This window comes from Pistacia vera, unplaced genomic scaffold, assembly GCF_008641045.1.
Source record: "Pistacia vera cultivar Batoury unplaced genomic scaffold, PisVer_v2 Contig1171, whole genome shotgun sequence".
Classification (NCBI taxonomy): Eukaryota; Viridiplantae; Streptophyta; class Magnoliopsida; order Sapindales; family Anacardiaceae; genus Pistacia; species Pistacia vera.
The window spans coordinates 1-72089 of NW_022195217.1; the positions used below are offsets into that span (position 1 = coordinate 1).

The following is a 72089-nucleotide window of genomic DNA, read 5'->3' on the forward strand; positions in this document are numbered from 1 at the left end:
ATTCTTTAATTGTCTCAATATACTTCAATTTAATCATACATGGGGTATTTTTATCACCAAAATAGAGTCACTTTCATGACTCTAACACATCCAACAATCGTTTACTTACATAATAAATTGGCCACTGGACTCTCTCCTCCCCGCGAAGTAGTGCTGCATTGATCACGTGTAAAGACATAGATAGGTATAAGAGGAGTGGTTCTCTGGGTATTGGTTTTGATAATAGTGTAGGCTGCACGAGGTGTTTCTTCAACTCTTGGAGAGCTCTCTCACATTCCTTGGTCCCCTTGAACTCTTTATTACCCTTCAATACCTCAAAAAATGGTAGACACTTGTCCGTCACTCGAGAAACGAAGCGACCAAGAGCAATAACTCACCCAGTCAGGCTTTGAACTTGCATCGACTTTGTTGGGCTTTGCATGTTCAATAGTGCTTGAATTTTCTCTGGGTTTGCTTCAACACTGCGCTAATTTACCATGAATCCTAGGAATTCCCCTGAGCTAACCCCGAATGCACACTTCAGGGGGTTTCACTTCATCTAGTATTTTCTGAGGATACTAAACATCTTTCTCATGTGCTCGACTTGATCTTTTGCATCCTTTAACTTGGCAAGCATGTCGTTAATGTACACCTCAATGATTCTGCTGATCAATTTCGCAAACATTTTATTAACTAAACACTAGTATGTTGTCCCAGTGTTCTTCAAATCGAATGGTGTAACCCTCTAACAATAAATACCTCGGGCAATAATAACTAAGGTGTGCTCCTCATCAAGCTTATACATCAGGATTTGATTATATCCCGAATAAGTATCCATGAAGCTAGGTAGTGCGTTCATGGTCGTTACATCTACTAGCCAGTCTATCCGAGGTGAAGGAAAGCTGTTTTTTGGGCACGCGTTGTTTAGATAGGTAAAATCAACATTAGTCCGCCACTCGCTGTTTGATTTTTTGACAAGGACAGGATTGGTGAGGCAGTGTGCATATTTCACTTCCCTTATGAAGTTGATATGGAGGAGTTTATCAACTTCTTCCTTGAGCACCCTAGAGTACTCAACATCCATTGACCTTTTTTTCTGTTAGATTGGCCTGACTTCTGGGTCAATGTTAAACCTGTGGCACATAATTTCGGTGCTGATCCCTACCATGTTTGCATGAACCCAGGGGAACATGTCCAAATTCTCTGTCAGGAACCCAATTAACTTCTCTGATAGCCCGTTGTTGAGGTTGCCCTTAATCTTTAATATGCAAGTCAGTCCCTGCTTACTGATAGGGACCTTGCGTAGCTCCTTTATTGTACTAGTTAATGGTTCCTCCTTATGGATACGAGGATCTATTGTATCCCAAAGTGGTCCGGGTTGTGGCTTGGTTCCTACGATCACCATTGTCTGAGGTCGCCTCCATTTTTCAACTGTACTGACTGCTCTTTTATACAACTCTTTGGAGTCTTGTCAACTCCTAACAATCTTGATCCCATTTGGAGTGGAGAATTTCATCGCCTGGCAGCGGACACAAGTTACTGCATTCAAACTGTCAAGGAGTGGCTTGCCCAACACCGCGTTTTACACTGTTAGGTAGTCTACTATAAAAAAATTCTACCATCAACGTCTTCGTATGGGGCTCCTCATCCAAGGTGATGGGCAGGGTGATCATGCCTTTAGGAAACAAACAATCCCTGGTGAAGGCATACAAAGGTGTAGGAGATTACTTTAAGTCTCGCTCGATGAATCATATTTTGCGGAATGCGTTAAGTAGATAATGTTGACCGCATTGTCATTATTTACCATGATCCAGAATACCTTGCTATTAGGAATCAATCTACCCAACGCAGCGGAAAATCAAAAATTAAAAGGATGAATCGATTCCTTATATGCCAAGATCTAGGTATAGATTATATAGTTTACATGTTAAATCAAAATGCTGCCCAAAATAATATCAATCCAGACAAGGATAAGAGATCTTACGCACGTTTGGAGGCTCCTTCAATTGTTTTTGAATCAACTTCGCACCGATTCAATGTAAAACCGAATGAATGGTGATCCATACGAAGACAATCTGAAGAACCAAGAAGGGATTTGCTAGATCCACTTAATGGCTTCAAGAAACAACTTGAATCAAAGAAAAACTTTGATTCACACACAAAGGGAAACGTGAGAGGGTAAAAGTAAAAGGGCTGCCTCTTTTCTTTCATTCATTCATGAATTAAATTTTTCTTTAACACACATGCACTTATATAGTTCATGTGCTAAAACCCTATTCATATAAGGAATAGGCATGAGCTCCAATCCTAATCCACCCTCGTATCCAAACACCCTTGTTATGGTATTTTATTTTTTAATTAATTATTATTATAATTAAAATCAATTAATATATTTATAAAATATATTAACATTTAATTAATAATAATAATTCATATGCATACATATATTTAAATATAATCTCACTAATTTAATTTCAATATTAAATTAAATACAGGCAATAACCTCAATAAATTTAATTGCACTATGAGATTAACAAAATACCCTTTCGTCTAAAAGACGAAAATACCTCTTGTACAAATTGATTCTTAAATTATCTTCTAAGTCCGTGACCCGTAGGCTCCTCATCATACCGACAGTGAGTAGTATCGCGATTACTACTAATTAATCGTCTCACTACACACAGACTAAGATTGACCCCTAGTAAGGCATCATGGCCACCCGATAGATTCACATTCAACGAAATAACTACCTATTAACGATATGGTTACCATGCAATTAAATCATTTCACCATCCGTTATCTCATTGAGACTGAGGTGTAGAAATAGTGTCAACCTCAGTTACTCTCGATATCTTTGTATTCAGTTACTGGACCAATGACTGGATAAATAAATTGAACTGAGCAACAACTCAATCCCACCGTGGCCATAGATTTAGTGTCATTGCCATTTACTAAATTGTATAGTGAGATAAATTCTCCTGTACCTGGGAGTGATGAATCATTTGTCGATCCACCATAGTCTTGATACACTCCTCGATGCAGTCAATCACTATCGTATTGACAGCTCTGAATAGAATTGTGTTGGGCTAGTGTTAAACTATACTAATCGGTGCACAAGGCACTCTGGTGATGTCAAGTCTAAGGATCACATGCACCACCATTCGTTAGAAGATTTATTCCATAGACACTAGGGTTACCATTTATATGGAATCCTCTGGTGGGTTAGTCCAGTGAATTTGTCTATAGCAAGCACCCATGTGTTATACTAGGTTGTTGACAAACAACCTTGACAAGTGAGATTAGTCACTAACCTTCGACATGATCGTTTAACACTATAATAACCTTACCGTATTATCTATATCCTTGGTCAGAATAATACTGGGGCTACGGACATTTCTAGAATGGCCACCATATGTGATCATAGGGTTCTCACTATCAAGATTTGAAACACTTTATACTTTCTCACGGTTCTACCATCCTAAGGACATATATCAACACATACAAATATGATTTACATGATATAGTAGCAAATGCCTTTTATTGATTAATAAACATTATTACAAAGAGTTAATTCTATAATAATTTATTAGCTCTAGGGCACCTACTCCAACACGTTGTTCCTGATCTTAGTTTTGATCACAAGCGTATCACGGCGGGGTGATGTACCATGTCGCCCTCTTCTTCCATTAAGCCAATGATTTTGCTCTCTGCCTTGGGCTGTTTTGACGACTCAAGGCTAAGAACTTGGGGCACCAAGTCTATTCTTGCCTCTTGGGCATGTTGTGTGCGAGCATGTCAGGAATCTCCTGCAATGTTAGGCCCACCATAAATCATTCTTACCTGGTGACCTCTTGCTTGAAAAGACACTAGCTGTTGCTCGCCATGACCTTTTTGATCGTCACGAGTTCATGTTTTGTCAATGAACTCTTTGAGATGACATCTTTTGATGAGGTCTTTGATTGCATCCTTCAGGGCATGACATTCATTTATGTTATTGTCAATGTCCCTATGGAAACGACAATACTTTTTGAAGTCTCTTTTGCCTTTTTGCCCCTTCATTTTTTTAGGACGAGGTAGTTTCTATACCTCATTGATACTGCCAAGATTGATTGAGTGGACCACCAGGGGGTGTACGGGGCAAAACGAGGAAAGGCTCTTTTCCCCTTTTTGGTTGGTTCTCTATTTCTTCGGGAAATGGTGGCTTATCTCGGTCACCTCGATCTTGATAACCCTTTTTCTTTTCCTCGAATCGATCATTTCTTGCTGGACAAGGGCACTGCTCGGGTCCCGCCAATGCAGCCACTAAGCTTTCTAATAGTTGGTATTTGGCCGCAATTTGATAATATGGCAAGACCACGTGATCCTCGCCTTGTAAATCTTTTCAAAGGTCTGTTTGTGGTCTAATCTTGACATTAAGCGTTCGGATTGACTCTTCTAGTGCATCCATGTCCTTTGACCGCTCATTCCGAAACCTTATTATATGAAGTCAAGTTTCACCTTTTTCTTCCGGATGTTGCTTAAGTAACTCAAGGGTATGGTGAATTGCCTTCTCCCTGGAACTGCTGGATATATAGCAAGTGAACTGTTGCCATGAATGGATGAAGCTCACGCGAGCCTTTTATACCATCTATTCGCATCTCCTACAAGGGTTACTTTGCGTGATCACAAACTTAAGTGCACTCAACCAGGTCATTAAAAGCATCAAGGTGATCTTTAGGTTCACCACTTCCTTTGAACTTGATGTCCGTGCTTTGAATCCTTGAGGTAAAGGTGTCTGGCGCACCACTCCTAAAAATGGGGAGTTTACTACTCCTGTGGCTTGGTTTTCCCGACGAGCCCTCAGGTCATCAAGCATTCTTTATACCAGATCCAACTCCGTATTCACAGTGCATTCTACTCCCAGGCTCTATTGGCTCGTTGTTAGTGATGTGGTGTCAAAGATCGGTGCTTTGTGTGCCAAGTTTATTGCAAGCTAGTGCATGCTGTCAACTATAGTTGCTCAGATGATAGGTGATATCCTATCTGGGTTATTTCTCCTTTGATGTGGTGCAAACCGGCACGTTGGGCGTCTAATTGACATGCATTTTGACCTCCGCGAGCTCAGAATGAGCTTGCCCTGGCATGGGTCCTGACCGACATGCCAAGTTTAATTTTATGCTACTTAGGGTGAGCAGTGTCCTTGCAAACCTGTATTTTCTTCTAGAGGCTTTTTTCCAGGTCGTTGTCCCAGATTATTATGAGTTGGCCTCTAGTTGATGCACAATGTTTGTCCTACGTCGCCTATGATGGTGCTCATTGGGTGAGCTAGAACTACATTTGCAGTTTCATTCTCTCAGTTTGGGGTTGGCTTAGTGATGTTTCGTTGGCTTGACGATGGACTCTCTTGCTGTGCATTCTTCACACGACCACATCTTGTTGAGGGTCTACACGTATTGTTGAGTGATCTCAACATGTCCAACACCCTTATTATCCGGATTGGATGTGCCACCCCCTTATGCATTCATTGGCTGAATCACAATTGGGATCAATGGTGGGTGACTCGTTGGGGCCACCTGGTTGACCTCTTGATGGCCTGTCCCAGTATCTCATTAAGGTTGTTACCAGTGTTGGCTACAGAGTTTTTGGTATGTACCATGGTGGTCGAACGGTGGTTATTGTTGGAAAATAAGATTACAGAATGTTTGCCGTCCTTCTAGCGCCAAAATGCTGTTACAAATTATGCAACAACTGGAAAAATCCAATTGACCTTGACGGAATCCGATTGAATGTGCGCGTGATTAATTAAAATCAGCAATATGAATAAAAAAGCCACCAACAGTTTTTAAAGTGATCCAGTGAGCTATTAACTCTCTGGCCTATCTATTTGTTATCTATTGATGCATTGAGTACAAAATAAGTATAATCTCTCTAAAATTGCTAACCCTTTACAATGAGTTTTCTAGGTTTTTATACAAATCTGATAACGGCCATTATTTTCGGGATCATGGTTTAGTCATGGAAAGTTAATCCCATGATTGGCGTGATTGCGCTAAGTCTGGGATTGAACGATAAGGTTCCGAAATCCTCTCCTTGATATTAGGGATAAGACTTATTACAATCTGTAAACAACTGTCCAGTAGCTCGCTGCTCCAGCTTCACTTTCCCCGAGCTATACCTGATTTCCGAGCTTGTCAAAAACTCTCGCACAACAAGAAGCATTCTGAAAAATAAAAATTTATATAATAATCATTTGTGTGTAAAAATACTGCATTCCTCAATGAACACAACTCTAAGTAACGTTATATTCCTTCCATTACATTTATATAATTAGGGATCATTCTACAGGAGGAAATTATCATACAGAAAAAAGTTAATCAAGATCATCGATCAGACGAGCGATTAATACCCTTTATCCCATCCAAAAATTATCGTTCTTATTCATGGTTTTACAAAGATCGAATGATATTGCAATGATTTCACCCTCCCGCTACCGTAAAATTTTTTGTAATTAGCTACTACTAAATATGATTAATTTCTTCCAATCCTTAAGGAAGAATCAACACCTTTCCTTAGTTGAAGCAAAGAGTTTTGCAATCTCAAGTTGAGTATTGGCAATGATCTCAGTTCTTTTGAGGTCCATTTCTCCTCTTTTAGCTTCAGCTTCAACTCTCATTTTCTCAATCTCTCTCATTGTCTCCATTCTTGCTTGTTCTGATCTCACCACTACTTCTGCTAGCCACCGGGCTTTCAGCTATTTCCCATTCTTCCCGTTTTCGCCCTCTTCTTTTTCTCCATTTTCATCTTCAATTTCTTCGCCGTTAACTTCTCCTTGTCGTGACTGTATAGAGCTGGTGTGCTACTGTCTGTTTCCATGGCTTCTTGTCTGATAATGGTCTGATATTTTAGTTTTCCACCCCATCTTCCTGTCAAAAGGAAGCAACGTAATTTAATGAAACTTTATCCGTATATAATACTACATATTTAAATTTTAAAACTTCTAACAAAACAAACATATCACTTTATATACTCTCTCGATCTAATAAATCACACCATATTGCATTTATCACAATTGGAAAAGAGAGATGTCCCACGCAGCCATGGCATCGAAAGGGAAAAGCCGCGTTGGGCAACTCACACCGGCGCAAATCGTCCAAGCACCATTGTCGGAACAATGAGCCCTGACACCGGGCGGATGGCTACATAAGCCAACGCCAAAACTCTTCGAGATTAATTTTGCCACAAATTTTTTTTATTTGTTATACCGTCTCCCAACACCAACTATCGCATTGGGGGACATTTTCTGTTTCCAACTTCTGTATGGCGTAATATTGTCCGGAGAGTCTATCTATATATAATATATATTGTAAATATGATGATAAAATTGAGTTCGACAAAACTGATGTGATATGTCCATAAACTCTCTAATCTAACTACTTTTTTTTCTCCTTATTGCTTCTATATAGATGCTCCCAAGTATGGTAATATTGTTGAATGAATGATGAAAGTTAAAAGATTGTTCCTTTCAACAGCAAATATTCCTTATATACTAGGTGTCAACTAATTTCCTCTTTTTGAATCAAATACTACCTGCAGTAATTATTTTTCTCTGTTGCTAAATAAATAATAAATATATGGATCGATTTGATAAAGTAAAAATTGAAGTAAAATTCTGAGTATAAATATCAGTTTGACTGCATATCTTTTCAAAAATTTAATAATAAATTTTACTGCATACCTTCTCCAGTAATTTATTATTAACTCAAAAATTTAAAAAAAAAATGTTTGATTAATTTCCATTGAAACATCTGACACTGACCTTGCCAATCCTAACCAACTCCCAATGGACCCATGTGAGTTTTGAGTGTTTCCAGTAGCCGCTGGAACCCCTTGTGGAGGAGCCGCGGCAGAGGCGGAGTAGCTGCGGCGACGGTTCAAGCAACATCAAAGAGGTTTAACCGGTTGGTCTGCTGCTGCTGCAGCGGCTGAGGCTGCGGCTGAGCACTTCCACGTAGTAAAAGATCGAGGCGTGGATACAAAAGCAAGATGATCCATCCGCATTAGCAGACTCTGATCTGTACCTTTTCTTCATTGACTCAATCTTGTTCTTGCACTGCGTTTGAGTTTTTGGAGACTTTGTGTTATTCGCTCGCGACGAAACGTGTCGCCGCGACCTCTTCCCATTCATGTCCCTTGAGTTTGGCCCGATTTCTGAGCACCCATTTGTTTTTCATAAGCCCTCAAGTAGAGTTGAAACCGCGCCTCGCTCCATTCATCGCGTTTCAGTCTGTCGTTGCTGGGAGTAAGGGCTTTTTGGGGAGTCTTCTTTGTTGTTGGGGAGGAGGAGAGTGGAGTGGGTCTTGTTAGTTTCTTTTGTCCCTCTCTCCTCATGATAAAAACCAAATACTTTTACTGTGTGTTTATCTAGCATTTAACATTTATGAAGGAAGCTAAATGTTGAGGGAAGTTTAAAGAAATGGCAAGTTGCAGGGAGAGAGGGAGAGGAATGGAGGAGTGAAAAGTATGGGAGATTAGAGAACCACTAGCATTAGAATTTAGAAAGATGATCAAAGGAAAAGGTTATTTTAGTGGCCAACCAAAGATAGCCACTAGCATTCAGCAATGGAAACATGGAATAATTTGGAGTGTTAGTTAATTACATGTTTTGTATACAACTATTTCATAATTGAAAATTTTAAGGTTCGGACCTCGGCATTTTCTAAACCAGTGATAACTGTAAGAGGTAATTCTTTTTTTTTTTTTTTTTTTTTGTTTTTTATGTTCATACTTTAAAAGATAAAAAATTTCAGGTGCATGTTTACATTGACAATAATGTTTAATTACAAAATTAAGATTTCAAATTTGTATCTCCATTTTTTTTTTTTTTAATCACATCGGACTATCAGATCATTTTATTAAGCACCTTAATTAATCTCCGAGCCCATTGAACAACCTTACAAGTTCATGTTCCAAGTACCCATATTAAATTTGTGATAAATGACTCCTAATGTTCAAACACATAGAGTCAATAAAAGAGTAAACTTTTTAACCGTCACAGCAACCCCTAAGTTTATCATTGGTAATTGGTTTAGCAACATCTCCTTATGCAATTACTAAATTAATTCATACAAATTAGAATCTCAAATTTGTATCTTACCTATGTAACAGCTGATTTGACAATATTTTTTTTTAATTAATAGAATGATATGATAAGTAACTTCGTATAATTACAGATTCACGTAACATTACTCTTGATTATTGAAAACCCTAAGACCTATATACCCCTCAAAGTTGGCTCTAGAGAAAACAAACTAATTTCAAAGTAGAAAAAGAGAAAATAATTAATAACTTTATGTGTTATAGATATCATTTATCTCCAAATGATGATTTTAATTTATAGGAAATAAAAGATTGAATTCAATTTGTTGATAGACAATTACACTTCACGAAAATAAATGAAGGCTGATACACATTTATACATGAGTTGAAGGAAGAATTTAAATAAGGGAGGAATTAAAAGGGTTAAGGTAGTGGGCAATGCAACAAAGAAAGTGTGGATTTTTGTCAAAGAAGCAATGATAGTACCCTTATAACTTTAGCTTTCTTTTTAGCTATTTGATTGTTGATTGTTTGTGTGGTTGGGTGATTTTGGCTGTTAGCGTTGATATGAAGCAACCAAGAAATCCACTGGAAATGGCCTTATAAGAACGGGTGGTGTTAGTGGTGATGGTGGTGGGTCACTCACGTGGCTCTGCAACCCACTCCATCCATTCCCATCCCATCCATCACCCTCTTGCATCTCCACCCTTCTGCTTTTCCTCTCTCAACCCGCTTTCCTTCTTCAATCTTTTTAGCTATTTTTTTTCGGATGTTCACATCATCTTTATATTTATTAATTGGGATATCAATTCCGTAAATTATATAATAAATAATAGATGTATATTAGTTATTATGATTCCTTTCATTGTTTTAAAATTCTGATGTATTACATCATTTATATTTTAACTATTATATTATACAAGTATGAATAGGTAAATTTTTTTGATAAGCAGAGTGAATTGTTTAATACATATGTCAAGATTCTGTCTAGGTTAGAATAAGTGAAAAAGAAATTTCTGTGTACACGAATAACGACCCATTCCCCAAAACTTTTTTGGGTCACTTTTGATATACGTTTTTAGCATTTTGCTTTTTGCTTTTGAAAGTTTGGAGGATTGATGACCACTAGAGTGGAGGATGACTTTTGGGCATTAGCTTTTTGTATTTGGCACCACAGACAATAGGCTCTTAATTGCTTCTAGTACCAAATTTGTATGAATGCCTTATCACGCAGAGGTAATCCCTCAACTCATTTGTTTTTGAATAAATAATAAAATAAAAACAAAGTTGGGGGCCCTAGCTTTAGCATTAACTTTGTGTGATTGGTGACCAATGTTGTGGATTTTTCAAAGAGCAAAAATCAGCTTTAGTACTAGGTCCTTTATTGGTCATTATAATGTCCATACAATTGGCCTTGGTGTTGCGGACTTGGAAGAAAGAACTTAGACTAAATGCCATGTCAAAGTATGGAAATTTAGTGAAATTTCCCTACTACAATAATTTGTTTTTTTTCAACAAATAAAGAACCCTTTCAATCACTTCATTTTAATATAATATTTTGAAAAAAAAAAATATTGCATTTTAATCAGAGGAAATCTATTACAAAAAAACAAAAAAAGCTCCAAAAATGTATCATCAAAAAACAGGATTTTTTGGTTCTAGAAGCACATATAGTTTTACAAAAAAAAAATAAAATTTGTTAGTGTATTTGTTTTACTCACTAAAATAAAAAATAATTATTTTAGATTAGAAGAAATAGAATTTTTAAGATAACATTCATCATCATGAATATTTAGATATTGTTAGAAACACATTATTTAATTTTATGAATCTAATCGGAAGGCAAGCCAAAATAATCTCATTTCACACGCAGGAAAGTATAATTGACATTTAGATTGAATATTATCAATATTCTTAAATAATAGGTTACAACAATACTCAAACAGGCGCTAGAAGGAGGGGGGGTTGAACAACCTCCGATCCTTCGGGTTACACCACACAGCTCTGATACCACTGAGGCTATCCAGCGTCTGGTTTTGGCCTTTCATTTTTAAATTAAAAATTATTTGACATATAACTGAAGAAAACAAACGTTAAATTCAAAAATAAGTTATAGAATTTTTGGCAAGTGGGACCAACATTTAGAGTTCCTAAACGATAATAAATTTGAATCAAAATCATACAAAGTTGGATAGCAAAACTTCTGACTTTTTACCATATTATAATGCTCTAAAATCCTCTTTAATACATCCACTAGCATTATCGATGTAACGAGGGTTTTCTAATCCTGTGAATTAAATTTGTATGCATATGTGTGTCTGAATTATTATCTAACCTTCTAAGAGATACTGTAATAATTTTTCATAAATATCATACCACGCTTATTAGGTTGGTTTTTGAATAATTGTTTTATGTGATAAAAATCATATGTTAATGGTATACACTACTTTTTCTTCAAGATTAAGTCGATTTATATTTTCACTATCCTCTCATATACAGTTGTCCATCCTTCTATATTCGCCATTGACAATGGTTAAAAAGAGTTTGGCCCAAAAATAAAAGAGAAAAATTGGTTGTTGGTGGTTTATAAGTTAGTGGTGTGCTTTAATAGGTAAAGGTCCATTGGCGTTATTTTAGACACATTAATATACTTACAAGATCAGTGATTTGATTGTAAAGTAACGATTATGGAATAAAGTTAGAGCATCTAGATATAGTTGGTTACCATTTTGTTGTGCTTTAACACATTCTTCAAAAAACATAATCCATAACGTCATTACAAATTTCAAATCTTTGCTTCACATCCAACCATTCTCACCCATTCAAATCTTATATAGTTTTATAATTACAATTTTTAGTACTTTTCAACATTTTGATGGACTGTTTAAGACTGTATTATCTTTGAACTGTGGTTCCAAAGGGTGTTTGCATATCTACAAGTTTTTTTTTTTAGTAATTTAAAAAGATATTTACTACTTTTTGGAAAATTCTTAAGACTTACTTTCTTTGTTGACAATATTTGAACCGATATTTAAATACTTTTGAAAATTATTGACGCCTTTACAACTTAATTTTGTTTGAATTAGCCTCCAACCCAGAGTTGTCGATAATAATATAAGAAAAGATAAAAAAGGTTGAAGTATGAGTCTAAATTGTGCACAAATTTAGTGGTAATCGACAGTTACTAAGGACAAAAATTTACAAGTGTTTAATTTGAAATTTGAAAAAAAGAAACTGTTTGTATTTTGTCCACCATGGTGGAAGTGGACTCACATTTAATGTGGTTTTTGGTGGGAACAGTTAACCTAATTTATTTTTTAAACAGTTCTCTTCTCTTCTCATTCATTTGCTTTTCTCTTTCTCAATCGACCTGAAACTATCACTTAATTCTCATGCACCATATGGATTTTTTTTTTTTTTTGATTAGTCTGTTCTCAAAATATTTCAACCCATATTATATATCAAATATTGTTACATGCAATATTTTGTTATTAATTAATTGCTTTGACATGATTAGCTCTTTGACTCCTGAGACATTCTTGTCTTTGCTTAGTCTTATGATGGTAATAACAGGTTTTATAGCGTCATTAGTTACGCGTTAATTGTCAAAAATTCATTATACACTGACATGATGCCCCCGTCTTGGGTGAGTATATTTATGTCAATATTTTTGAAATAGATTGTAACAATTTACTTAGAACACAATAACCTACTATCATATATATAATATTATATATATATATATATTAATAATAGTTTGTGTTTAAATAAAACATTAAATAATTGTAACTTGTATAATTAATTATTCAAGTATAAGTAGATGTTATTAAATCATTTCATCTAACTTGAGAAGATCACCTGAATATTATATGGTCTAATTATATTTTCAGGATCATCACCTTGTACAATTGATATTATTTTTGCAAAAATACATTTGATATTTGATGTCAGTATTTTGTAGTGAATCGTATATGATATTTAATATTACCTGAATATTATCAAAATCAACTATTTAAACTCAAAATTTATATTGATCTTCTGTAATTTTTATAACTTATATTCATTTTCAAGTTGCGTTGCACGGTTATGTTTATTATATTTTTTTTTTACATTATTATTGGTTTTTTTGTGTTTTAAATATATATTTTCTATATTTAAGTTCATTTTATATTGAATTGATAATTAAAAAAATTAATAAATAAAATATCCACAAATTGAACTCAAAGTTTATATCATCATGATTCTTCTCAAATATGTTGTCATTTGACATTTGCTACCAAAGTTTAAAACTTTGTCAAAGCAAAAAATTTACAGGATAACCCACTGGGTATTATTGATAAATCTATAAACTAATTAAAGAAAGAGAAACCTTGTTGAAAAATGTGAACTTTAAAGCAAGAGACTTGCAGAGCCAAGGAAAAAATTGATTTTGATTGTTGAGAAGATAAAGTGAATTATTTTTATTATTATTATTTTAGAAATAAAAAAAATTAAAAATGTTGAGAAAAGAACTCACATAGAAAGCAACAACAACTCTAACAGTATAATCTGAAGGCAACTTAATTGAAGTATTGAAGAAGTCATGAAGATAAAAGTCTTGTGACACAAATCCATTTGCTGCAATTAGAATTGACCACCACCTATAACAAAAAAAGCATTTGATGATAGCATCCTAAAGAAAGACAATAATTGTAAAACCCACAAATCAAACAACAAAATCAATCCAAAAATCAACCAAAAAAAAAAAAAAAAAGATAGAATAAATATAATTAAAACTACATATCAATATTTGTTTTCCTTTGTCATCACTAAAATTGAATTTGTTTTATGTGTGTGATGATAAAATGAATGGTTCGGAAGTAAGTCTATAGTTATTCTAATTCATAATATAATATATCAAATTAAAGTCATATCTTTCTAGTTTCCAAAGATTCAAACCGCTCATCAATTAAATTTTTATTGAGCAAGTTATGACTAATTTACTACTGACTGTTCAGTGAAAATCGAGAAACAAGGAAAACTGAAATAAATGTGATGATAAAAGAAATGGTTCGAAAATAGGGCTAAAGTTATCCAAATTAAGTGTATTATATATTCAATTAAAGCCATGTCTGTCTAGTTTCTAAAGGTTTAAACCTCTCATCAATTGAATTTTTATTGAGCAAGTTATGGTCAATTTACTATTGACTGTTCAGTGGAAACCAAAATATGTGTGATGATAAAAAGAATTCGGAAATGGAGCTAAAGTTATCCAAATTAAGCGTATGATATATCAAATTAAAGCCCTATCTGTCTAATTTCTAAATATTCAAACCTCTTATAAATTTGATTTTTATTGAGAAAGTTATGGTCAATTTACTACTGATTGTTCAGTGGAAACCGAAATGTGTGTGATGATAAAATGAATTATTTGACAGTGGGGCTACAGTTATCCAAATTAAGCGTATAATATATCAAATTAAAGTCTCGTCTATCGAGTTTCTAAAGATTTAAACCTCTCATCAATTGGAGTTTTATTGAGCAAGTTATGGTCAATTTACTATTAATTGTTAAGTGGAAACCTAAATGTGTATGATGATAAAATGAATAGTTTACTAAAGTCATATGGTTTAGCATCAAACATCAATTGATATTTGTTAAATAAATGAAATTAGTTATATTTAGCAACAAACTTTTTTCATAATATATTTATGTAACATAAAAGATATAATCAAAAAGAGATAGAACAATTATAATTAAAACTATATATCAATATTTGTTTTCCTTTAAGGACATTAATAATGGTTCGATATATTATAAATGGTTTACTAAAGCTACATGGTTCGGTTACAAACATCAGATAATATTTTTGATACAAACAGAATTTGTTATATTCAGTAACAACCTGTTTTTTAATATATGTATGTAACATAAAAAAAATATCAACAAAAAGAGATAGAACAAATACAATTAAAACTACATATCAATATTTGTTTTCCTTTGCTATCACTAAAATTCAATTGGTTTTATGTGTGTGATGATAAAATGAATGGTTCAGCCATAGGTCTATAGTTATCCAAATTCTTTGTATAATATATCAAATTAAAGCTCTATCATTCTAGTTTCCAAAGATTTAAACTGCTCATCAATTGGGTTTTTATTGAGTAAGTTATTGCCAATTTTCTACTAATTGTTCAGTGGAAATCGAGAAACAGGGGAAATCGAAATATGTATGATAATAAAAGAAATGGTTTGAAAGTGGGGTTACATTTATCCAAATTAAATGTATATTATATAAAATTAAAGCTCTATCTGTCTAGTTTCTAAAGATTCAAACCTCTCATCAATTGGAGTTTTATTGAGCAAGTTATGGTCAACTTACTACTGACTGGTCAGTAAAAACTGAAATGTGTGATGATAAAAGGAATTGTTTGACATTGGGGTTACAGTTATCCAAATTACGCATGTAATATACCAAATTAAAGGCTTGTATGTCTAGATTCTAAGGATTCAAACCTCTCATCAATTGGAGTTGTATTAAGCAAGTTATGGTCAATTTACTACTGACGTTTTAGTGGAAGCCGAAATGTGTGTGATGATAAAATAAATAGCTCATAAGTGGGGCTACAGTTATCCAAATTAAGCATATAATATATCAAATTAAAGCCCTATCTTTCTAGTTTTCAAATAAACCACTCATCAATTGGAATTTTATTGAGCAATTTATAACTAATTTACTACTGACTGTTTAGTAGAAATCAAGAAATATGAGAAACCGAAATGTGTGTGATGATAAAAGGAATGGTTCGGAAGTGGGGCTACAGTTATCAAAATTAAGTGTATAAATTAAAACACTATTTATCTAGTTTCTAAAGATTCAAACCTCTCATCAATTAAATTTTTATTGAGCAAATTATGGTCAATTTACTACTAATTGTTTAGTGGAAGTCGAAATATGTATGATGATGAAAGGAATGGTTCGGAAGTGGGGACTACAATTATCCAAATTAAATGTATAATATATCAAAGTAAAGCCTTGTCTGTCTAGTTTCTAAAGATTTAATCCTCTCATCAATTGGATTTTTATTGAGCAAGTTATAATCAATTTACTATTTGATTGTTCAGTGGAAACCGAAATGCATGTGATAATAAAATGAATGGTTTACTTTACTCAAATTTAAGGAATTATCATATTAGAACTGATGAGAAATATTTCAAATAACACCTATTAATTGGAAAACGGAATCAGCCAAAATTAATTCATTTAACATATATACTCGCACATCAACAGGACATAAACAATAAATCATTCATATAACAAATTAAAATACACGAATGTTTTTATAGAAAACATATTCAACACAATTGAACTGTTTCTACTAATATAGATATGACACATACTCACAGTTCGGCTGACAATAAGATCATATTCGATTTGATCTTAGTAAAGTATATGAACATTTCCTTGAAAACAAACATAACAAAATTTAATCGATCTTCATGTTAAGATTTGTTAAGGAACAATTATTCATTCGTATAACAACTTTTACCTAAAAACGAAATCAACAAAAGTTAATTAATCTTCATATTAAAATTGTTAAGGAATACACTTACTGTTTAGTAGGACGAACACAATTAATCATTCAAATAGATTGACCAAACAAAAACAGTCATTCAATCAAATAATAACCGTTAAAATTGTTAAGAGATGTACTTACAATTTCGTATTAAAATAGTTAGAAGATATGCTCACAATTTAGAAGAACGAATCAAAATAACAACTCATTTGACAATGTCAATCAAACATCCTGCCTTTATTCCATGCCAATTCATGAATCTACAAAAACATAAAAAAAAAAAAAAATCATCGATTAATAAAATCATGAAGAACGGACGTATTATTGACACAAACTAACATGACCTATAAACAATTAACAAAAGACCAGACGTATTGTTGACACCAACTAACATATTGTCATAATACAGAACTGAACATACGCCCCTTTTATAACCCCTTATTTTGACCTTTCGAATGCCAGCACAATGAAATAGATTACATTTATATAATTAGCGGATCATTCTACAGGAGGATTATCATACAGAAAAAAAGTTAATCAAGATCATCGATCAGACGAGCGATTAATACCCTTATCCTCATCCAAAAATTATCGTTCTTATCAGTGGTTTTACAAAAGATCGATATGATATGCAATGATTTCACACCTCCCGCTACCGTAGAAATTTTTGTAATTAGCTACTACTAAATATGATTAATTTCTTCCAATCCTTAAGGAAGAATCAACACCTTTCCCATTAGTTGAAGCAAAGAGTTTTGCAATTCTAAGTTGAGTATTGGCAATGATCTCAGTTCTTTTGAGGTCCATTTCTCCTCTTTGCTCAGCTTCAACTCTCATTTTCTCAATCTCTCTCATTGTCTCCATTCTTGCTTGTTCTGATCTCACACATACTTCTGTAGCCACCGGATGCTTTCAGCTATTCCCATTCTCCCGTTTTCGCCTCTTCTTTTCTCCATTTTCATCTTCAATTTCTTGGCCGTTAACTTTCCTTGTCGTGACTGTATAGAGCTGGTGTGTACTGTCTTTTCCATGGCTTTCTTGTCTGATAAATGGTCTGATATTTTAGTTTCCACCCCATCTTCCGTCAAAAGGAAGCAACGTAATTTAATGAAACTTTACCGTATATAATACTACATATTTAAATTTTAAAACTTCTAACAAAACAAACATATCACGTTATATATCTTCGATCTAATAAAATCACACCATATTGCATTTATCACAATTGGAAAAGAGAGATCCCAACGCAGCCATGGCATCGGAAAGGGAAAAGCCGCGTTGGGGCAACTCAACACCGGCGCAATCGTCCAAGCACCATTGTGGAACAATGAGCCCGACACCGGGGCGGATGGCTACATAAGCCAACGCCAAAACTCTTCGAGATTAATTTTGCCACAAATTTTTTTATTTGTATACCGTCTCCCAACACCAACTATCGCATTGGGGGACATTTTCTGTTTCCAACTTCTGTATGGCGTAATTGTCCGGAAGAGTCTATCTATATAATATATATTGTAAATATGATGATAAAATTGAGTTCGACAAAACTGATGTGATATGTCCATAAAACTCTCTAATCTAAACTACTTTTTTTTCTCCTTATGCTTCTATATAGATGCTCCCAAGTATGGTATATGTTGAATGAATGATGAAAGTTAAAAGATGTTCTTCAACAGCAAATATTCCTTATTACTAGGGTAGTCAACTATATTCCTCTTTTTGAATCAAATACTACCTGCAGTAATATTTTTCTTGTTGCTAAAATAAATAAATAAATATATGGATCGATTTGATAAAAGAGTAAAATGAAGTAAAATTCTGAGTATAAATATCAGTTTGACTGCATATCTTTTCAAAAATTTAATAATAAATTTTATCATACCTTCTCCAGAAAATTATATTAACTCAAAAATTTAAAAAAAAAAAATGTTTGATTAATTTCCATTGAAGAACATCTGACACTGACTTGCCAATCTATCAAATCCAATGGAACCATGTGAGTTTTGAGTAGTTCCAGTAGCCGCTGGAACCCCTTGTGGAGGAGCGCGCGGCAGGAGGCGGCAGTAGCTGCGGCGACGGTTCAAGCAACATCAAAGGAGGGTTAACCGGTGAGTCTGCTGCTGCTGCAGCGGCTGAGGCTGCGGCTGAGCACTTCCACGTAGTAAAAGATCGAGGCGTGGATACAAAAGCCAAGATGATCCATCCGCATTAGCAGACTCTGATCTTACTTTCTTCATTGACATCAATCTTGTTCTTGCACTGCGTTTGAGTTTTGGGAGACTTTGTGTTATTCGCTCGCGACGAAACGTGTCGCGGACCTCTTCCCAGTCATGTCCCTTGAGTTTGGCCCGATTTCTGAGCACCCATTTGTTTTCATAAGCCTCAGTAGAGTTGAAACCGCGCCTTCGCTCCATTCATCGCGTTTCAGTCTGTCGTTGCTGGGAGTGAAGGGCTTTTTGGGGGAGTCTTCTTTGTTGTTGGGAGGAGGAGAGATGGAGTGGGTTCTTGGTTAGTTTCTTTGTCCATCTCTCCTCATGATAAAACCAAATACTTTACTGTGTGTTATCTAGCAGTTAACATTTATGAAGGAAGCTAAATGTTGAGGAGAAGTTTAAAGAAAATGGCAAGTTGCAGGGAGAGAGAGGGAGAGGGAATGGAGGAGTGAAAAGTAGGGAGAGATTAGAGAACCACTAGCATTAGAATTTAGAAAGATGATCAAAAGGAAAAGGTTAGTTTTAGTGGCCAACCAAAGATAGCCACTAGCATTTCAGCATGGAAACAGGGAATAATTTGGAGTGTTAGTTAATTACATGTTTGTATATAAACTATTTCATAATTGAAAATTTTAAGGTTCGGACCTCGGCATTTTCTAAAACAGTGATAACTGTAAGAGGTAATTCTTTTTTTTTTTTTTTTTTTTATGTTCAATACTTTAAAAGATAAAAAATTTCAGGTGCAATGTTTACATTGACAATATGTTATATATACAAAATTAGATTTCAAATTTGTATCTCCATTTTTTTTTTTTAATCACTGGACTATTCAGATCACGTATATAGCACCTTAATTAATCTCCGAGACCCATTGAACACCTTACAAGTTCATGTTCCAAGTAAACCAGATATTAAATTTGTGATAAATGACTCTAAGGTTCAAACAAATAGAGTCAATGAAAAGAGTAAACCTTTTAACCGTCAAGCCAACCCCTTAAGGTTTATCAATTGGTAATGTTTAGACACATCTCTTATGCAATACTAATTAAATTCATACAAATTAGAATCTCAAATTTTGTCTAACCTATGTAACAGTGATTTGACAATATTTTTTTTAATTATATAGAATGATATGATAAGTAATTTCGTATAATTACAGATTCACGTAACATTACTCTGATTAATTGAAAACCCTAAGACCTATATACCCCTCAAAGTTGGCTCTAGAGAAAAACAAACAATTTCAAAGTAAGAAAAAGAGAAATAATTAATAAACTTTATGTGTTATAGATATCATTTATCTCCAAATGATGATTTAATTTATAGGAAATAAAGATTGAATTCAATTTGTTGATAGACAATTACACTCACGAGAAATAAATGAAGGGCTGAACACATTATACATGAGTTGAAGGAAGAATTAAATAAAGGGAGGAATTAAAAGGGTTAAGGTAGTGGGCAAGGCAACAAAGAAAGTGATGAGTTTTGTCAAGAAGCAAATGATAGTAACCTTATAACTTTAGCTTTCACTTTTTAGGTTTATTTGATTGTGATTGTTTGTGTGGTTGGGTGATTTTGGCTGTTAGCGGTGATATGAAGCCAACCAAGAAATCCACTGGAAATGGCCTTATTAAGAACGGGTGGTGTTAGTGGTGATGGTGGTGGGTCACTCACGTGCTCTGTCACCACTCATCCATTCCATCCCATCCATCACCCTCTTGATCTCACCCATTCTGCTTTCCTCTCTCAACCCCTTTCCTTCTTCATCATTTTAGCTATTTTTTTCGGATGTATCACATCATCTTTATATTTATATTGGGATATCAATTCCGTAAATTATATAAATAAATAAATAGATGATATATTAGTTATATATGATTCCTTTCAATGTTTTAAAATTCTGATGTATTACATCATTTATAATTTAACTATTATAATAATACAAGTATGAATAGGTAAAATTTTATTTGATAAGCAGGTGAATTGTTTAATACATATGCAAGATTCTGTCTAGGTTAGAATAAGTGAAAAAGAAATTTCTGTCACGAATAGCGGACCCATTACCCAAATACTTTTTGGGTCACTTTTGATATACTTTTTAGCATTGCTTTTGGCTTTTGAAAGGTTTGGGGATTGATGGACCACTAGAGTGAGGAGACTTTGTGGCATTAGGCTTTTGTGTATTTGACACTACAATAGGCTCTTAATTGATTCTAGATAGCCAATTTGTTATGATGCCTTATCAACAGAGGTAATCACTAACTCATTGTTGTTAGAATAAAATAAATAAAATAAAACAAAGTTGGGGGCCCTTAGCTTACAATTAATCTTTGTGTGAGGTGTGACCAATGTTGTGATTTTTCAAAAGAGAAAAATCAGCTTAGTAGCTAGGTCTTTGGTCAGTTATATGGTCCATCAATTGGCTTGGTGTTGCGGACTTGGAAAGTAAAGAAACTGTAGACATAATGCATGTCAAAGTATTGGAAAATTTAGTGAAATTTCCACTAAATAATTGTTTTTTTCAACAATGTTAAAAAACCTTTCAATCACTTCATTTTAAATATATTTGAAAAAAAAAATATGCATTTATAGAGGAAATCTATTAAAAAAAAAAAAAAAAAGCCAAAATGTATCATTTCAAAAACAGGATTTGTGTCTAGAAGCTACATATAGTTTACAAATAAAATGTGTAGTGTGATTGTTTATATAAATAAAATGAAAAAAGTATATATTTAGATTAAAGAAAATAGAATTTAAGATAACAATTCATATAAAGAATATTAGATATTGTTAGAAACACATTATTTAATTTTATGAAATCTAAATCTGAAGGCAAGCAAAAATAATCTTCATTTCAAACGCAGGAAAGTTATAATTGACATTTTAGATTGATATTATCAATATTCTTAAAATAATAGGTTAACAAAATACATCAAAAGCGCTAGAAGAGGGGTTGAACCTCCGACCTTGTGGTTAACAGCACACGCTCTAACCAACTGAGCTATTCCAGCTTCTGGTTTTGGCCTTTATTTTTAAATTAATAAATTTGACATATTAACAGAAACGTTAAATTAAAAAATAAGTTATAGAATTTTGGGAAAGTGGGCCAACATTAAAGGTCCTAAGAATAGAAAATTTGAATCAAAATCAATAAAATTGGATAGCAACGCATTAATGAATTTACCATTTATTGCTCTAATAATCTTTAACATCCAATAGCATTTATGATTAACGAGGGTTTTCTATCATGTGATTAATTTGTATGCAGTATGTGTTTGAATTATTATCTAACCTTCTAAGAGATACTGTAATAATTTTTTTAAAGATCATACCACTCTATTAGGAGTGGTTTTGATAATTTTTATGGGATAAATGATATTTTAAGGGTAACAATACTTTTTCAAAGATTAAGTGCGATTATTTCACTATCTCTCATACATTTTCATCATATATTGCATGACAAGAGTGGATAAGAAAATGATGTTGGTTTTAGTTATGGTGCTTTGTGGCTTCGTATTTTCGAATAGCGTATGATTGAAATACTAAGTCATAGTTGTCATATTTGTTGTGTATAGGGCTCTTGGAGAATTGTTAAAAATTGAGTTACAACCATTGATATATTGTTGGTAAAGTTTAGACCGCCAAAGTTGAATCATGTTCATAATATCATGAAAGTATTGTCAATTCAAATTACACATTAACCATCATATTATAACCCTTTGGGACTGTTTGACTTAATTATCTTTGACAAGGTTGCCAAAGGGTGTTGATCTTCAGTTTTTTTTTTAGTATTTAAAGATATACTACTTTTTGAAAATTCTTAAGACTTAATTATCTTGGTGCAATTTTGAAAGATATTTAATCTTTTGGAAAATTATGAACCTTTAAACTTAATTGTGTTGAATAGCCTCCAACTCAGAGGGGCGTATAATAATTTAGAAGAGAAAGAATAAGTTTAGTGAGGGGAAAGTTGATGCAAAAGGTGTAGTGAGGATGGAATGAGAAGATAGTAGGACGAAAAGGAATTACAAAGGGTAATTTGAAATGAAAAAGAGGAGCAATGGTTGTATTTGTCCACCATGGTGTGGACATCACATTTATAGTGGTTTTTGGTGGAACAGTTTAAGCCTAATTAAGTTTTACAGTTTCTTCGTCTCATCATTTGCTTTTCTCTTTTCTCATCGACCGCCGAACTATCAATTAATTCTCATTGGCACCAATTGATTTTTTTTTTTTTTTGAATTAGTTGATTCTTCAAAATTTCAAACCCATATTATATTCAAATATTTTAAATGCAAATATTTGTTATTAATTAGCTTGACATTGATTAGCTTTGACTCATGAAATTTGTCGTTGCTTAGTCTTTAATCGATGGTAATTAACAAGGTTTATAGTCATTAGTTACCAGCTTAATGTCAAAAATATATTATAACTGGACATGAGTCCACGTCTTGGGTGAGTTATATTATCAATATTTTGAATATAGATGTAACAAATTATTATAAAAAATAACTATATTATATATTATATATATATATATATATATATAGTTGTGTTAAGATAAAATTAATAATTGACTTGTTAATTATTAATATAATTAAAGTAGATGTTAAAATCATCATCAACTGAGAAGATCACCTGAATATATATGGTCTAATATATTTTCAGGATCATCACCTTTACAATTGATATTATTTTTGCAAAAATACATTTGATATTTGATGTCAGTATTTTGTAGTGAATCGTATATGATATTTAATATTAACTGAATATTATCAAAATCAACTATTTAAACTCAAAATTTATATTGATCTTCTGTAATTTTTAAATTATTTCATTTTCAAGTTGCGTTGCACGGTTATGTTATTATATTTTTTTTTACATTATTATTGGTTTTTGTGTTTTTAATATATTTTCTATATTTAAGTCATTTATATTGAATTGATAATTAAAAAAATTAATAAATAAAATATCCACAAATTGAACTCAAAGTTTATACATCATGATTCTTCTCCAATATGTTGTCATTGACATTTGCTACCAAAGTTTAAAACTTGTCAAAGCAAAAAATTTACAGGATAAACCCATGGGTATTATTGATAAATATATAACTAATTAAAGAAAGAGAAACCTTGTTGAAAAATGTGAACTTTAAAGCAAGAGACTTGCAGAGCCAAGGAAAAAAAAATTGATTTTGATTGTTGAGAAGATAAAGTGAATTATTTTTATATTATTATTTAGAAATAAAAAAAATTAAAATGTTGAGGAAAAGAACTCACATAGAAAGCAACAACAAACTCTAACAGTTAATCTGAAGGCAACTTAATTGAAGTATTGAAGAAGTCATGAAGATAAAAGTCTTGTGACACAAATCCATTTGCTGCAATTAGAATGACCACCACTATAACAAAAAAAGCATTTGATGATACATCCTAAAGAAGACAATAATTGTAAAACCCACAAATCAACCAACAATCACATCCAAAATCAACCCAAAAAAAAAAAAAAAAAAGATAGAATAAATATAATTAAAAAATACATATCATTTGTTTCCTTTGTCATCACTAAAATTGAATTGTTTTATGTGTGTGATGATAAAATGAATGGTTCGGAGTAAGTCTATTAGTTATTTAATATAATATTATCAAATTAAAGTATATCTTTCTAGTTTCCAAAGATTCAAAACGCTCATCAATATAAATTTTATTGAGCAAAGTATGACTAATTATATACTGATTCTGTTCAGGAAAATCGAGAAGAAAGAGAGAAACAAGGGAAAACTGAATAAATGTGATGATAAAAGAAATGTTCGAAATAGGGCTAAAGTTATCCAATTAAGTGTATTATATATTCAAATTAAAGCCATGTCTGTCTAGTTTTAAAGGTTTAAACCTCTCATCAATTGAATTTATTGAGCAATTGGTCAATTTACTATGACTGTTCAGTGGAAACACAAAATATGTGTGATGATAAAAAGAATTCGGAAATGGAGCTAAAGTTATCCAATTAAGCGTATGATATATCAAATTAAAGCCCTATCTGTCTAATTTCTAATATTCAAACCTCTCTATAAATTGATTTTATTGAGAAAGTTATGGTCAATTTACTACTGATTGTCAGTGGAAACCGAAATGTGTGTGATGATAAATGAATTATTTGACAGTTGGGGTACAGGATCCAAATTAGCGTAGTAATATATCAAATTAAAGTCTCGGCTACTCGAGTTTTCAAAGATTTTAACATCTCATCAATTGGAAGTTTTATTGAGCAAGTTATGGTCATAGCTGTTGCTCGCCATGACCTTTTTGATCGTCACGAGTTCATGTTTTGTCAATGAACTCTTTGAGATGACATCTTTTGATGAGGTCTTTGATTGCATCCTTCAGGGCATGACATTCATTTATGTTATTGTCAATGTCCCTATGGAAACGACAATACTTTTTGAAGTCTCTTTTGCCTTTTTGCCCCTTCATTTTTTTAGGACGAGGTAGTTTCTTACCCTCATTTGATACTGCCAAGATTTGATTGAGTGGAGCCACCAGGGGGTGTACGGGGCAAAACGAGGAAATGGCTCTTTTTCCCCTTTTTGGTTGGTTCTCTATTTCTTCGGGAAATGGTGCTTATCTCGGTCACCTCGATCTTGATAACCCTTTTTCTTATCCTCGAATCGATCATTATCTTGCTGGACAAGGGCACTGCTCGAGGTCCCGCCAACTAATGCAGCCACTAAGCTTTCTAATAGTTGGTATTTGGCCGCAATTTGATAAATATGGGCAAGACGCACGTGATCCTCGCCTTGTAAATCTTTTCAAAGGTCTGTTTGTGGTCTAATCTTGACAGTTAAAAGCGTTCGGATTGACTCTTCTAGTGCATCCATGTCCTTTGACCGCTCATTCCGAAACCTTATTAAATATGAAGTCAAGGTTTCACCCTTTTCTTTCCGGATGTTGCTTAAGTAACTCAAGGGTATGGTGAATTGCCTTCTCGCCTGGAACTGCTGGAGATATAGCGAAGTGAACTGTTGCCATGAATGGATGAAGCTCACTGCGAGCCTTTTATACCATCTATTCGCATCTCCTACAAGGGTTACTTTGCGTGATCACAAACTTAATGCAACTCCACCAGGTCATTAAAAGCATCAAGGTGATCTTTAGGTTCACCACTTCCTTTGAACTTGATGTCCAGTGCTTTGAATCCTTGAGGTAAAGGTGTCTGGCGCACCACTCCTAAAAATGGGGAGTTTACTACTCCTGTGGCTTGGTTTTCCCGACGAGCCCTCAGGTCATCAAGCATTCTTTATACCAGATCCAACTCCGAATTCACTAGTGCATTCTACTCACAGGCTCTATTGGCTAGTTGCTAAGTGATGTGGTGTCAAAGATCAGTGCTATGAATGCCAAGTTTATTAAGCAAGCTAGTGAATGATGTCAACTATAGTTGCTCAGATGATAGGTGATATCCTAATCTGGGTTATTTCTCCTTTGATGTGGGTGCAAACCGGCACGTTGGGCGTCTAATTGACATGCATTTTGACCTCCGCGAGCTCATGAAGATTGAGCTTGCCCTAGGCATGGGTCCTGACCGACATGCCAAGTTTAAATTTTATGCTACTTAGGGTGAGCAGTGTCCTTGCAAACCTGTATTTTCTTCTAGAGGCTTTTTTCCAGGTCGTTTGCCCAGATTATTATGAGTTTGGCCTCTAGGTTGATGCACAATGTTTGTCCTACGTCGCCTATGATGGTGCTCATTGGGTGAGCTAGAACTACATTTGCAGTTTCATTCTCTCAGTTTGGGGTTGGCTTAGTGATGTTTCGTTGGCTTGACGATGGACTCTCTTGCTGTGCATTCTTCATCACGACCACATCTTGTTGAAGGGTCTACACGGTATTGTTGAGTGATCTCAACATGTCCAACACCCTTATTATCCGGATTGGATGTGCCAACCCCTTATGCATTCATTGGCTGAATCACAATTGGGATCAATGGTGGGTGACTCGTTGGGGCCACCTGGTTGACCTCTTGATGGCCTGTCCCAGTATTCTCATTAAGGTTGTTACCAGTGTTGGCTACAGAGTTTTTGGTATGTACCATGGTGGTCGAACGGTGGTTATTGTTGGAAAATAAGATTACAGAATGTTTGCCGTCCTTCTAGCGCCAAAATGCTGTTACAAAATTATGCAACAACTGGAAAAATCCAATTGACCTTGACGGAATCCGATTGAATGTGCGCGTGATTAATTAAAATCAGCAAATATGAATAAAAGAAAGACACAAACAGTTTTTAAAGTGATCCAGTGAGCTATTAACTCTCTGGCCTATGTCTATTGTTATCTTATTGATGCATTGAGTACAAAAATAAGTATAATCTCTCTAAAATTGCTAACCCTTTACAATGAGTTTTCTAGGTTATTTATACAAGAATCTGATAACGGCCAGTTATTTTCGGGATCATGGTTTAGTCATGGAAAGTTAATCCCATGATTGGCGTGATTGCGCTAAGTCTGGGATTGAACGATAAGGTTCCGAAATCCTCTCCTTGATATTAGGGGATAAGACTTATTAGCAATCTGTAAAACAACTGTCCAGTAAGCTCGCTGCTCCAAGCTTCACTTTCCCCGAGCTATACCTGATTCCGAGCTTGTCAAAAACTCTCGCACAACAAGAAGCATTCTGAAAAAATAAAAAATATTGTAATAATAATCATGTGTGTAAAAATACTGCATTCCTCAATGAATACACAACTCTAAGTAACGTTAATTCCATTCCATTACATTTATATAATTAGCGGATCATTCTACAGGAGGAAATTATCATACAGAAAAAAAGTTAATCAAGATCATCGATCAGACGAGCGATTAATACCCTTTATCCTCATCCAAAAATTATCGTTCTTATTCAGTGGTTTTACAAAAGATCGATATGATATGCAATGATATTCACACCTCCCGCTACCGTAGAAATTTTTTGTAATTAGCTACTACTAAATTATGATTAATTTCTTCCAATCCTTAAGGAAGAATCAACACCTTTCCCATTAGTTGAAGCAAAGAGTTTTGCAATCTCAAGTTGAGTATTGGCAATGATCTCAGTTCTTTTGAGGTCCATTTCTCCTCTTTTAGCTTCAGCTTCAACTCTCATTTTCTCAATCTCTCTCATTGTCTCCATTCTTGCTTGTTCTGATCTCACCACTACTTCTGCTAGCCACCGGATGCTTTCAGCTATTTCCCATTCTTCCCGTTTTCGCCTCTTCTTTTTCTCCATTTTCATCTTCAATTTCTTGGCCGTTAACTTCTCCTTGTCGTGACTGTATAGAGCTGGTGTGCTACTGTCTGTTTCCATGGCTTTCTTGTCTGATAAATGGTCTGATATTTTAGTTTCCACCCCATCTTCCTGTCAAAAGGAAGCAACGTAATTTAATGAAACTTTATCAGTATATAATACTACATATTTAAATTTTAAACCTTCTAACAAAACAAACATATCACGTTATATATCTCTCGATCTAATAAAATCACACCATATTGCATTTATCACAGTTGGAAAAGAGAGATGTCCCAACGCAGCCATGGCATCGGAAAGGGAAAAGCCGCGTTGGGGCAACTCAACACCGGCGCAAATCGTCGAAGCACCATTGTCGGGAACAATGAGCCCTGACACCGGGGCGGATGGCTACATAAGCCAACGCCGAAGCTCTCCGGGATTAATTTTGCCACAAATTTTTTTATTTGTATACCGTCTCCCAACACCAACTATCGCATTGGGGGACATTTTCTGTTTCCAACTTCTGTACGGCGTAATATGTCCGGAAGACTCTATATCTTTAAATATATATATATATATATATAAAAAAAAAAAAAAATTGTAAACATGATGATAAAATTGTGTTCGACAAAACTGATGTGATATGTCCATAAAACTCTCTAATCTATACTACTTTTTTTTCTCCTTATTGCTTCTATATATATGCTCCCAAGTATGGTAATATTGTTGAATGAATGATGAAAGTTAAAAAGATGTTCCTTTCAACAACAAATATTCCTTATATACTAGGGTAGTCAACTATATTTCCTCTTTTTGAATCAAATACTACCTGCAGTAATTATTTTTCTCTGTTGCTAAAATAAATAAATAAATATAAGGATCGATTTGATAAAAGAGTAAAAATTGAAGTAAAATTCTGAGTATAAATATCAGTTTGACTGCATATCTTTTCAAAAATTTAATAATAAATTTTACTGCATACCTTCTCCAGTAAAATTTATTATTAAAACAAAAATTAAAAAAAAAAAAATGTTTGATTAATTTCCATTGAAGAACATCTGACACTGACCTTGCCAATCCTATCAACTCCAATGGACCCATGTGAGTTTTGAGTAGTTCCAGTAGCCGCTGGAACCCCTTGTGGAGGAGCCGCGGCAGGAGGCGGCACTAGCTGCGGCGACGGCTCAAGCAACATCAAAGGAGGGTTAACCGGTTGAGTCTGCTGCTGCTGCAGCGGCTGAGGCTGCGGCTGTGGCTGCGGCTGAGCACTTCCACGTAGTAAAAGATCGAGGCGTGGATACAAAAGCCAAGATGATCCATCCGCATTAGCAGACTCTGATCTGTACCTTTTCTTCATTGACTCAATCTTGTTCTTGCACTGCGTTTGAGTTTTGGGAGACTTTGTGTTATTCGCTCGCAACGAAACGTGTCTCGCGACCTCTTCCCAGTCATGTCCCTTGAGTTTGGCCCGATTTCTGAGCACCCATTTGTTTTCATAAGCTTCAAGTAGAGTTGACACCGCGCCTTCGCTCCATTCATCGCGTTTCAGTCTGTCGTTGCTGGGAGTGAAGGGCTTTTTGGGGGAGTCTTCTTTGTTGTTGGGGAGGAGGAGAGATGGAGTGGGTTCTTGGTTAGTTTCTTTGTCCATCTCTCCTCATGATAAAACCAAATACTTTTACTGTGTGTTATCTAGCAGTTAACATTTATGAAGGAAGCTAAATGTTGAGGAGAAGTTTAAAGAAAATGGCAAGTTGCAGGGAGAGAGAGGGAGAGGGAATGGAGGAGTGAAAAGTAGGGAGAGATTAGAGAACCACTAGCATTAGAATTTAGAAAGATGATCAAAAGGAAAAGGTTAGTTTTAGTGGCCAACCAAAGGTAGCCACTAGCATTTCAGAAATGGAAACAGGGAATAATTTGGAGTGTTAGTTAATTACATGTTTGTATATAAACTATTTCACAATTGAAAATTTTAAGGTTCGGACCTCGGCATTTTCTAAAGCAAGTGATAATTCTAAGAGGTAATTCTTTTCTTTTTTTTTTGTATGTTCAATACTTTAAAAGATAAAAAATTTCAGGTGCAATGTTTACATTGACAATAATGTTATATATACAAAATTAAGATTTCAAATTTGTATCTCCATTTTTTTTTTTTTTAATCACTGGACTATTCAGATCAGTTTATAAGCACCTTAATTAATCTCCGAGACCCATTGAACACCTTACAAGTTCATGTTCCAAGTAACCCAGATATTAAATTTGTGATAAATGACTCTAAGGTTCAAACACATAGAGTCAATGAAAAGAGTAAACCTTTTTAACCGTCAAGCCAACCCCTTAAGGTTTATCAATTGGTAATTGGTTTAGCAACATCTCCTTATGCAATTACTAAATTAAATTCATACAAATTGGAATCTCAAATTTGTATCCTAACCCACGTGACAGTTGATTTGACAATATAATTTTTAATTATATAGAATGATATGATAAGTAACTTTCGTATAATTACAGATTCACGTAACATTACTCTTGATTAATTGAAAACCCTAAGACCTATATACCCCTCAAAGTTGGCTCTAGAGAAAAACAAACTAATTTCAAAGTAAGAAAAAGAGAAAATAATTAATAAACTTTATGTGTTATAGATATCATTTATCTCCAAATGATGATTTTAATTTATAGGAAATAAAAGATTGAATTCAATTTGTTGATAGAGAATTACAATTAACGAGAAAATAGATGGAGGGATGATCGCATTATACAATAGTTGAAGGAAGACTTAAAAGTAAAGGGAGGAATTAAAAGGGTTAAGGTAGTGGGCAAGGCAACAAAGAAAGTGATGAGTTTTGTCAAAGAAGCAAATGATAGTAACCCTTATAACTTTAGCTTTCACTTTTTTAGGTTTATTTGATTGTTGATTGTTTGTGTGGTTGGGTGATTTTGGCTGTTAGCGTTGATATGAAGCCAACCAAGAAATCCACTGGAAATGGCCTTATTAAGAACGGGTGGTGTTAGTGGTGATGGTGGTGGGTCACTCACGTGGCTCTGTCACCCACTCCATCCAGCCCCATCCCATCACCCTCTATTCTCACCCATTTTCTCTTCACCTCCACCCATTCTGCTTTTCCTCTCTCAACCCTCTTTCCTTCTTCATCATTTTTAGCTATTTTTTTCGGATGTATCACATCATCTTTATATTTATTAATTGGGATATCAATTCCGTAAATTATATAAATAAATAAATAGATGATATATTAGTTATATATGATTCCTTTCAATTGTTTTAAAATTCTGATGTATTACATCATTTATATATTTAACTATTATAATTAATACAAGTATGAATAAGGTAAAATTTTATTTGATAAGCAGGTGAATTGTTTAATACATATGCAAGATTCTGTCTAGGTTAGAATAAGTGAAAAAGAAATTTCTGTGTACACGAACAGACGATACACGAGTTATACCCATTACCCAAATACTTTTTTGGGTCACTTTTGATATACTTTTTAGCATTGCTTTTGGCTTTTGAAAGGTTTGGAGGATTGATGACCACTAGAGTGAGGAGACTTTTTGGGCATTAGGCTTTTTGTATTTGACCACTACAATAGGCTCTTAATTGATTCTAGATAGCCAATTTGTTATGATGCCTTATCAACAGAGGTAATCACTAACTCATTTGTTGTTAGAATAAAATAAAATAAAATAAAACAAAGTTGGGGGCCCTTAGCTTTATATTAATCTTTGTGTGAGTGTGACCAATGTTGTGATTTTTCAAAAGAGAAAAATCAGCTTTAGTAGCTAGGTCTTTTGGTCAAGTTATATGGTCCATCAATTGGCCTTGGTGTTGCGGACTTGGAAAGTAAAGAAACTGTAGACATAATGCATGTCAAATTATTGGAAAATTTAGTGAAATTTCCCTACTAAATAATTTGTTTTTTTCAACAATGTAAAAACCCTTTCAATCACTTCATTTTAATATAATATTTTGAAAAAAAAAATATGCATTTTATAGAGGAAATCTATTAAAAAAAAAAAAAAAAAAGCCCAAAATGTATCATTTCAAAAACAGGATTTTGTTCTAGAAGCTACATATAGTTTACAAATAAAATTTGTTAGTGTGATTGTTTATATAAATAAAATGAAAAAAGTATATATTTTAGATTAGAAGAAATAGAATTTAAGATAACAATTCATATAAAGAATATTTAGATATTGTTAGAAACACATTATTTAATTTTATGAAATCTAATCTGAAGGCAAGCAAAAATAATCTTCATTTCAAACGCAGGAAAGTTATAATTGACATTTTATGATTGATTATTATCAATATTCTTAAAATAATAGGTTAACAAAATACATCAAAAGCGCTAGAAGGAGGGGTTGAACCTCCGACCTTGTGGTTAACAGCCACACGCTCTAACCAACTGAGCTATTCCAGCTTCTGGTTTTGGCCTTTATTTTTAAATTAATAAATTTTGACATATACTACAGAAACGTTAAATTAAAAAATAAGTTATAGAATTTTGGGAAAGTGGGCCAACATTAAAGGTCCTAAGAATAGAAAATTTGAATCAAAATCAATAAAATTGGATAGCAAAGCATTAATGACTTTTACCATATTATATGCTCTAAATAATCTTTAACATCCAATAGCATTTATGATTAACGAGGGTTTTCTAATCATGTGATTAATTTGTATGCAGTATGTGTTTGAATTATTATCTAACCTTCTAAGAGATACTGTAATAATTTTTTAAAAGTATCATACCACTCTTATTAGGAGTGGTTTTGATAATTTTTTATGGGATAAATGATAATTTTAAGGGTATACAATACTTTTTCAAAGATTAAGTGCGATTTATATTTCACTATCTCTCATATACATTTGTCCATCTCATATTGCCATTGAAAAGTGGTTAAAAAGTAGTTGGCCCAAAAATAAAAGAAAAAAAATTGAAGTTGTTGGTTTTTAAAGTTAGTGGTGTGCTTTAATAGGTTAAAGGTCTTTGGCGTTATTTAGACAAATTAGATGATAATTACAAGATAAGTGATTTGATTGTAAGAGTAAGATTATGGAATAAAGTTAGAAAGCATAGAATAGTTGGTTACCAATTTTTTAGTGCTTTAAACATTCTTCAAAAACATAATCATACTTCATTAAAATTTCAAATCTTGCTTCACATCCACTATTCATACCCAATTCAAATCTTATATAGTTTTTATAATTACAAATTTAATACTTTTCAAAATTTGATGGACTGTTTAAGACTTAATTATCTTTGAAACGTGGTTGCCAAAGGGTGTTTGATATCTACATGTTTTTTTTAGTAATCTAAAAGATATTTACTACTTTTCGAAAATTCTTAGACTTAACTATCTTTGTTGACAATTTTGAAAGATATTTAATACTTTTGGAAAATTATTGAACCATTTAAAACTTAATTGTGTTTGAATTAGCCCTCCAAACTCAGAGTTGGCGGATAATAATATAAGAAGAAAGAATAAAAAAGGTTGAAGTGATGAGGGATAAAGATTGATGACAAAATTTAGTGGGTAATCGAAAGTATAGGACAAAAATTACAAAGTGTTAATTTGAAATTGAAAAAGAGGAGCAACTGTTTGTATTTGTCCACCATGGTGAAGTTAGTGGACATCACATTTAATAGTGTGTTTTGGTGGGAACAGTCTAAGCCTATTTAAGTTTTTACAGTTTCTTCACCTTCATCATTTGCTTTTCTCTTTTCTCATCGACCGAACTACAATTAATTCTCATTGCAACCAATTGATTTTTTTTTTTTTTTGATTAGTCTGATTCTTCAAATTTCAACCCAATATATATTCAAATATTTTAAATGCAAATATTTGTTATTAATTAGCTTGACATTGATTAGCTTTGACTCATGAAATTTTGTCGTTGCTTAGTCTTTAATCGATGGTAATTAACAAGTTTATAGACTCATTAGTTACCAGCTTAATGTCAAAAATATAATTATAACTGGACATGAGTCCACGTCTTGGGTGAGTATATTATTCAATATTTTGAAATAGATTGTAAACAAATTTATTATAACAAATAACTATATATATAATATAATATTATATATATAATATATATATAGTTGTGTTAAGATAAATTATAATTGTACTTGTATAATTATTAATTCTAATATATAGTAATGTTATTATCATTCATCTAACTTGAGAAGATCCCTGAATATTATTGTCTAATTATATTTTCAGGATATCACCTTGTACAATTGATATATTTTTGCAAAAATACATTTGATATTGATGTCAGTATTTGTAGTGAATCGTATATGATATTTAATATTACCTGAATATTATCAAAATCAACTATTTAAACTCAAAATTTATATTGGATCTTCTGTAATTTTTATAACTTTATTCATTTCAAGTTGCGTTGCACGGTTTGTTTATTATATTTTTTTTTACATTATTATTGGTTTTTTGTTTTGTTTAAATATATATTTTTCTATATTTAAGTTCATTTTATATTGAATTGATAATTAAAAAATTAATAATAAAATATCCACAAATTGAACTCAAAGTTTATATCATCATGTTCTCCAATATGTTGTCATGACATTTGCTACCAAGTTTAAAACTTTGTCAAAGCAAAAATTTACAGGATAACCCACTGGGTATTATTGATAACATCTATAACTAATTAAAAAAGAGAAACCTTGTTGAAAATGTGAACTTTAAAGCAAGAGACTTGCAGAGCCAAGGAAAAAATGTATTTTGATTGTTGAGAAGATAAAGTGAATTATTTTATTATTATTATTTAGATAATAAAAAAATTAAAAATGTTGAGAAAAGACTCCATAGAACAACACAACTCTAACGTATAATCTGAAGGCAACTTAATTGAAGTATTAAGAATGCATGAAGATAAAAGTCTTGTGACACAAATCCATTTGCTGCAATTAGAATTGACCACCACCTATACAAAAAAAGCATTGATGATGCATCCTAAAGAAACAATAATTTGTAAAACCACAAATCAAACACACAATCAATCCAAAAATCAACCAAAAAAAAAAAAAAAAAGATAGAATAAATATAATTAAAACTACATATCAATATTGTTTTCCTTTGTCATCACTAAAATTGAATTTGTTTTATGTGTGGATGATAAATGAATGGTTCGGAAGTAAGTCTATAGTTATTCTAATTCATAATTAATATATCAAATTAAAGTCATATCTTTCTAGTTTCCAAAGATTCAAACCGCTCATCAATTAATTTTTATTGAGCAAGTTATGACTAATTTACTACTGACTGTTCAGTGAAAATCGAGAAACAAGGAAAACTGAAATAAATGTGATGATAAAAGAAATGGTTCGAAAATAGGGCTAAAGTTATCCAATTAAGGTGTATTATTATTCATTAAAGCCATGTCTGTCTGTTTCTAAAGGTTTAAACCTCTCTCAATTGAATTTTATTGAGCAAGTTATGGTCAATTACTATTGACTGTTCAGGGAAACCAATATGTGTATGATAAAAAGAATTCGGAAATGGAGCTAAAGTATCCAATTAAGCGTAGATATATCAAATTAAAGCCCTATCTGTCTAATTTCTAAATATTCAAACCTCTTATAAATTTGATTTTATTGAGAAAGTTATGGTCATTTACTACTGATTGTTCAGTGGAAACCGAATGTGTGATGATAAAATGAATTATTTGACAGTGGGGCTACAGTTATCCAAATTAAGCGTATAATATTCAAATTAAAGTCTCGTCTATCGAGTTTCTAAAGATTTAAACCTCTCATCAATTGAGTTTATTGAGCAAGTTATGGTCATTTACTATTAATTGTTAAGTGGAAACCTAAATGTGTATGATGATAAAATGAATAGTTTACTAAAGTCATATGGTTTAGCATCAAACATCAATTATTTGTTAAATAAATGAAATTAGTTTATTTAGCACAACTTTTTTCATATATTTTTATGTAACATAAGAGTTAATCAAAAGAGTAGAACATTATAATTAAAACTATATATCATATTTGTTTTCCTTTAAGGACATTATAATGGTTCGATATATTATAATGGTTTACTAAAGCTACATGTTCGGTTACAAACATCAGATAATTTTTGATACAAACAGTATTGTTATATCAGTAACAACCTGTTTTTTAATATATGTATGTAACATAAAAAAAATATCAACAAAAAGAGATAGAACAATACAATTAAAACATACATTCAATATTTTTTTCCTTTGCTATCACTAAATTCAATTGGTTTTATGTGTGTGATGATAAAATGAATGGTTCAGCCATAGGTCTATAGTTATCCAAATTCTTTGATATATCAAATTAAAGCTCTATCATTCTAGTTTCCAAAGATTTAAACTGCTCATCAATTGGGTTTTTATTGAGTAAGTATTGCCATTTTCTACTAATGTTCAGTGGAAATCGAGACAGGGGAAATCGAATATGTATGATAATAAAGAAATGGTTTGAAAGTGGGGTTACATTTCCAAATTAAATGTATAATTATATATTAAAGCTCTATCTGTCTAGTTTCTAAAGATTCAAACCTCTCATCAATTGGAGTTTTATTGAGCAAGTTATGGTCAACTTACTACTGACTGGTCAGTAAAAACTGAAATGTGTGATGATAAAAGGAATTGTTTGACATTGGGGTTACAGTATCCAAATTACGCATGTAATATACCAAATTAAAGGCTTGTTAGAATTCTAAGGATTCAACCTCTCATCAATTGGAGTTGTATTAAGCAAGTTATGGTCAATTACTACTGACGTTTTAGTGGAAGCCGAAATGTGTGTGATGATAAAATAAATAGCTCATAAGTGGGGCTACAGTTATCCAAATTAAGCATATAATATCTCAAATTAAAGCCCTATCTTTCTAGTTTTCAATAAACCACTCATCAATGGATTTTATTGAGCAATTTATAACTAATTTACTACTGACTTTTTAGTAGAAATCAAGAAATATGAGAAACCGAAATGTGTGTGATGATAAAAGAATGGTTCGGAAGTGGCTACAGTTCATCAAATTAAGTGTATAAATTAAAACACTATTTATCTAGTTTCTAAAGATTCAAACCTCCTCAATTAAATTTTATTGAGCAAATTATGGTCAATTTACTTAATTTTTTAGTGGAAGTCAAATATGTATTATGAAAGGAATGGTTCGGAAGTGGGACTACATTATCCAAATTAAATGTATATATCAAGTAAAGCCTGTCTGTCTAGTTTCTAAGATTTAATCCTCCATCAATTGGATTTTTATGAGCAAGTTAATCAATTTACTATTTATTGTTCAGTGGAAACCGAAATGCATGTGATAATAAAATGAATGGTTTACTTTACTCAAATTTAAGGAATTATCATATAAACTGATGAGAAATATTTCAAAAACACCTATAATTGGAAAACGGAATCAGCCAAAATTAATTCATTTAACATATATACTCGCACATCAACAGACATAAACAATAAATCTCATATAACAAATTAATACACGAATGTTTTTATAGAAAAACATATTCAACACAATTGAACTGTTTCTACTAATATAGATATGACACATACTCACAGTTCGGCTGACAATAATATCATATCGATTTGATCTTAGTAAAGTATATGAACATTTCCTTGAAAACAAACATAACAAATTATCGATCTTCATGTTAAGATTTGTTAGGAACATTATTCATTCGTATAACAACTTTTACCAAAAACGAAATCAACAAAAGTTAATTAATCTTCATATAAAATTGTTAAGGAATACACTTACTGTATTAGTAGGACGAACAAATTAATCTTCAAATAGATTGACCAAACAACCAGTCATTCAATCAATAATAACCTAAAATTGTAAGAGATGTACTTACAATTTCGTATTAAAATAGTTAGATATGCTCACAATTTAGAAAACGAATAAAAATAATCAACTCATTTGACAATGTCAATCAAACATCCTGCCTTTATTCCATGCCAATTCATGAATCTACAAAAACAAAAAAAAAAAAAAAAATCATCGTTAATAAAATCATGAAGACGAACGTATTATTGACACAACTAACATACCTATAAACAATTAACAAAGACCAGACGTATTGTTGACACCAACTAACCTATTGTCATAATACAGAACTGAACATACGCCCTTTATAACCCCTTATTTTGACCTTTCGAATGCCAGCACAATGAAATACAATTGAATACGAAGAAATGTTGCAATGTCAATACAATGCACCTATATAATTATTAATAAACATATTGCTTTTACTACTATGCAATGCACCTATGTAATCCATCTTTATTCTATTATTTAGACTTTGGAATACCATTGCAGCATTATATTGTCTACATCATCACCAATAAAATTAACCACATGACAATCACAAATATAGTGTCATTTGGTTAGACTTTAGAATGTCAATGCATGCGCCTATATAATTAAGTTGTTCCATTTTTTTTTAATTAATTACTATTATAGATGGAGCATAATACCAATCCAACGTGCAAGATTGAGCAATTTGACTGGCTTGTCAATCCATTGTCAAATGGAGCAATTCTAAAGCTTCTAAAATACGCCCATGGCAAACAATCCACATGAGTATTCTGCAAACAACAGCATGAGTATCATGAATCTTAGAGTTAAAAATGTCTCATTAACCCACACATTCAACGTGGCAAGAGGAGCAATTCTAGAGCTTGAAAATAAAACAATTTAGAGCTAAAAAAAAAAAAAAAAAAAAAAGAGAAAAGAAAAAAAAGAAAAAAGTGTCTACATGTCACTCAAATAGGTATGTTTTGCTTTTGGATTGGAATACCAATTCACAATTAATATCTCTCTACACATCACCAATAAATTCAACCACATAGCAACCACAAATCCTATATGTCAAAATAGAACAATTGTTGAGTTCAAAATGTGCCCATGGCGAACAACCCGCATGGGTATTTAGTTCTATATATATATGAAAACCTAGTTGATATACTATATATTACATTTACAGTATGTCACATAGACAAAAAAAAATCATTCTCAATAACTTAATAATTTAATTACAACAGAAATTAGGTTTGAAATTGAGGTAACTTAAAACCATTAGCCTTGTGGTTGGCGGTAAAACTTTAGTCATCTGGGTGAGTTTTTAGAGGTATTGTGCTTGAATCCTACAAAGTACTTACCTACTAAATTGTGACTTACTTGGCTCATTGGGCTTGTAGAGTGTTCATAGTCTCTGAAAATTAATTGAGGTGTACACAAACTAATCCGGACACCTGCTTATCAAAATAAATAAAAATTTGAGGCCAACTGAGAGCAAAACAATATATTACATGACGTGGCTTGCATTGGATTCTAAATATATATCAATGAAAAAAAAATGCATTGGGAAGGTCAGAGAACATGACAAATAACTTGCACAAAAAGGCTTCTCCTTAAGTGAATTGGCAGCTATTGCGCTTTAACAAGATAACTAATCAGCTTCAAATAACCATTATATTACAGAAATCACACACCAAACACTAAAAGATTCCCAGTTTGTAGTTTGAGTTCTAAGCTAATTTTGATTAATGCCCTCAAGCCAAGAATTAATTACATAATTTCATTATCAAATCACACCATATTACTAGTAAATGACTTATCAATAGGGTAAAACACATTAGCTTAGTTTATGTTATTGTTCATTATTGAAACTATACCACATTTTGATTGGTTATATCTCTCAACAGTATCCTACTGAAATGATAATCACTTTTGAATTATTTGTCAATGATATTATCTGAATAATACATTACGTTTCGGATTATAACACTTCTAAATGATAAACCCATTCGATTAGTTTAAAAACAGTTGTAACATTACTAAAATGATACTTATTCAACTTCTAGATTATTTTTTATTACTAATCAACGAACGTTTTTAAAAATAATTGCTTTTGAATGATTAGTTTTTATTACTAATCCATGCCTTTATCAAATGCTAAACACATTTGGATAGTTTGAATTATGTATATACTTTGGTGTTATTTGATTGGGTAACATTATTTCATTAATATTATACAAAATGCTCTAAATCAAAGTTTATATATAAAAGGAAAGCATGAATTGGTTTTATATATAAAGGCAATGAGGAAGTAGTGGGGGAAGAGTGAAAGTCTACATCAATGAAGCAACCTTAATTGAATTTTCCCAAATGAAGAAGAACATTATGATATTGATATGAAGGAATCAACAAAACAAAACTTGTGTAATAAGCTAATTTGATGTACATTCACCCACCACACACACAATGTTTTTTGGTGGATATACAGCTATGAGCTAACCACACCCCACCTTTTACACAAGTCTCACACTCACCTTTCACAAATTTTATATGGGTAATTCCCAAAAACTTCAAACTCTCATCACCCGTGTTTTGACTATATGAGTGTAATATGATTTGTATTTAGTGTTTGGATCTTTTCCGCGTGGAATAATTTATTGTCCTCTTTAGTAACATCTTTAAAATTTTCATCTCGTTAACGTGTCTTTTTTATTGGTATTAACTAATTTACCAAATGCAATCCAATTGTTTGTTCTGGAGGTCAAGAAGTTTGCTCTCTTTCTTAAGTTTTGGATTCAAATCTTTGCCTCACCTACTACAATAACATTGTGTTTCCTGGTCATTTGGTTTGTAAATTTTTATAGACTTTATAATTAGTTGATGTGTAGTAAACTGATTTAGACACCCCGTTATCAACAAGACAAAAAAAATAATTTTGCAAATGATTTAGTATAGAATGATGTCTTAGGATATCATTGAGATGTGAGGCATTACTCATTTGCACACCACGAGGGAGGACAGATCATGAATTACTGTTAGAATGGTGAATTAGATAATTTAATATAGATTCTCAGACAGGTGAGATATATATAAAAAAAGAGTGAGATCAAATTGAAACCATTAACACATATATGGCCGAGTCAAAAACATATTCTAAACAATTAATGGATTTATTTTTTAAAGTGGGTCACCAAGCCCCTCTATCCCTTCAAAAATATCTACCTCGACCCCATTTAAAAAGAAATATGTCATTTTAATGATAACCATGCAAGCATCTTGTAAGTGGAAAACACTATTTGCACTTTAAAACAATGCTCATGGCACCAATTTTTTAAGTAAATACACATCAAATTTATATTTTGAAACTATATTTTTAGCAAGACATGCTCATAGTAATCTTTTAATTAAATGGAAATAACGATAAAAAATCTTGAAAATTGAGTAAAAAATCTTTCCAAAAATTATATCAATCCTACAATGAGACAATGGTCGTGAAGAATATTTATTATGGCTGCATTCCAGTCCTCGCCCACCCTTTCTATTTACACCGAAAAAACATATGCATCACTAAATTTTTAATTTTGGGTTTTACCTCATATTATATATATATGATACACAAGGAATAATGACCACACAAAAAATTTTAAAGTGGTTCTACAAGGCTAAACCAAGTCTACTGTCACTGTTATGTTATTGTTCTGGGTTGTGTCATGCGGTGATTACAAGGAAATATACAAGAGAGCTGACTATGCTTTAACGAGCTAACTTACTAAGCAAGCTTTCCCTCTGTGTTATGGGGTTTGTTCCCCTATTTTTTTTTTCTTCCGATCAAATCCTATAATTAGAGGTTGAGTTCCCCTTTTATACAAGTATTCTGATATGTTGAGAGTTGGTAGATTACAGATAGTATTACATGCATATCTCCCAATCGAATCTAAGTCAATCCTCTCCCATGCTTAGTCAGAACAATCTACTTATGGACTGTAAGCACATGTGTATCATCTGCTGGTCCGGGGCGACACATGGGCAATCCTGGTGGCTCAATCTCGGCAGTTGGTCTCCAGGCAATTGGTGCAACAATCGGACAGCAAAAAATTACACACAATATATAATATAATCACACCAAATCATATAGTATGCTTATTTAAATAAAAAAATGATGAAAAAAGAGTCTTTGAGAGTGATAAGAAAAATTTCTTTTAAATTATGTACTTAAAAAATAATAATGGGTTTTAAGGGTGTTTTTGATATGTATTAGTTTGTAGATCTGAATAATTTAAGTGGGGAGTTTCTTTTTTTCTGGTCAAACATTCTTGTGACAAGTATCTGCCCATTTGTAAGAGTATTTGTTCTTTCTCATAACACAAATCCAACTCAATCACGGCACTGAACTTTGTTAGCTCAACATGCCAAGCAGTAAGGAGACACATTCATTATTACATTAGGGCCCAACAACTTTTCATGGCCCATAAATTAATTTCCGAATTCTAGGATTAAACCTTCAAATCACCCTCAAAGAAAAATATGACTTTTTCTGATAAGTGATTTAAAAAAATAATTTTCTGAATTTTGCATTCAATGAAAATATGTGAATAGTTTGTTTATAATATTACCATTGTTGACTATATTAATTATATCTATAACCCTTTAAATTATCTTTTTCCTTTTTTATTCTGTCCACTTTCTTCATACACGCTAACACTATTTACTTTCAGTCTTCGCTTTTCTTGTCACTGAATTCCTTGGCCGAGCCTTTCAATATAACAGTTTTTCATTTTGATTGATATACTTATTTAAAATAATTTAAACAATGCCACGTTTTCCCCAAGAATACCCACTCATATTATATCATTTTCCCGCCTTTGTGGTGAATAAGTCTTCCCAATATTTTTTATCCTGAATGTTCAAAATGACTTCTCAATCTTAAGACTGGGTTAATCCATTTGGATGGAAAATTCTAACTGGTACCTGAAACCTCACAACAAAGAGGTTTGGTAGACTGAACGTTGGAGTGGGAGCGATTTCTATGTCAGAATGGTCTCGTTTTTCTCTTGTCACGATATAACAAGTCAAATATATCTTGGATATTCAATTTGAAAACTAATAACATATTACTTGCTAGTATAGATAAGAAGAAAAATATTCGTACACACATCCATACAATAGTTTAATTACAGCTAAGTAACCGATGCCAATTGGTAAAAGAACTCTACTCAATTCATTATAACCAACTTTCCTCAAGTTTTAGCCTAATACAGATAGATCGACCTGGTTTTCGAAGTTCTCAGTCATAATCTCAGATATGTATAATGATAAAAGCATGCCCTTCAAATCTGCCTAATGAGACATCACTCAACAATGAATTTCTTGTTTCTAAATTGAGTTAGTCTGACCTTATCAATATCATAACCTCAATTTGTCGTTCTGCATTAAATCCAATAAATAAAATACATGTTATCTATACACCCTAAACCTTGATTTTCTAATGCCAACATGAAATCTCCAGAAGAACAACCAGTTATCATAATGCTCTTAGCAACCCCGAAAGAGAAATAGCTAGTTTATGTATTCTTCTGTAATAATCCATCTAAGAATTCAAGTGCTATTTCAACTTCATTTTACATATCCTGAATTCCTAAAGACAAAAACTTTTCATCTCGTATAACGAGATGGCACATACAGTATATATGCATTTCAAATGTATACTTTACCTATGCTACCTTGAAATAGATGACAGATTCCACTAGGTTTTTGAAAATATCATGACAATTGTGAAAAGAATGCTAATAAACGAAATATTTAACTAGAAAATCCTTACTCTTCCGGATACTTTGCACAGTAAAGCAAGTTTCAAAACAACAAAATATACCGTCACTACTACTATATGAACCCTGTATTCTGATAAAAGAGCCCTTGCTATCTTGTTTAAATGTATATCCCTTGGTTTGTTTCCATTTCTTGTCTCTCGATCAATTGGTCCTCTATTTAACCCAACCCAAAATATTTGATTATAAGTCAGGGGTGGTCCATACAACTTTTTTCCCCTTTTTTTCCACTTTCCACCAGCTTTTTTTGTTCCATCTTACATAATTCTTACATAGTCAATTTCCACCAAGCATTAAAAATTCAGGCCATACATACCCTAGTAACCATTACAATTTTGGTTTTCACACATATAGATGTATTAATTCCATAACTAAATATTCTGAAATTTATGTCATAAATTTCACATAAAAATGAAATGGAAAAGTTATTTGCATGCACAAGGGCATATGCATATCTAGGAAGTTCATCTTTTTCAACAACCAAAATAGATAAAGAGGGTTGGATACTCAATATCTTTGGATGTAAAATTTCCAAGTTCTGGTTGTAGAGGACCTTTTGAGAAAACATATAAAACACTCACACGTCGTAATATTTTCCACACTAATTATTTAATGGGAAAGAAAAAGCACTCTAACATAAAGAAAAAAAATGTTGACAAGTTGATTAGACCAACATTGAAACCAATATAATTCTGAGCCACACCCATTTAAAGATACCTTAGATTAGAAGGTTAAGAAATTTTAATTTGAGAAGTCAATACTAGGTCTAGCTGCATATGGAAAATGAAACTCAGTGACAAAACAGTGAGTAATGAAATTGCGTGTTGTTTAGTAGGAAAACCTAAAAACTCACTCCCCATTCCAAATTTTATTTCTACAAAACAATGTTAAAATTCAGAATTGCGAGGAGAAATTAAGAGAATAAGCAAAATATGCGAGCTCAGACTGCTCTAAATTCGTCTAAGAGTGATTGACATAAACTATTTCCCTCTGAGCTTTCCAAATATAACCCATCATGCCAAATCTATAGTTGAACTTCATCAAGTTGACTGCAAATCCCTTTATCTAAATCTAACCTCACGTCTTGCCCAAATTGAGAATAATCACTCAACAAAAATTGAAGAAGAAACAGACAACTAACTAGATAATATATTTATTATGCAGAACCAAGAATACAAATAAATAATGAATAAATTAATTTGTCATAAAATTAAATCTTTTTCGCTATACAAAACAAAATAATTAAGAACCAAATAGTTTCAATTGTTTCAAGTATCACTATATCTAAACTCCTAATTGTATCAAACAAGCATGAGAGTCTATCAATTCAAAACGATAAATTTGATTCATTCGCAAGCTATGAAACGGCGAATCTCTAACCACATTTCCCTCGACAATACTTTTCAACAATGCCACCGCTTGCTCTTCCCTTCAGCTTCCGTCTGTGCCACGTCACAACTCCATCGGCCACCTTCAGCCCCGCCTCTCTCACCTCCTTCCCACTTTCCCCCTCCATAACTCACCAAATTCAACAGCGGCCGCCACCGCATTCTCCCTTCAATCGGCAGTCGAACCAGTCCCCATATCAACAAATCCACCAACACATCAACACCTCCACACTTTTTAACTCCTCTGAACTCTCTTCGCACCCCGCATTTGAGCTATAATAAACCGCCGTGGCATCCTCAACATTCCCATTCTACCCTCGTTAACACTCACGAAACAAGGCCTGAACTCCGCCCAAATTGATTAGCTGTTTGGCGGTTTCAAAGGTAAAGCGCCGATTCCAAAAGCGCTTTCCAACGCGTCTTTATCGAACGCGGCTGAGAGTTACGCGTTTTCACAATTTCAATCAAAGAATGATAATACTCACGTTTTTGATCCGATATCGACGGTAGGATTCGTTTACCAGGATGTAGCAACGCGTGGCGGCGGCGGATTGAACAGCGGCAGGGACTCGAAACGAGTGGTAACGGAGCGCGTGGATTGCTTCGAGGAGGCCGCGCGTGGACATGAAGAGTCGCGTGAGTGATGAGAGATTTAAAAGATTGAGCGGCGGCGTTCTCTTGAGCGGCTTGTGAAGAGGTGTAGAGAGTCTCGGCTAAGTAGGGATGGCGCCGGCTTTCGGCGATGATTGGTCTGCTATCGCGTCGTGTTTAGAATGAGACGCCGCTCGGCAAGAGCTTCGCGCGAGTTTGCTCGGAGACGAGGCGAGCTTCGTTACTAAAGAGCGAGAGTACGCCGTTTAACTTCCATGACCTCCGGGGTGGTGTTTGCGAAAAAAAATTAATGTTGTTTGTGTGTTTGTTTGTTTTGAAGCTAGTTTATCTGTTTATGTAGGTTTGTTTGGCGAGAGAAAGTAAGAGAAAATTTTCAACCGTTATCAACCTAACACTTAGTTTGAAATTACCAAAATACACCTTCGGTCATATCAGAGCCGGCCATTTCAGTTAAACAAATCTGAACTTGAGGAATAAAATGGCCGCATTTTGTCACGATGTTCTTACTTTTGTGCAAATGGTATTTTATTATATTTCACAAATAATTAAAATTGTAGGAATAATTAACTTTTTTCCATACTTATGCCAAAATTCTATGATTTATATTTATTTATTTATTTAAATAAGCTTTATATATTATTTCTATTTTTGTTAAATTTTTTACTTTAATTTAAATAGAAATATAGATTTATTAGAAATTATAAAAAAAACTTCTTAAATGTCAAAATCATCTTAAAATCTAAAAAAAAAACTCAATAAGAATGCATTTAAATTTTTCAAAATCATTGAAATTTTCAAGAATAATTATTTCAGAAAAGGACAAAATAACCTTGTTACATCGCATGGTTTTACTCATTATAATAACCTAAAAATACCTTATATTTTTTCTATCAAGTTCAATTATTATAGAAACAAAAATTTCACAAACTACTAGTTTCAAAAGATACCTTATGACACATGCAAATAAAAATATTTACTTTATAGTTAGAAAAACAAAATAATTTTTATGTATTTAAATAATCAAATTTATTCTATAGTTTTTTACATTATTACATATATAATTATAGGGCACGTTAATGTTTCTGACATATAAATAAGATAAGAGATTTAATTGTAAAGCAATTAAAAGGTGGTCACATAAATTATTAAATCACGTTTGAAATACGTGGGCATTGATTATTCCGTTCATATTGCCGGACTTGGTTTATGCTTTAATTCTCAACCGACAATCCTTTTATTTTTTTAATTAATTTTATTATACTGATTTGATCTATTAATAATTGGAAGTTTAAGAATCATCACTTGAATGTTTGATGTTTCTATTATCTTGGTGTTCACACCCACAATTTCTTCTTACAATTTTTTTTTACAATCCTGACATAGCAGTTCATAATGGATCAGACAATTTTTTCATAAACTTTTTATTACAATCTCGTCATGACAATTCACAATTGATCATTACATTTATTATGTGAGACTTATTGTGTTGATCAATTACGTTTATAACGTATGATTGTGGATCTAACATTTTCCTTCGATACGTCAATTAACTTTCAATTTTTCATAAGGGTGTAATTTGATAATAAAATATAGAAAATAATAATAACAAAAATAATCAACTATCGTTTGACTATCAAGTCTAGCACTATATAGCATAATCTAATAAACTTTTAATTAGACTCTTAAACCATACGGTTAAAGGTTAGACTTGAACTAGACTTCGAGTATAGTATAGTAGTGTTATGTGTTAGAAATATATCATTTGTTTTTTTATCAATATTATAAGTGATAAGTTACTGGATTTTTCGGCTATATTTATCCTTTAAATAAAAACTATTTATTTTAGGAAAATGTAATTATTGAGTTGACTATATATATATATATATATCCCATATCTTAATACATTTATTAGAAGACTAAAAAAAAAATTAAATATGTGAGCTCGTTAGATTAGGCCCTGCATTTGTTAAAAAAATTATAAATTTAATTAATTTTTAAGTTAAAATTCTTTCACATTATAAAATATACTTATTTTGAAATATTCATAATAATTCATTAATGGAATTATATCAACTAGAAATTGACAGGGTTGTGGCAATTATATCCTTTTTAATCAATAATCCCATGAAGTTTCAAGAATTCATATTCCCCATTCATCATTCCCTATAATTATCATTCAACTAAACACATTTAACAAGCTAATCAAAAGCATTAAAAAAATTAAACAATAAAAGAATAAAATTATAAATATTTATCTTTATAAAAAATGAAGTATCCAACTACATATAACAAAAATATTTTAAAAATAATAATTTAATGGACCCTAATTATAATTACACACTTGAAATTATTTCAAATTTAATTTACTTCAAAATTCCATCCAATATCATATTTTTTTTTTAGTTTTTATTACAATAAATTAATAAAATGCAAATTTGAAATAAAAAAATTGAGCAATTAATAAAAGCAACTTAAATATTATGTTAACTCTATTAGATTATTTCTTATTCTATTTTTGTACTCAGATCATTTTAAAACTTATATACATATGTGTGTGTGTGTGTGTGTGTGTGTGTGTGTGTGTGTGTGAATGTATTACATATAATATTAAAGGTAATTTTGAAAATTAATTGGAATTCAATAAAAATGTTGTGTGTCGTTTCTCCGCCAAGCTCGGGCCAATGCAAGGATATAACTCGACCCAGAATGATCTTGCCAACTATGATTGAATGACCTAGCATAAGCTCGTCGAGCCGTAGCTCGACCCAGCACAAGCTAGTCGTGGACAATCCGAGGAATTAATCAATCAACCCCTAGATTACTTCAGATCCCGGATATTGCGGGAATGACTGGATCATCAGTTGTCATTGCGCGATCATAGAGCCCAATCGCAAGGATATTAGAATTATGATTCAAACCATTTGTAGTCCCCTTAATTTCGCTCTTTCCTTTATGTAAATCTTGTATGTAAACCCCCTAAAACGATAAGGAGGAGGATACGAATTCTGGATTGAAACTACATTGTAATCTCTCACAGCATATACAAAAAACACAATGGACGTAGGCTGTTAACTTCGCTGAACCACTTTAAAAGTTCTCTTTGTCATTTATTTTTTGGCATTATTATTCACTAATTGGTGATTACCCATAATCACGCACACATCAGTTTCGATCCCAACAAGGTTGATTGGATCTCGTTGGTTGGTGTAGAATTCTGTATCAACATTTTGGTGCTAGAGGAAGGGCCCTCCGCCACTATTTCAAAGACCTTGACAAACGTTCACCTCGATTTACCTATCCTAGGACCAAAATGGTGTTCACCATATCAAGAACTACCACCAGAAATCATGAGAACGTGGAACCCGCCCACCAGGAGGTGTAATAGGAGAATGCTCGACGCCGACCACCTGTGCTGCCAGCTCAACACGCTGCAAACAATCAAGGGGCAGGGACATCAAATCCTGATAATGGCCAGCTGATGAAGATGATCAGAATAATGGTTGCACAGGTAGTGCAATCAAACGTGGTTGAGCTGAGGAACCAACAACCTGTGGCCCAAAACCCTGACCAGCCTCGCTTCACTGACGTTACCCCAATAGGTATGAATTCTGCAAGTCGACAGTCTGTTTCATCCCTGCCAAGGGGCGATCAACATCGCCAACCTTGCAGGCAGCTCCTCACGCACGAGTGAGAGTCATGCGAGCAAACAAACCCTAGGAGGTGGCTGGGGAAGCAGCTGTTGAGGGAAAGCGAAGGCAACAGACACCACCAAGAAGCTTGGCGGTATCCCCAACATTAGCGTGCCAGTTTTAACCCCCGTCTAAGACAAGATTGATCTTCGCAGGCTCGTGAAGTGAGCTATTTGCGTCAATTTGCCAATGACTGACATTTCAATTATGACTCACGTCGCGAGCAACGCACCGACGAGCATGATAGCACCTACCAACCTAGCCATCATGACTCAACCTTGAGTATGAACACACGCATCAGAGGAGCTTCGCAAGCGATAGACTTGCGAACCCATTTGCTGGATGTACAACTTAACAGAGCCAACTAGGGGAACCAAAATGAAGACCTGGATCGCATGCAAAAGATGCTCGATGATCTAAAAGTTCGCGAGAACAGCTTGGCAGAAGAAATAGTAAGTTCCCCCTTTATAGAGGAACAAGTAGGCAAAGGTCATTGATTTATAAGAGCTTGAAAATACACATGTACTTAGTGGTTTATGAGAATTACTTATGGGAAATTAGGTTTAATTTATTCAATCTAACTTAATTATTCCATAAATGTCTTTTATAAGATCACGGGTATGTTTTGAGTGTTTTTAGGTTAAAAGTTCTTAAAGATGACATTCAGATAAATATTATATCGATGATGGAATGTGGGACAACAAGAATCAAACGATTTGTGATTCGGAGCTGAAACGAATAAGCTATGGCGATTTGAAGTTGAAGTGAAAATCCTGAAATAAGCTCCAATTTTGAACATGCGTCAGTAATTCAATAATAACTTGAGCTGTAGATTTTGGATCGAGATGATTCATGGACCTTTGGAAAGCTGATTCAAAGGAATACAATTCGTATCTTTACCATTTTGCTAGATTCGACCGTTATCATGCTCAAAGATCACCATCTTTTAAAGATTGCAAGTTTTGGGGCAGAATCAACTATGCCTAGGCACAGTGCCGCGACACAACTGCGATTTTGGAATTTTCTACATTAAATTTATGACATGTATTTCCTGTTTTAAGACTTCTAAAGTGATTAGGATAGTAGGAATCATAACCCTAAAATCCTAGGAGTATAAATATATGTCTTTAGCTGATTTTTGGGGGAGATTAGAAAGGAGAGAAGTTTAGCCACTCTTTGGAGATTGCAAATTCTTGCAATTTTGGGTCACCANTAATACAGAACTGAACATACGCCCCTTTTATAACCCCTTATTTTGACCTTTCGAATGCCAGCACAATGAAATACGAATTGAATACGAAGAAATGTTTGCAATGTCAATACAATGCACCTATATAATTATTAATAAACATATATGCTTTTACTACTAATGCAATGCACCTATGTAATCCAATCTTTATGTCTATTTATTTAGACTTTGGAATACCAATGCAGCAATTAATATTGTCTACATCATCACCAATAAAATTTAACCACATGACAATCACAAATATAAAGTGTCATTATGGTTAGACTTTTAGAATGTCAATGCAATGCGCCTATATAATTAGAGTTGTTCCATTTTTTTTAATTAATTACTAATTATAGATGGAGCAATAAATACCAATCCAACGTGTCAAGATTGAGCAATTTGACTGGCTTGTCAATCCAATGTGTCAAAATGGAGCAATTCTAAAGCTTCTAAAATACGCCACATGGCAAACAATCCACATGAGTATTCATGGCAAACAACAGCATGAGTATTCATGAATCTTAGAGTTAAAAATGTCTCATTAACCCACACATTCAACGTGGCAAGAGAGAGCAATTCTAGAGCTTGAAAATAAAACAATTTTAGAGCTAAAAAAAAAAAAAAAAAAAAAAGAGAAAAGAAAAGAAAAGAAAAAAGTGTCATACATGTCACTCAAATAGGTATGTTTTTGCTTTTGGATTTGGAATACCAATTCAGCAATTAATATCTCTCTACAACATCACCAATAAAATTCAACCACATAGCAACCACAAATCCTATATGTCAAAATAGAACAATTGTATGAGTTTCAAAATGTGCCACATGGCGAACAACCCGCATGGGTATTTAGTATATATATATAATGAAAACCTAGTTTGATAATAAGTATAATATTACATTTACAAGTATGTCACATAGACAAAAAAATCATTCTAATAACTTTAATAATTTAATTACAACAGAAATTAGGTTTGAAATTGAGGTCAACTTAAACCATTAGCCTTGTGGTTGGACGGTAAAACTTTAGTCATCTGGGTGAGTTTTTTAGAGGTATTGTGCTTGAATCCTACAAAGTACTTACCTACTAAATTTGTGACTTACTTGGCTCATTGGGCTTGTAGAGTGTTCAATAGATCTCGAAAATTAATTGAGGTGTACACAAACTAATCCGGACACCTTGCTTATCAAAAATAAAATAAAAATTGAGGCCAACTTAGAGCAAAACAATATAATTACATGACGTGGCTTGCATTGGATTCTAAATAATTATATCAATGAAAAATAAAATGCAATTGGGTAAGGTCAGAGAACATGAACCAAATAACTTTGCACAAAAAGGCTTCTCCTTAAGTGAAGTGGCAGCTAATTGCAGCTTTAACAAGATAACATAATCAGCTTCAGAATAACCATATAATTACAAGAAATCACACACAAAAACACTAAAAGATTCCCATTTGGTAGTTTGAGTTCTAAGCTAAATTTTGATTAATTGCCCTCAAGCACAAGAATGTAATTACATTAATTTCATTATCAAATCACACCATATTACTAGTAAATGACTTTATCAAAAGGGTAAAACACTTTAGATTAGTTTATGTTATTGTTCATTATTGAAACTATAAACCACATTTTGATTGGTTTATATCTCTCAACAGTATCCATACTGAAATGATGAATCACTTTTGAATTATTTGTCAATGATATTATCTGAATAATAAATTACGTTTCGGATTATTAACACTTCTAAAATGATAAACCACATTCGAATTAGTTTATAAAACAGATTAGTAACATTACTAAAATGATACTTATCAACGTCTAGATTAGTTTATATTACTAAATCAACGAACGTTTTTTAAAAAATAAATTGCTTTTGAATGATTAGTTTTTATTACTAATCCATGCCTTTATCAAAATGCTAAACTACATTTGGATTAGTTTGAATTTATGTATAAACTTTGGTTGTTATTGATTGGGTAACATTATTATCATAATATTATAACAAAATGCTCTAAAATCAAAGGTTTATATATAAAAAGGAAAGCATGAATTGGGTTTATACATAAAGGCAAATGAGGAAGTAGTGGGGGAAGAGTGTAAAGTCTACATCAAATGAAGCTACACTTAATTGAATTTTCCCAAATGAAGAAAGAAGACATTATGATATTGATATGAAGGAATCAACAAAACCGAAACTTGTAGTAATAAGCTAATTTGATGCTACATTCACCCACCACAACACACAATGCTTTTGAGTGGATATACAGCTATGAGCTAACCACACCCCACCTTTTGTACCAAGTCCTAACAACTCACCTTTCACAAATTTTATATGGGTAATCATTCACAAACTTCAAACTCTCATCACCCGTGTTTTGACTATATGAGTGTATATAGATTTGGTATTTAGTGTTTGGATCTTTTCGCGTGGAATAATATTATATGTCCTCTTTAGTAACATCTTTAAAATTTTCATCTCAGTTAACGTGTCTTTTTATGTGGTATTAATAATTTACCAAATGCAATCCCAATTGGTTGTTCTGGAGGTCAAGAAGGTTTGCTCTCTTTCTTAAGTTCTTGGATTCAAATATTGACGTCACCTACTACAATAACATTATGGTTTACCTGGTCATTTGAGTTTGTAGAATGTTTAATAGACTTTAATAATTAGTTGATGTGTATGTAAACTGATTTAGACACCCCGTTATCAAAAAGAAAAAAAAAAAATAATTTAGCAAATGATTTAGTAATACGAAATGATGTCTTAGGATATATCATGAGATGTGAGGCATTACTCATTTGCACACCACTAGGGAGGACAGATCATGAATTAATGTTAGGAATGGTGAATTAGATAATTTAATATAATTCTCAGACTAGGTGAGATATATATAAAAAAAAAGTAAGTGAGATCAAATTGAAAACCATTAACACATATATGGCCGAGTCAAAACATATTCTAAACAAATTAAATGGATTTATTTTTTAAGTGGGTCACCAAGCCCCTCTTATCCCTTAAAAATATCTAGCCTCGACACATTTAAGAAGAAATATGTCATTTTATGATTAACCATGCAAGCATCTTGTAATGGAAAAAACTATTTGCATTTAAAACAATGCTCATGGCACCAATTATTTTAAGTAAATACACATCAAAATTTTAAATATTTGAAACTATTATTTTTAGCATAAAGTCGGCATAGTAATACTTTTAATTAAATTGGAAATACGATAAAAAATCTTGAAAATTGAGTAGAAAAATCTTTCCAAAAATTATATCAATACCTACAATGAGAAAATGGTCGTGAAGAATATTTATTATGGCTGCATTCAGTCTCGCCCACCCTTTACTATTTACACCGAAAAAACATATGCATCACTAAAATTTTTAAATTTTTGGTTTTTACTCTCATATATATATATATATGATAACAAAAGGAATAATGACCACACAAGAAAAATTTTAAAGTGGTTCTACAGGCTAAAACCAAGTCTACGTCCACTGTTATGTTATTGTTCTGGGTTGTGCATGGGGTGATTACAAGAGAAATATAACATAGGAGAGCTGATAATGCTTTAGNGGATTAGACCTAACACGGAGCTGTGGAAAGAGATCCAAAGCAAAGACCATGTGAGCCTGGCCAAATTCTACCAGATGGCTGCAAAATACCAACAAGTAGAGAGCTCGTTAGCAGCACTAGCTAGGAGCTCGACGTGAGGGGCCTCGGACAGGATACAAGATCGCCCCTCAAATAAGCATGGGGGCCAAGACCGCAGCGACAAGGATCGCAACAGATTCCCAAAGAAACATAGAGTTAATAACCATGGAGACAAACAATCTTTCTTGCAGTGTGCAAAGTACACTCCCTTTACTCAAGACATTATCCATATCTACGAGGTATCCCGAGAGGCAAAGAGGTTGCCCACTCTGGAAAGAATGAGAGGGGCTCCAGGAAGAAGAGATCGGCAAAAATATTGTCGGTATCACAGAGATGTCGGGCATAATACGAATAACTGTTGGGCTCTAAAGGACGTCATTGAGGACCTGATAAGAAGAGGTCATTTGAAAAAAATTGTTAAGGCAGAACTAGCTTGAGAGATTCCCGGCGAGCAAAGTAACTAGGTCCCAAGCCAGATACAGACCCTAGCTCAACAAGCTCCGCCAAACCCCAACGAGATCTTTGTGAATATTATCTACAGAGGACTGGATATAGCAGGAAGCACGAGGCAAGCCCACGAGCAATATGCTCGGGAGGCCAAAACGAACTCGGTCCCCCGAATAATGAGTTGCGAACAAAAGCCACCCAAGCGGCCTAAACAGGAAAATGGGGTTCACAGTCGACGAGTGCGAAACATCCCCTCATCATAATCATGACACGATTGTAATCGCAACCAGGATTGGCAAAGCAAGAGTATTAAGGGTTATGGTCGACAACAGGAGTGCGACAAATATTATTTTCTTGGGAGCCTTTTGAGGAATGGGATTCACATAAAGGAACCTGCGAGCGTGCCTTTCACCGCTCTATGGTTCACCGGGGATAGCCTGGTTCCCAAAGGTACTATCGACCTTCCCGTAACTCTGGGGGCCGAACCGAAGGTCAGAACTATGATGGCCAAATTCTTGGTGGTGGACTGCCCGATCACGTATAACGTCATCCTTGGAAGGTCAATCCTGAATGATTTAAGAATGGTCACGTCAGTGCGCTACCAAGCAATGAGATTTTTGACTCCCAGAGGAGTCGTGACAATCAGGAGCTACACCAAAAAATCACGGGAATGTTATAATCGGGCCATAAATGCCATACAGAAATGGCCACACCCAAAGATCATGATCATCGTAAAATTCAAGCCAAACCTCGAACCGCTAAAAGACACCATAGATCCTCGTAGCCACAAAGAGGAGTCCGCTGTGGGACCAACCGAGGAGCTGATATGAGTAAGTGTTAGTAAGGAGGATCCAACTCGCATACTGAAGATCGGGAGTAGCTTGAGCAGAGTGATGGCCGATAATCTAGTTGAGTTCCTGAAGAAGAACCTTGACGTATTCACATAGGTGCAAGCTGATATGGTTAGGATCAGCCCTGAGGTGATATGCCACAGGTTAAACCTCGACCCATAAGACAGAAAAGAAGGACCATGGATGCAGAGTGCTCTTAAGCGCTCAAAGATGAAGTTGACAAACTCATAGAAATCAACTTCATTAAGGAAGTCAGGTACCCGGACTGGCTCGCTAACCTAGTCCTAGTCAAAAAGCTGAATGGCCAGTGGCAGACTTGTGTCGACTTCACTGACCTAAACAAAACCTATCCGAAAGACAGCTTTCCGCTACCATGGATCGACCAGCTTGTAGATGTGATGGCTAGAAATGCACTACTTAGCTTTATGGACGTTTACTCGGGATTTAACCAGATCTCGATGTACTAGCCCGACAAAGAGCATACTTCTTTTATTATTGATTGTGAGATTTATTGTTACAAGGTTATACCGTTTGACCTTAAGAATGTTGGTGCGACCTACCATCGCTTGGTGAATAAGATGTTTGCTAATCAAATCGACAATTCTATGGAAGTATACATTGACGACATACTCGTCAAATCAAAGGTGTCCAAAGTCATATTAAGAACTTGGGGAAAATGTTCGACATCCTCAGAAATTATCAAATGAAGCTCAATCCACTAAAATGTGCTTTTAGAATGAGCTTCGGGAAATTCCTAGGCTTCCTCATAAACCGACAGGGAATAGAAGTGAACCCAAAGAAGATTCAGGCCTTGCTCGACATGAAAAGCCCAATTGGCATTAAACATGTATAGAGTCTGATTGGACGTGGCCGCACTCAGCAGGTTCGTTTCCTGAGCCATGGACATGTGTTTACCATTTTTTGAGACCTTGAAGGGAAAAAAAAGTTTCGAGTGGACAGAGGAGTGTGAAAATGTCTTTCAGGAGCTGAAGAAACGCCTCGGACATCCCCCCTGTTGTCAAAGCCCATTCAAGGCGAGTCGCTACTATTGTATTTGTCGGTATCCAAATCCACTATCAGCGTGACATTGGTATGTGAAGAGGGAGGAATACAATGGCCCGTGTACTATGTGAGCAAGAGACTGCTCGACGCGGAGACAAGATACCCAGAGATGGAAAAGCTTGCCTACGCCCTTATTGTTGCCGCTAGGAAGTTGCAACCCTATTTTCAAGCATACTCCATCCATATGCTGATGAACTTCCCCTTGAAGAAAATAATGCAAAAGCCCGAGACATTGGGTAGACTGATCCAATGGACAATGGAAATGAGTTAGCACAACATCGAGTACATCCTGAGGACGTCAATCAAAGGCCAAGCCGTGGCGAATTTTATATCTTAGTTCTCCTATTAGCCAGACGCCAAGTTAAGCTCGTCAAAGGTAGATACCTCGGGAGAGATTGAGCAACAGAAACCAAAGAGTGATAACTTACGGTTATGGACTCTGTATATAGATGGTTCTTCGAATGAGAAGGGAGCAAGAGCGGACCTCTTGCTCGAAAGTCTAGAGGGAGATCTAATCAGAGCCGCGGTAAGATTCGGGTTCAACGCCTTCAATAACGAAGCTGAATATGAGGCATTGCTCATAGGTCTTTGTCTCGCTAAGGAAATAGGGGCAGAGTCCATCAAGATCTATAATGACTCATAGCTCGTGGTCCATCAAGTTACCAGGGAATACCAAGCAAAGGAAGACAGAATGACATCCTACCTCTAGCAAGTGGAGACCAAGCTTAGACAATTTAGATACTTTACCATCCACTAGATCCTAAGGGAGTGAAACTGGCAGGTAGATGCACTAGCTCGCTTAGCCTCTACAATGAACAATGAGAAGGCCGATTCAATCCCGGTTAAATTCCTCTCGAAACCAAGCATCTCTATTTCACAAGATCCGGTGTTTGCCACAAGTCAAAGGTATAGCTGGATGGATGCAATCATCGCTTACTTGAAGGATGACACATTGCCAGAGGACAAAACCGAAGCTATAACACTCTACGCAAAAGCAGCTTGGTACACGCTCGTAAAAAATAGACTATACAAGCGAAGCTTCAATGTACCATTGCTGCGATGTATAGACTATGAAGATGCAAATTATGTTCTAATAGAGATACAAGAGGGCATTTGTAGAAACCACGTAGGGGCCAAATCTCTAGCTTACAAGGTGCTCCACTAGGGATATTATTGGTCAACGGTTTATGATGATGCGACAGACTACGTTTGCAGATGTGACAGATGCCAGAGATTTGCAGACATTCTGCGAGCTCCCCTGCAAGAATTGACCACTCTGACAAGCCCTTGGCCATTTGCGATCTAGGGCATCGAACTTATTAGCCATTTGCCTCAAGGAAAAGGGGGCGTTAAGTTTACGGTTGTTGCCATATATTACTTTACCAAGTGGGCAGAAGTCGAGTCATTAGCGATGATAATGTCGAACAGGCTAAAAGATTTTGTCAACAAGAGCATCATTTGTCAGTTTAGAACTCCCCACACAATAATAACCGACAATGGGAAGCAATTCGATAGCGAAGATTTCAGGACCTTCTGCGAGCGACTCAGCATAAAAAAGAGTTTCACAACCATTTATCATCCTCAAGCCAACGGACAAGTAGAGGCTGTAAATAAAGTAATCAAGCACACCATAAAGAAGAAGCTCGACGACCTTAAAGGTAGGTGGGCCGACGAGCTATTAGAAGCTCTATGGTTGTATAGAACGATTGCTAGGAGATTGACAGACGATACCTCATTTTCTTTGTCTTATGGATGTGAAGTAATGGTCCCAGTCGAAGTAGGAATTAGTTCGTTTTGAAGAGAAATCATTGAAGAAGAAGCCAACGAAGACCTACTTCACTTGAGGTTAGACCTAATCGAAGAACATCAGGTCAAATCTCAGTTAAGGCTCGCCTCTTAGCAACATCGGGCCAAATGGTATTTCGATACCAAATTCAGAAACAAAGACTTTGAAGTGGGTGATCTAGTTTTCAGGAAAGTCATCCAGGATACCCAAAATCTGAACTTGTGGGCACTTAGACCCAAGTGGGAAGGTCCTTTCAAGATCTCCAAAAAGCTTGCACCAGGATCTTTCCACCTGGAACACCTCAACAGCGAAGCAATAATGCGAGCTTGGAACGCCGAACACTTGCGAAGGTATTACCAATAAGCAGCTCGGGTTTTATTTATTTCTATGAATTGCATTTGTTGTAAGATTGTTACAGCCGAAACACATGATTAATAAAGAGGTATTATTCAGTATTTGCTTTGTTCATAATTTACATTTTTTTGTTCGTCGACAATTAACTATCGATCAATAAATCGCGACCTAAGCAATGAAATTCCAAAAGAAAACTCAGAGTCAAGAGTCTAGGAAAGGCAACTTACCTCGAAAAAGCCACGCCAAAATCCAACTCTTTGAGGATAAAACATCCTAAATCGACGAAGTTGAATTTGAGTCTTAAAATCAAGGAAAAAACACGTCAAAGAAAATCGGCTCTAAGCCGGCGACCAAAGAATTCGAAAGGGACAGTAAAGTATAAAATCAAAGTTTATCGTCCCATTATATTTCCTCACATAAATCCGGGATTGAAAATCCCAGGTTGACAAAGTTAAACTTGGAAAAACCAAAAAAAAATCACGTCGGAAAAAATCAGCCTTAAGCCGATGACAAAAGCCTGAAAAGGACGACGAGTCTGAAATTGATGCCAAACGTCGCATAAAGATTTTTTCACAAAAAATCTGGAAAGCTCCTAAAGAAGCGAACTTGGAGCAAAATTCAAGTCCCAAAGTTCGATTAGGATGAATTAAATGACTCCGCAGAAATGAAATAATCATTGCTCGAAAGAGATTTGTCGAAAAATGTTTTTTCATTAACTAAAAGTTTAATTACATTCAGGCAATAAAAAAAAAAAAAGACTAAGATTTTTTAGGCTAATGGGGGAGCAGGGTGTTCATCTTTGATCTCGTGTTCGAGAACCTCGCTCGGGAGGACTGTGGTTAGAGGAATCAGGTCTTCGACCTCCAGCTTAGGCCTAGCCTCTTTGCCACCTTCCTTGACATTTTCCTGGCCCTCTTCGTCATCCCCGGAGTCATCTGAGTACATGTAGGTCATCCCTTAAGCCTCGACCTGCATCCTTTCTACCTCTTTCTCATAAGGTCGCGAAAGGAAAGAAAAGTCGATTGACGGATGAGCCTCATATAATTTTTGCATGAGGAAGACCAATGTATCCCAGGATCAGGTAGTGACGACCTCGTTCAGCTCCTCAATCCTAAGCCTGAGTTGCTCGGCTTCAATTTTGGCATTTTGCCGACCTACCATTTTTTGGGTAAGGTCGAGCGAAGTCTGCTTGAATTTGACCTCCTAGCTCTCTGCTGCTTTCTGGGTTAAGGAAAGCTCAGAGTTTAACTTGTTGTTGGCTCCCCGTTGCTGAGCCAAACTTTGGTCGGCCTCCGCTGCCTTAGCTTTAGCCTTACCTCGTGCAACCTCACTCGCCTTGAGTTTGTCAAGGAACTCCCTTTCCTTGACCCCAAAGGCCGCAACTTCCTCCTTAAGGCGTTCAAGCTCAGTTTGTCTAGCCTCCCTCTCTTTCTCCACAACCTCAGCCCTGGCCAAGGCATCCTCGTTTACCGTCTCTGTCAGCATCTATCCCTTGTGAGTTCCCTCTAAGGTTTCGCTGCATTCTTCGTACAAGAGTCGACTCGCCATGGCAACCTGAAAACGAAAAGGTGAGAAGCGAGCAAGAAACAAAAATAACATTCAAAAAAGGGAAACAAGCTACTACTACCTTAGCCACGTAGCTGTAGGTTAAGGCCAATAAATGCGAGGGAGCCAAGTCCTTGACGATCGCGAATGTTTGCAAGGTGACACAATCCCTGGCCACTGCAGCCCTAACACCGATATGGTCTAGGAGTTGGTTGATCAGAGCGTCGACGTCAGCCTCAATCAGTTCGCCTGTCTCCTGATCCTTTGGCTTGGACGAGCCAGGTCTACTCCCCCTTGGAGCAGTTACTGCACCTATAGAGGTAGGCTACTTCTTGGCCAAACTTTTCTGAAAGTCGCTAGCCTGCGTGGTGACCTTTTGCCCGAGCACCCATGAGGCTCAGTCACCTTCTTCTTCCCCAAGCCATCATGTTGTTCGGGTGCTTTACCTTTTCGCGAGCCTAAAGTTGGCTCAGACGTCTTCTTCGTTGGCCCCTTAGGGGGCCTGATGGCGCTCTTTCACCAACCGCCTTAGAGGCAGTCGTAGATTTTTTCGCGCTTGGACCCTCCACAAGCTCGCCTCCTACCCACTTCGTGCCGGCAACATACGCGAGCTGTTTTGTTGCTGGAGTAGCCAACGCCTTCGGGGCAATCGTCGAGGCCGCTGTTTTCTTCTTAAGGCTTTTGGGTTTTTTAGCCCACATTTCTGTAGGGAAAAAAGGAAACGAGTTAGTGATCTATTTGCGCGGCAAATCAAACGCGAGCAAGCAACAAATTACCTTTTTCCAAAAGCGCTAAAAATTTGGCATTGTCCCTATAAAAGCCATATGCCTTTAGGTGAGGAAATGTAAGAAGTGTGTCGATGTTGCGCAAATTGTCAGGAAGATTGCTGAAACGCTACAGCCTTTGCAAGCTCGCCATTGGGAGATAGTTCTACTCAACGTTAGCTGTAATAGAAAGTAATTCGGTTAGATAATGAAGCAAAGCTTGAAACTTGTCCTCACGTGCGCGAGAGACCAAAGCCTTACTCGCTTCTGGAGTGAAGAGATCGCTCATCCCGGCTTCGTAGAAGAAGAATTGGGAATTCCAATGTGGATCCTGTTAGAGTAAGTGCCCTAGAGCCAATCAATTATTATAGAATTGACTCTTTGTAATAATGTTCATTGATCAATAAAAGGCATTTTATTTTATATCACGTAAATCATTATTGTATGTATTGATATATGTCCTTAGAATGGTAGAACCATGACGAGGGTATCAAGTGTTTCAAATCTTGATAGTGAGAACCCTATGAGCACATATGGTGGCCATTCTAGAAACGTCCGTAGCCTCAGTATTATTCTGAAGTAAGGGCACAGATAATAGGTAAGACTATCATAGTGTTGAACGACCCTATCGAAAGACAGTGACCGATCTCACTTGTTAAGATTGTTTTGTGACAACCTGGTGCAACACATGGGTGCTTGTTGTAGGCAGGTTCACTGGACTGACCCACCAAAGGATTCCATATGGATGGTAACCCTAGTGTCTATGGAACAAATCCTTTAACGAATGGTGGTGTATGTGATCCTTAGACTTGAGATCACCAGAGCGTCTTGTGCACTGAATGGTGTAGTTTGACACTAGCCCAACGCAGTTTTATTCAGAGTTGTCAATACGGTAGTGATTGACTGCATCAAGGAGTTTATCAAAACTATAGTGGATCAACAGAGGATTTATCACTCCCGGGTTTGGGGGGAAGTTATCTCATGGTGCAATTCAGTAAATGACAATGACACTAAAACTGTGGCCACAATGGGATTGAGTTGTTGCTCGATCCAGTTTATAATTCAGGTCATTGGTCTAGTAACTGAATACATACATATCGAGAGTAACTGAGGTTGACACTATTTCTATGTCTCAGTCTCATTAAGATAACTAATGATGAAAGGATTGGATTATACGGTAGCCATATCGTTGACAGGTAGCTGCTTCGCTGAATCTGAATCTATCGGTAGCCATGATGCCTTGCTAGGGGTCAATCTTAGTCTGTGTGTACTGAGGCGATTAATTGGTGTTAATCGTGATACTACACACTACCGATATGATGAGGAGCCTACAGATCACACATATAGAAGATAATTTAAGAACCAGTTTATAAGAAGGGCGTTTTTCGTCTTTTTAGGCGAAAGAGTATTTTGGTAATCTCACAGTGCAATTAAATTTGCTGAAGTTGTAGCCTTTATTTAATTTATTATGAAAATTAAATAAGTGAGATTATATTTAAATATGTGTTCGCATATATTTAAATGAATTATTGTTATTGTTAAATGATAATATATGGTATATATATTAATTGAATTGAATTGAAATAATAATTAAAATATCTAAATGGGGTTGTTTGAACATAGGGATTGTTTAGGTTGGTGCCCCAGCGTATTCCATGATGGAATAGGGCATTGTGTGCACTATATAAATGTAAGATTTTTGTTAAATGAGATAATCATTCATTCAATCATTTTGACAAAAAATCCAGCCCCCTTTCTCTCTTCCACGCCACTTCACATTTGCATGAAACAAAATATTAATTGATTTTATTCTTGGTTCTTAAGGCTAATGAGGATCTAGCAAATCCCTCTTTAGTTCCTTGGGTTATCTTCGTGTGGACTACCGTGGTTCGATCCTACCTTTGATCGGTAGCAAAACCCATTCAGAGATAAGTTGGAGGAGCCTCCAAATGTGCGTATGGTTTCTTAACTCTAAACTGATTTTTTTTGCAGATTCGTATTTAATGCATAAACTGAAATTTGTGCCCTGATCTTGGTTCTAAGGAACAATCTATGTTGTATATTATTTTGTTTTCTGCTGCCATGACTTGATCTTTTCCTAACAGGACCTTCTTTGGGACATTGACTAACCAGTTGAAACGTACTTTCCTTGCCTTGGGGAGGTAGTACGTCTGGCCTTGCTCCTTTTTGAGCCTATACAAGTGGAAAAATTCTTCGACAAATGGCTTGCCTAGCTTAGCAATCATGTATGCGATGTATAGCCCGATAATGATCAAATAAGAGTTGGCTGTTAGTTGGAGAGGAGCGATGTTGAATCGCCTCAATACTTTATCGATGAAAGAGTGTAGGGCAATGGATACCTTGCACTGGAGGAGAGTCTCGGAAATTGCCACCCATTCAGCGGGAGGGTTCTTTCGAGAATGTTCTCTTGGGACCATTAGGTTGGGCTACGGCGCGTCGGTCGCCCTGATGCGTTCAAGATCCCCAAGGGTGATCAAGGATTGTGGCTCTTTTCATAGCCTGTGATTGGAGACGACGGGGAATGAGCCAGTTGGATCGAAGCACGGTCAGACAAGCCCGTAACATCGGGGTCTAAGCTTCTGGCGACAAACTCTTCTGATATCTCAGGGGACACATCCCCTAGTACTATCGAGCCAACTGGTGAATCGAACATTCGATCTATTGTGCGATTGCCAGACGAGGACATGGTTGTAACTCGACTCCGGGTACCTGAAAAAAGAAGTGAACATGTGTTAGAGCTTGAACAACTCGGCGACGATTCCACATTTGCTTCTATCTCAGGCACCCGAAACAGCTCGCGCAACACAACGAAGTCACGCTACCTACCCAGGACACCAGCGGCCACCGTGATTAAACCCCTTTAAAACTCGAGACAGTTGGAAATGCACCCTAAAAGCCCTACTAAAACATTAAAACATCCAATGTGGCCACTACAACAGCCACCTTTTAGCACAAAAGTAAAAAAAATAAGCAAGGAAGAGAAAGAAGTCTTACCGGAATAAAGAAGAGCATTGAATACTCGTACGAAAGACCACCGTGACAACGTAAAAGCAACGACAAAGAAAAGAAAAAGGGTGGAAGAACTTTTAAAGTGGCTATTCTGACGATATTCGCCACCTGATTTTTGCATGGAAGATGAAACTACAGAGTTCAATCTCGACCATCGACTTACAACTGATCCTAACCCTTCGTTCGTTGAGTAATCTCAGCCCTTAGATGTGGCCACGTGTCGACCATTCATGAGGTGCAACGAACCATTGGATTGATTACAATGATAACCGTTGCTGCACGACGCCTCAACTTTGCGCGTGAACAGCTGTTATTACCCACGCGCGATGAAATGTAACTAACAAAGGTTGTTCCATTTAATGCGACACGACCATGCAAAAATTACATTTATACCCTAACTTTTTATATTCTGAGTTTTGACAGGTGGCATAGGTAATAATGTCCAAGTGTGAAGAACGTCAACTAGACGTAAGGTCTGTCATGGAAGCCCGATTGAGCATGCACTCAGAGACTCACTGTTGAAGCCGAGCTTGGCATCAAATCGAGTTATAGTTTTCGAAGGCTGGAACGAGCATCGAACACTAGGGGGCAAGTATTGTGTGTGGTTTTTCTGCCAAGCTCGGGCTAATGCGAGGATATAGCTCGACCCAGAATGATCTCAGCAATTGTGATTGAACGACCCAACATAAGCTCATTGAGCCATAGCTCGATCCAGCACAAGCTAGTTGCAGACAATCCAAGGAATTAATCAATCAACCCCCAGATTACTTCAAATCTCGGATATCGCGGGTGTGACTGGGTCAACAATTGTCGTTGTGCGATCATAGCGCCCAATTGCAGAGATATCAAAATTATGATTCAAACCATTTGTAATCCCCTAAATTTCGCTCTTTCCTTTATGTAAATCTTGTATATAAACTCTCTAAAACGATGAGGAGGGGGATACGAATTGTGGATTGAAACTACATTGTAAGCTCTCACAACATATACAAAAAACACAGTGGACGTAGGCTGTTAACTTCGCCGAACCACTTTAAAAGTTCTCTTTGTCATTTATTTCTGGCGTTATCATTCACTCATTGCTGATTACCTGTAATCATGCACACTTCAATTCTGATTCCAACAAAGTCGATCAGATCTCGCTAGTTGGTGTAGAATTGTGTATTAAGGCGTTATCATTCACCCATTGCTGATTACTCGTAATCATGCATACATCAGTTCCGATCCCGACAATGTTGATCGGATCTCGTTGGTTGGTGTAGAATTATGTATCAACAAAAAAGAATAGATAATATTGAAGATTTTATACATATGCAAGTGTAAGTGCAGTATAATGAAATAATAAGGGAGGCTAAATAAAAATTAGTCGGAAAATGGCTTAAATGATTATTAATTCAATAATATTATAGTTTGGAATTTAATCTCCCAATTTTACATATCTAAATAATATGACAATTATTTCTATGTTATTATATCATTTATCGTATTATTTCATCGTTTTAAGTGTTGTAACATTCTAGGTTTAATTTATTAATTTTATTGAACGTATAATAGACTATAATTTTATTTATGTTAATTAAATATTATTTCCCCGTTGCATCGCAATCTCATCAAATTAAAAAATTTAATAATTTTAAATCAAAGTACTTAAATGGTTGAGATTATATTATAAATTATTTGATTTTATAATACATGCTACAAGTGGGTGAAGTTGAAATTTAGAAAGTTAATTGAACATTGTCCAATAGTGTCATGAAATGGACATCACTATTTTGTTAGTGAATTGTTTAAGCATGGTAGTTATCATGGTGGATGTACAGAATTCAAGACAAAAATAGGTATGACTTATGAGCACATCTTTTTATCATTTGGAATATATATTGTAAAAGTCTAATAAAACAAATATTGTTCAGTCACAATTACTTCTAATATATATATATATTTGCCCTATTTGGGAGGAAGAGTTGCAGTTCTCATCAAACAATGAGCAATGAAACATCCCCCACCCAAGTAAGAAACCAGATTATTCTGATCTCTTTCTTCCATATATATATATTTGCCCTATTTGGGAGGAAGAGCTGCAGTTTTCATCAAACAATGAGCAATTAAACTTCCCCCACCCAAGTAAGAAACCAGATTATTCTGATCTATATTTATTTATTTATTTAAATTCATGTGGACTATAAACCAAGTTGCTCTTAAATTGATTCCAAAATTCTGCCAGGCAGCTGCAGAAATAGCTGGAGTAGAGTATAAAGAGTGGGTTCATAAGATTAGGTTACAGTGGGGAATCAGTCAAAAAGAGATGGAATAAAATACCAAAGTTAAAGGCTCTCCCTATTATAACACAAGGCTGCGCCTATNTTAGGATGACTACATTGGTTACCTTCAAGAATGGACCCTTTACAGTAGAATGAAATAAAAAAATATAAATAAAATGAAACCAAAGAAAGATGAAGATCCATGACTATGTTGGCAATGGCTGGGTCTTTCTCTTCTCTCACCCCGGTTGGTTACCTTCTGTTTTGCTTTTAATATTGGTTTCATTTGGTGTTCTCTTGATGTTGATTGCATAAAATTTCCATGCATGCAGGTGATTTCACACCTGTGTGTACAACTGAACTTTCTAAAATGGCCCAGTACATTCCGAAGTTTGAAAAGAGAGGGGGTGAAACTTTTGGGTTTGTCTTGTGACGATGTGCAGTCCCACGATGAAAAAGATGATTCCATTATGATGGACGACTGTAACTGTTGATGATCACGAAATGGGAAAGAAAGATGAAAAAGATTTGATGGAGGGAGTCAATGAAGAAGCCATGGAAGGTCATGAAGAAGAAGAAGTGGGGTACGTCCAAATTGTTTTGTTTTAAAAAAAAAAAAAAAACAATGGACGCCCGTTCATAAAATTTGGACGGGCGTCCATTGTTTTTTTTTTTTTAAACAAAACATTTTTTTATGGACGGTCGTCCATTACACTATGAACGACCGTCCAGGATGTATGGACGGCCGTCCTAAATCGTTGGATGGCCATCCATTTATGTCAGATTCAATCGTCCAACATGGCATCCTCCACGTGTTTCGATGTAATTTTTTGGTACAATTTTTCGGTGAATATATCATTTTTCTGCCAGCTATTAATTGAAGCAGCAATGCTACAGACACCGGTGTTTTTACACTGAAATTTTGTACCGGCTTACGTGTGTGCTGAGTCAGACCATTCAACGCATTTTAGCGTTATTAAATTTTGTCTAATGAACGGCCATCCATTACATATGGACGGCCGTTCACTAATATGGATGCCCGTCCATATTATATGGACGGGAGTCCATTTACTATGGATAGGCGTCCTGATTTGGAGGACGCCCGTCCATTTCTAAATAAAAAAAAAAAAATTTAAAAATTAGGGACGACCGTTCATAGGTTATGAACGGCCATCCATACATATTGGACGGGCGTTCATATGTTAATGGACGCCCGTCCCTTAATTTTGGACGGGCGTCCATTAAATAAGGGATGCCCATGTAATATGAAAAATATAAAAATTTTTAAAAAATCTTGGATGCCCATCCACAAATTGTGGATGGGCGTCCTTAATTTGTGGATGGACATCCGTATATAATGGATGCCCGTCCATAATTTGGTTTAAAAATGTAAAAAAAAATATTTGGACGCCCTTCCATAAGGAATGGACGAGCGTCTCTTATTTATGGATGGCCGTCCATTCCTAAGGGACGCCTGTCCATTCATTATGGACGGCCGTCTATTTGGCCGTCCCTTATTTTAGAACGGGCGTCCCAAGTCTAAATTAAAAAAAATTGTGAATTAAAAATGTTTAGGGTTAAAAATTTTGGGAAAAGCGTTTAAAAACAAAACAAAAAGGGCAGTCGCGGTGTTCTTCTTCTTCTTTCTTCCATCTGCGCTCCGGGTTATCATGTTCTTCATCTCATCTGCGTGATCTGGTTCATCGTCTTCCTCATCTGAAAAAACAAATCAGCCACGGTAATATGACACCTCCGTTTTTCAATTTTTTTAATTTTTTTTTTTTTATGTTGGATGAATGTGTTGGATTTACATTTGTGTTAAATGGAGTTGATTTGATAAACAGAAATCCAGTCAATTTGGTGGGACTGCTTTGTGTGATTGACAAATAGAAGTGTTATATGATGCTGTTTTCTCTGGTAGTTCTTCATCTGCATGTGTAATTTGTGTTTTCCAATTTTTATTTGAATGGGATTTCTTTGGTTATGTGTTATATGATGCATGCAATGATGGCTTGGATTTCATGTGTTTATGAATTTATGTAACGAAATTATACATGTAGTGGGGGCTGGTTTATATGCGATTATGGGTTGCATTTGTTGAATAAAAGCATGAATTGGAGGCTGAATTACATGGTTCGGACTGCATTTTTGGCCAAATTACATCGTTATGATTTTTTTTTTTTTTGTTTACTATTTTGATTCAGTGTTGTCTTGTTGCTGGTATTTCCTTGTGACTGTTAGATTGGAAATAGGCCATTCTTAACAGATTCTTTTCATTGGTTTCATTCCAGGCTGAGTTAGTTTTAATTTTAGATTGGAAATAAGGCCATTTCTTTCATTTAGAAATAACTCTGACGTCCCATGCTGGAATATTCTGTTGTAGTGTATTTCATTTATGAAGTGTGCTTGTGACCATGTTCTTAGTTGCACAATTCAGTTCATTAAGAAGCTAAAAAAATTTTGAGTGTTTGATCAGAATTAGTGGTTGGGAAATCCTAAAAATTTACCCAATCTTGTGTATATAACAATAAGTGTTTCTTAATAACTGGCTTGCTTAATGGAATTTGGCAAATAAAATGATGATTGATATTTTTTGGATGGGCTTGGGTTAGGTTGCTAGTGAATTTCCTGAGCAACCATGTAAAGTCAACTATAGTATATATAGCCTGTGAGCAGTAGTTTCCAAATATGCCCTATAGTATATATAGCCTTTCAGTAGTAGTTTCCAATATGCATATAGTATATATGGTTGTGGATGGATAGTTCCTTTCTTGATAACATCATTTTTGTATTTCTCCACCAACTTTAACTATTGATGCATTAATTATAATTGTTGGTTCTAAACTTGTAGTATATTGTCATGAAAGAGAGTTTGTTTTATCAGGAGGAAAGGTTTAGCAACAAAAAATGACTATATTCTTTAACATTTTGATAATTTCTTTCGATGTTTGTAATGTGATTGATTGATAGTATACTGTTAAAAGTGGGTACATGGTTATGCTGTATGTGTTTTGTGTTTGTGATATGGTTTAATGTCATAAATGTTTTTCATATAACATGAATTACTTTGGATGTTTTTTGCAGGGTTTTAGAAGGAAGCAGAGAATGGTAAGAGCAAAAAACAAACCACTCGGTTGGAGGTCTTCGTCATCTGGAGTCCAATCGAGACGTGCAACATAAAACAATCAAAGAGATGGCGAAAAGAGATATTTGTCTCAAAAGAAGTTTGGATATAGGATTTATAAGTAGTTTGGGTTAGGTGATGAGTTGGTTGGATCCGGAATTTGAAATCGGAGCAGTTGGCGAGTATCATATGACCGATATAAGCATTTGATTTACGAGTTTTTGTATTTGGAAGTGTTGGAGACAAGTATGATGATTTACCACTGTATACAATGTTTTTTAGATTTAAGAATCAGAATTGTGTAGTGAGGCCACAGGACTTAGCAAATGGATAGGGATTGATTTTGAAGGTTTGGATAGCGTACCCAGAAACATGGGATTCCAAACAAGTTTGGACGAATGTTTCTGGAACAAGGATTTATCATCCACATAGGTGTAAATCAACGAAGTTAAGAAATCCTGCATGAGAATTTTTCACAGATTTCTAACATTCGCATTTAATGGCAAAAAGAGACAAATGGAAATGTGACAGTGAAGGATTTATTGTTGATGAAACAGCAGTAACAGGGAAGCAAGTAAATTCAGCTAAGTTGTGATTAAAAAGTTGGGAGAGATTAAAGTAGAAAAAGGTGACATTTATTGGGGGATGGGTGTTACGCTAATGTTAGAGGTTGGGTTTTCAGATCACCCCTTTAGATGAAGCCAATAAGATAACATTTTCTGCAAATAATATGTTGGGGGATACATTGTCTAGAATGGGTTTGATTAAAAAGAATGTGTCAGGAAAATGGTGTGGATTAGGGATGAAATTGAGGAGGAAGAGCACGGTGCAGGAAGGTGTCCCTGTTCCAGAAGGGGAAAATGAAGGACGAGTTTATGTACAAAAAAGAAGAAGAACGAGTAGGAACCTGGATCTTCTCAGAATGTAGAAGAAATGTCTCTCCAAACCTTAGACGAAAAAGTAAGTAGAATTGATGGATCGAAAGGTTTCAAGAAGAGAGTTTTTCACGTATTGAGAGGAAAATGCAGGAACAACAGGATCAGTTGCAAAGTGATTTCAACTCGTCACATCAAGAATAGAAGAAACGGTTGACATCCTTGGGGAACGCATGACAGAAATATCCATGATGAAGAAATTTTCACCAGCCTCGTCCTCCTCCAGTCAGCCTCCACCCCCTACATTAGTGAAGAACTACTGAACAATCTCCACCTCTCAACATCTTTGTAGTTATAATAGGGAACGGACTTTGAATATTAATTGTAATTAGTGTAGTTCAGTATGTATGGAAATATGTTAATTAATAAGTTTGATTTCACAATATGTTCTCAATTACTTGAACTTCTCCAATTACATGACTGTTAATTCTTAGTATAAATGTTATGTACGAAGATTATATGTGCCACAGTATAATCTGAAATGAAATATAGAGAATATTTGAAATGAAAGTGACGATAATATGTACTGAAAACATCCAGAAAAAGGATAATATATACATTACGTATTATTATGAATTAACACCCTACAACCCACAGTATACTCTTATCAACCAGCAACAGAAATGAAAAAAACTAAACAACATACCAAAACACATATCAATACTAAATAGTAACCCGAAATGTAGAATAATCTGAAAAGAAATATGACGATATTATACTGAAAACATCCAGAAAAAGGATAATATTACATTTACGTTAGTATTATGAATAACACCCTACAACCAACAGTATACTCTTATCAACCAGCAACAGAAATGAAAAAAACTAAACAAACATACCAAAACACATCAATACCCTAAATATGTAACCCTGAAATGTAATAATCTGAAATGAAATTGACGATATATATATTGAAAACACCTAGAAAATGATAATATATACATTTACGTTATTATTATGAATTCAACACCCTACAACAATAGTATACTCTTATCCAACTAGCAACAGAAATGAAAAAAAACAACAAAAATGCCAACAAACATATCAATACCCTAAATATGTAACCCTGAAATGTAGAATAATCTGAAATGAAATATGACGATAATATAACTGAAACATCAAGAATAAGGATAATATGTACATTTATATATTATTATGAATTCAACACCATAACCAACAGTATACTCTTACCCCACCAATAACAGAAATGAAAAAAAACTAAACAAACATACCAAACACATATCAATACCTATATAGGTAACCCTGAAATAGAATAATCTGAAATGAAATGTGACAATAATATATACTAAAAACATCCAGAATAAGGATAATATATACTTCTTATTATTATGAATTCAACACCCTACAACAACAGTCTACTCTTACCAACCAGCAACAAAAAGAATAAAACAAAACAACTGATTACATATAGCTCAACTGCATTCGTCAGAAATTAACCACAACGCGAATAATTTCTACGAATAAATATGCAACAATGCTCCAATTGGTTAACGATATCAAATCTCTCCAACGAAACATGTCATCATTTACATCTCTGTCCAGGACATAAATTCTATTACTGCGAGGTTCGAACCTGACCAGTCG

General features: G+C 34.5%; 1 protein-coding gene, 1 non-coding gene and 2 pseudogenes across 2 annotated transcripts; all 4 read right to left on the reverse strand.

Moving 5' to 3' along the window:
• Window positions 1-6486: 6486 nt before the first annotated feature.
• Window positions 6487-8346, reverse strand: LOC116107897 (annotated as a pseudogene).
• Window positions 8347-17303: 8957 nt separating this feature from the next.
• Window positions 17304-19136, reverse strand: LOC116108023 (annotated as a pseudogene).
• An 8417-nt stretch (window positions 19137-27553) lies between these two features.
• LOC116108015 (trihelix transcription factor ASIL2-like) lies at window positions 27554-29936 on the reverse strand. Its single transcript, XM_031394303.1, has 2 exons — window positions 29154-29936; window positions 27554-28213 (listed from the first exon to the last, which is right to left on the reverse strand). The coding sequence occupies exons 1-2, from the start codon at window positions 29730-29732 to the stop codon at window positions 27815-27817; spliced, it is 978 nt and encodes a 325-aa protein (XP_031250163.1). The 5' UTR covers window positions 29733-29936; the 3' UTR covers window positions 27554-27814.
• A 2513-nt stretch (window positions 29937-32449) lies between these two features.
• TRNAN-GUU lies at window positions 32450-32523 on the reverse strand. The gene has a single exon. It is a non-coding gene; the product is annotated as a tRNA-Asn (tRNA).
• Window positions 32524-72089: the final 39566 nt, after the last annotated feature.

Excerpts from the sequence above, each read along its gene's own strand:
- LOC116108015 (XM_031394303.1), bottom strand. The coding sequence starts at position 29,732 with ATGGACAAAGAAACTAACCAAGAACCCACTCCATCTCTCCTCCTCCCC. Across the intron at positions 28,214-29,153 it reads GAGTTGATAGGATTGGCAAG|GAAGATGGGGTGGAAACTAA; the intron begins GTCAGTGTCAGA and ends TCCTTTTGACAG.